This window comes from Triticum aestivum, chromosome 4D, assembly GCF_018294505.1.
Source record: "Triticum aestivum cultivar Chinese Spring chromosome 4D, IWGSC CS RefSeq v2.1, whole genome shotgun sequence".
In the NCBI taxonomy this organism is placed as follows: domain Eukaryota; kingdom Viridiplantae; phylum Streptophyta; class Magnoliopsida; order Poales; family Poaceae; genus Triticum; species Triticum aestivum.
Window position 1 is genome coordinate 111829155 of NC_057805.1, and position 70861 is coordinate 111900015.

Here is a 70861-nt window from a genome sequence, read left to right on the forward strand (position 1 = left end):
GCTAGACTGTGACAACTCAGTGGCATCTTTTAAATACGGGCAAAAGTTGGCACACAACCACTGATGTAATCTGAAGAAACAGCTCCAACATCAATCTTTTGATAGTGCTTCCAGATGAATTGGTTCAAGTATGAGTTAAAAGCACCAGGAGTCCTAGAACTTGCTCTCAATGTGATGCTTTAGTACTAGAACTTGAAATTTGACCCTACCCAGTCCTTGAACTTGCAGCAAATGTGCAAATTTGGTCATGACGAATCACAGAGCGCCGTGTGGACGCGTGGGTGCCCGACCCGGTCAGCGCACGGCATTTTGCAAAGAGGCCCCTGGCGTTGGTTCGAATCAACCCGCAGGACACGAAAGCACCTGAATTAATTTTTTACGAGACCACGGTCTGCCCTCCGATCCAGACAGCCCCGCACTCACTCCCTCTCTGCTTTTGCTCTGCTCTCCTCTCTGCTCAAGCCCGCAGCTCGTCGCCGCCGTCCAGCAAGCCGCCCCAGCCATGGTTTCGTGGAGTGATTCCGGATCCAGCTCCTGCTCGTCAGGTGGCGACTCGGTCACCAGTCCGGTGAGATCCCCAGGCCCTCCCGCAAAGCGGCGTCAGCTGGAGGGGACGGGGTCATGAATCGATCCAATGCAAGCGTCCTCGGAGTCCAGCCTCGGAGCGAGAGCTGATCCGGGCGGTCCTGGCCAAGATGGGCCGCCTGGCTCCGTCTACTGTGGTGGCTGGTGCTGAGAGAGTTCCCTCTTTGATCTCCTAGAGTTTGGGCATTGTTGTTTGATGGAAGGCTTTACCCTGTTCATCGTCTGTTTTGCCAGCGCCCCGTCTTTGCTCAGCTGCGGATGGTTGAGCATCTTGGAACCTGAAGAGTAGCGACCTGAAGAAGGGTCAGACTTGCCCTTGCCTATGGCAGTTTACTATGTTGCTGTTTTCTGTCTAGTGTTGGATGCGTTATGAGTATGTTGTTGGTTACCAAGGTTCTCTATCTACTATCTGAACTCAGAAAGGATTTGGCTTCATTTGGGGGATAGGATTAATCTATGTCAGTACCTGAGATGTTTCTTGATAAACTATTTCTTTAAGGAATGTTTCATGAAAAACTTGTTGATGGGAATATGATTTCTTTCCTTGCGTGTTTGCATTGCGAGCCCAGGTGGTGATAGGTGAATCATTGGTTTTTGTTAATGGGGATGTGATCTTCTCCATTCCGTAACTCTCTGTGATCCTGATCGGTTCTGCAATATTTAGTCAAAGAAATTTCAGACTGACTGCTATAGGATTTAGATTCAGTTATGTTAATCATCGATTTGTTTCTGGGTTAGTCTCTATTCTTATCAGATTCTCATGTTACAGAAAAATCTGCTCTATGAATTTAAATGCTACCATGAAATAATCTAGATGCAGATGGAAAGGAAGTATTCAGATTATGATAAAAAGAATGGTGGATCAGAAGTACAAAAGTGTGTGTCATACTGTAATCTATACCAGTGTGTGAGACAACAGTTAGGAGCTGTCCATTTTATCATGTTAAAACAGTAGCAGTTACAAAACCATTCATTGTGGGATTATGAAAGATGATTAGGGGGTAGTAATCAGATTGTAGTTCTGACCAGAATAGAGGAAGAAATGTCATGGTTAGTGTATATATGATAGTGTCAGGGAAGGATATATATGCATCATGAATCAGGTTCAGGTCATTTAACCCTTGCAGGTCGTCACAAATGAAAACCTGTCATACACATATTCAGTAAACTTTGTATAGAGTTGCATAGTTAGCTACACAAGCTCATTTCCTAGAACACTACCTGCTAGAGAAAAACCTGCTCTATGAATTAAAATGCCACCATGAAACAATCTAGATGCAGATAGGAAAGAAGAATTAGAAGTTCGATAAAAGGATAGGGGATCAGAAGCACCAAAGTAGTGCAGGAATAAATCTTTGGTCAAGTGGGTCATACTGTAATCTATTCCAGTGTGTGAGACAACAATTAGCACTGTAGCAGTTACAAAACCATTCAGTGTGGGATTATGCTCATGTCGGATTATGAAAGATGATTAGGGGGAAGTAGTGATTGTAATTCTAACAATAACAGAGGAAGAAATGTCATGGTTAGTGTACATTGTAGCAGCAAAGTACATAATGTCAGTGGAGGATATATATGCAACATGAATCAGGTTCAGGCCATTTAACCTTTGCATGTCGTCGCAAATGGAAACCTGTCATATACACATTCAGTAGAGTTTGTATAGGGTTGTATAGTTAGCTACACAAGCTCGTTCATGTAGGAAATTGTTTTTAGAACAGTACCTGCTAGCTTATACACTTGATTGTTGATTGAACAAATAAGCAAGCACGTATCTGAAAAATCTAGAGGATTTGCTAAAGAATTATTTCTGCTAGCATATCATATTTATTGATGTTTGCCTGAGTGAATATTTTGTTTGCATGTCTGTTTAACTAAAAGGGTGCATGATAAGGCAAGAGACGACAATGCTATCTCAGGATCAGAGTGCACACGCTTAAGTTCAGGAAAAAGAATTAGAGACAGTTTGCATGTCTGCGCTTAAGCTACAGGAGTTCCTCCCCCTCGACAGAATAAATGAGGTTAATAAATTCAGGTGCCCCCGTGCTGGTAGTGCGGGTTGATTCAGAGCAACGCCAGGGGGCTCTTTGCAAAATGCGACGCGCTGACCGGGTGCGCACCCACGCGTCCACATGGCAGGCTCTGATTCGCCAGGACTAGATTTGCACATCTTGAGCAAGTTCAGGACTGGGTAGGGTCAAATTTCAAGTTGTAGGACTAAATTACCACATTGAGAGCAAGTTCAGGGACTCCTGGTGCTTTTAACTCTTCAAGTATACCATAATCTGGAGATGTGGGCCCGGCGGAAGCATCCTCACCTTTCAATACGCTGACAACCTCTACAGGTATAGGTACAGTACCATGTGCATTACTCAAAGTAAGAGCTAGCTACTGTGTCTTCATTGCTCTCTAGGTTTGTCTGACAGTATACTGCAAATTTTCTGTCACAACTTCTCTCTAGCTTCCAAAATCTGTGCCAAGTCAAAAAACAAAAGGGATATAAAAAAATCGCCACCAGAAAAGGTAATGATACCAACTTCTCTAATGTGAAATCATGAACAAATTAAGCACTGACCATCAGACAACATATCTATCTCTCAAGCAAGCATATGAACACTAAAACATCATAAACTACTGCTAGACATTTGTTTGACCATCAGTTCTCAGTCTCATTGCGAAAGGATTATGTTCAAACATTTGTAGAGCATGTTTAATTAGTCGTTGGATGTTAACAAATCATTATATCCATCACATGATATTTGCATCATCTGGAGTTCATAAGAATGAATTTGGGTATTTTATAAACCCTAAACTGAATTTAGGGAAGTACTTAAATGAGTGTATTATAAGGCCTGTTGCATGAAAATGAATTTACAAAACTACATTGGGCCTGGAAATATTTTTTCCTATGCTATATATTGGGCCTAAATTTTTTGTGATTTCTTTTGGAAATGAAATGGCATTATTTTGAGCCATATTCATTTCCTGTTCAAATTAAATCAAATTAGATTAAACCAACTATTCACCAGGGCCGAAACAGCCACAGCAACAGCGCAACCCAACTCCCCTTTCTCTCCAATTTGGCCCATGACCCATTCCCCTTTCCCGAATCAATACGCGGCGCCAGTTAAGTCGTGGCCATGTTTGGTTAGGCCAGCCCGTTGGTATTCCTTTCACCCCTGTAGACATTGTGACCGTTGAATAAAAGCTTGGCGAGATTGTCTAAAAAAACATATCTCCTTAAAATCCAACGTCACTCCCCTATCTCTCTCTCTCACTTACAGCAGGACCTACTGCCCCGTCCCTAACCTCCGCCCCACACACATCTTAAATCAGTCTCGCAAGTGATATGGTGAGGACAATAATGACCGTTTTTTCGAAACGGAGGCAAAGATTGCCTCATCTATTAATTAAGCAGAAAAGAATTGCCCAGTTAATTACGGAAAACCGGGCAAAACCCGGAACAACAAGGGCCAAGCCCACTCCCAGAGACAAGCACACTCAGGGCAAAGCCCACCCTAATCGACAACATGTCGACCTGCGGCCAGACAACGCAACTCCGACTCTGACGGAGAACTCAGAAGAACAAAACCAAGCGCAAGCTGGCGCCACGAAAAATCGCCGAACGGGCCACTTGCAGCCAGTCATCGTATACCACAGGGCCCCGCCACCGCAGCTTCGACTCCACAGCAACAAACAAACCGAGGCAAAACCGCGGACACACCGGAGAAGAGCCGACTACCGCAGCCATTGCCGCGTCGCCGACATCGCTCCCACCATCATCGTTGCCACAAAAGCCTGGTCGCCACAGAGATCCTCTCGGGGCCGGCGCCCCGACATCCACCGCTCCGTCGTGCCCAACGCACTCCACCGGCACCGCCTTCCGGGGCCGCCGCCCCGACATACCACCGCTCTCCTCGAGCAGCAACGCCGCACAGCCCAGCTGCCCGCAGCCCACGCTGGTCAAGGCAACCGCTCGCAGACCATGAACGTCGCACCATATCCGGGGCCGCCGCCCCAACATAGAGTCAGACCGCCCCCTCTGGGGCGCATCGACCGAGCCGACACCCCCATCGCACAAGCGGACAAGGAAGCCACCCAACCAATGTCGAGAGTGAGCTCTGAAGGAAATATGCCCTAGAGGCAATAATAAAGTTATTATTTATTTTCTTATTTCATGATAAATATTTATTATTCATGCTAGAATTGTATTAACCGGAAACTTAGTACATGTGTGAATACATAGACAAACAGAGTACCTCTAGTATGCCTCTACTTGACTAGCTCGTTGAATCAAAGATGGTTAAGTTTCCTAGCCATAGACATGAGTTGTCATTTGATTAACGGGATCACATCATTAGAGAATGATGTGATTGACTTGACCCATTCCGTTAGCTTAGCACTTGATCGTTTAGTATGTTGCTATTGCTTTGTTCATGACTTATACATGTTCCTATGACTATGAGATTATGCAACTCCCGAATACCGGAGGAACACTTTGTGTGCTACCAAAAGTCACAACGTAACTGGGTGATTATAAAGGTGCTCTACAGGTGTCTCCGATGGTACTTGTTGAGTTGGCATAGATCGAGATTAGGATTTGTCACTCCGATTGTCGGAGAGGTATCTCTGGGCCCACTCGGTAATGCACATCACTATAAGCCTTGCAAACATTGTAACTAATGAGTTAGTTGCGGGATGATGTATTACAGAACGAGTAAAGAGACTTGCCGGTAACGAGATTGAACTAGGTATTGAGATACCGACGATCGAATCTCGGACAAGTAACATACCGATGACAAAGGGAACAACGTATGTTGTTATGCGGTTTGACCGATAAAGATCTTCGTAGAATATGTGGGAGCCAATATGAGCATCCAGGTTCCGCTATTGGTTATTGACCGAAGACGTGTCTCGCTCATGTCTACATAGTTCTCGAACCCGTAGGGTCCGCACGCTTAACGTTCGGTGACGATCAGTATTATGAGTTTATGTGTTTTGATGTCCGAAGGTAGTTCGGAGTCCCGGATGAGATCGGGGACATGACGAGGAGTCTCGAAATGGTCGAGACATAAAGATCGATATATTGGACGACTATATTCGGGCATCGGAAAGGTTTCGAGTGATTCGGGTATTTATCGGAGTACCGGAGAGTTACGGAAATTCGCCGGGGAGTATATGGGCCTTATTGGGCTTTAGGGGAGAGAGAGAGGGGCTGTCTAGGGCAGGCCGCGCGCCCCCCAAGGCCTAGTCCGAATTGGACTAAGGGGAGGGGCGCCGCCCCCTCCTTCCTTCTCTTCTCTCTTCCCCTTCCTTCTCTCCTACTCCTACTACTTGGAAGGGGAGGAATCCTACTCCCGGTGGGAGTAGGACTCCCCAGGGCGCGCCATAGTAGAGGGCTGGCCCTCCCCCTCCTCCACTCCTTTATATACGGGGAGGGGGGCACCCCATAGACACACAAGTTGATCATTGATCTTTTAGCCGTGTGCGGTGCCCCCCTCCACCATAATCCACCTCGGTCATATCGTAGCGGTGCTTAGGCGAAGCCCTGCGTCGGTAGCATCATCATCACCGTCATCACGCCGTCGTGCTGATGAAATTCTCCGGCGAAGCTTTGCTGGATCAGAGCTCGCGGGACGTCATCGAGTTGAACGTGTGCTGAACTCGGAGGTGCCGTGCGTTCGGTACTTGGATCGGTCGGATCATGAAGACGTACGACTACATCAACCGCGTTGTGCTAACGCTTCCGCTTTTGGTCTACGAGGGTACATGGACACACTCTCCCCTCTCGTTGCTATGCATCACCATGATCCTGTGTGTACATAGGAAAATTTTGAAATTGCTACGTTCCCCAACATGCCCCACCTCATAGAGCTGCCACTCGCATTGTTTCCGAGATCGCCATCTCGGCGCACAAACAAAAACCACTCGGAGCCGCCGCCCCGACGTCCACTGTCCCCGCCGACGAAGAGATCCGTGCAAACCGCAATATGCTGACTCTCCAAGGCAATGCCTCAAAGAAGGAAACGACGTAGCCGCCGTCATCGCCCGCTTCGACCATCCGAAGCTAAAGATTTCTCCCGAAGAGTCGTGTAATGGAGCTCCACGGCAACACCTTCAAGAAGGAGAACGGCACCATGGCCATGGCGCCGCTGTTGCCGGCATCGACCCAAAGTCAGTGCTGGACTTTCGCCCGAAGCTCCTCCACACCTCCGAATCCGAGCAGATCCGAAGCACTGCGCAGCACACAATCTCCGGTCGACGTCCACCGGCTCCTCATCGTGATGCAGCAGCCGCCGCACCTCTCAAAAACGTGCGGACCCGCCAGATCCGCGGCCTCCCTGCCATAACCATGCCGCGCACGCCTCCCCGCGCCCGAACGCGGCCGCACAGTGCCAGATCCGCCGCGCCCGCTCACCGCACATCCGGCCGTCCCTGGGCCAGCGCCCCACGCCGCGGGACCCCACACCCGGCCGCGTCAGCCCGCGCACGCCCAGCCGCCACGCCGCGCTGCCTTGTCGCCTCGCCGCGCCGCCCGCAGCGACCACGAGCCCGAGCTCCCCCGATGTGACGGCCCGCGCCGCGTGACCAGGAGGAGGAGGAGGAGGGCCCTGCCGCCGCCGAGCCGCGCGGGCTTCGCCCGGCGGCCCCTGCCGACGGCGGCGAGGGAAGAGAGCGCCGGTGAGAGGCGCTGGCGGCTGGGCTGGGTTCGCTCCCTGGTCACCCACGGGAGCGACCGAGGGGAGCGCTCGGTTCGTGAGTGTTGATTGGATTACAATAATGACCGTGAAAGATGGGGAAGCGACACGGAGAGCCCAACACACTATGGATAACACTGAACAACCAAAAGAATAGTTGAAATCTTTGTAATTTTTTTCCTTTTGTAATTTTTCTTTTCCTTTTGTAGTTTTCTTCTGGTTGTAATTTTCTTTTCTGAGGAAGTAGCTTGGTATACTTTTTCCTTACCAGGATTTATCTCCAAGGAAAATTTACCTAAAAGGTTTTAAAGAGACAACTACTAGTAAAACTCAATACTTATCCATATCACAATATGACACTTTGCCTTTTTTTCGAGAGTACGCCAAAGGCATACCATATTTTTATAGAAGGCAGAAATATTTACAAGAAGTTACGAGTGATGCGAACATCACACAAAAGAAGAAAAAACCACCTACACCCACTCCTATGAAGCAAAGCCTACTCTCTCAGAAAACTATCTAAACATCCAGCACCTAATCCGTCCTCCTTCCACTCTTTGATCTCGTCCATGATGTGTTGGTGTAGTTCATCGACCGTTTTTTGTTGATTTATCCGGTTGAACACCCTCACGTTTCTTTGCTTCCAAAGCGACCATGCCACGACAACCACCAGCGTGTCAAAAGCTTTCTTGCTAGCCCTAGTGAAGTTTCTTCTAGCTAGCAACCACCACTCCAGCAGATTATCCTGCCCATGCGGCCGAGGCACCACCAAATTCATTCTAGTGAAGCATTGGTGCCACACCTGTCTCGCGTAGGGGCATTGGATGTGTATATGCTCAGCATTGTCTTCCTCTTGCAAACACGTGTAGCAAGTTGATGGGTGATCTTGCAGCCCATGTCGAGCTCGCCGATCCGACGTCCAAATCCGATGCTGGATAGCTAGCCAGACATGGATTTTACATTTTAGCGGCGCCCCACTTCTCCATATGCAATCAGCGTAAGGCACCCTCTCCAGGCCCTGGCATAGCCTGTTGTAAACCGATCGAGCCGTGTACTGCCCCGAAGAATCCGCTGGCCATGTGAATTTGTCTGGTGTGTGAGGATCCCCTGGGAAAGTGGCGATAGCCTGGGAAAGGTTTAGGAATTGGATGTGGCCAGTAAAGTTGAGCTCTCCCTCCAAGTCCTGGATCCAACTGTTATTATCCAGAGCTTGTTGAACCGTTCGACAATTTCTTCTTCTTGAGTCCACCATGCCGTGTACCAGGGGTGCAAAATCCAGAATGGACGCTCCATGCAGCCAACGATCTCGCCAGAAGAGAGTTTTGGCGCCGTCTCCCACCGTGATGCAGACTAAACTATCAAAAACTTGTCTAGCTTCCAAGTCAACTATCAAGCGCATATCCTGCCATGGCCTGCTCGGATCGGTTCTCCGTAGCAATTCCCATCTAACTCGAAGTGCGAACACTTGTAACTGCAAGTTTTTTACGCCCAGCCCGCCGAAACAAACTGGCCTGCAAATAGCGTCCCAAGCAACAAGACACTTCCCACCATTCACTTTCTCCTCCGCCGTCCAGAAGAAAGCTCACATCCACTTGTCCAATTCCTCAAAAACCCACTTCGGGGCATCCATAACCATGAAGTGATGCACCGACCTCGCTGACATGACCGACTTAACAAGGATGAGATGACCTGGGTGTTGAATGAGGCCCCTCTGCCAAGCCAGAACTAGTTTTTTTGCCTTGTCCATGATCGGTTGCCACTCCGCACGCGTAAGCTGCCGGATCGCCAACTGCAGTCCGAGATACTTGCAAGGAAACTCCCCAATATTGCACTGCAACATCGCCTCGACACGTGCTTGATCAAGCTCATTGCCACGGATGAGGATGGCCGATGACTTTTGGTAGTTTACGCATAGCCCCGATGCTTTACCAAAGGCATGAAGCGCGCTACTGACAAAGCTCAAGTCCCCTTCCGAGGGCCTGACGAAAAGGGCAACATCATCCGCATAAATAGACACCCTTTGCATGGCCGTGATTCCGCAAAATGAGCTCAAAACTCCCTGTGCCACACCCTTGCTGAAAATCTTCGTGAGGACGTCCATGGCAATCACAAACAACAAGGGAGACACCGGGTCTCCTTGTCTAAGACCACAAGCATGAGCAATACTTCTCCCAGGAATGCCATTCACCACCACCTTAGTTGAAGCAGTTCTGAGCAGGATCGAGATCCATCCAATCCACTTAGCACCAAATCCTTTCTTTCTCAAAACCTCAAAGAGAAATGGCCACGACAGGGAGTCAAAAGCGCGTGAGATATCAAGCTTGAGAAACACCCCAGGTTCTCTTCGTTCATGGATCTTCCTAGCCACTTGCCTTACCAACAAGAAATTGTCATGCAGATTTCGTCCTTGGATAAAAGCCGATTGGTTCGCAGCAACGACCTCTTTCATCCTCTTCCTTGCCCTGAGCGCGAGCATTTTAGCAAACAACTTAGCCGCGTTGTGAGTTAGACTTATGGGTCGGTAGTCACCAACAAGTTCCACGTCTGGCTTTTTAGGGATAAGCACAATGTGCGCTCAATTAAGCTTGCCAAACCCTCTGCCATCTCCCACATATAACTTCATCATTATTGCCATCACGTCATGCTTAATGATGGGCCAGGCCTTCTGGTAGAAAGCACCAATGAAGCCATCCGGACCGGGGGCGCGATCCGGTGGCAGCTCTCTAATGGTGTTCCAAACTTCCTCTTCCGTGAACATGCCCTCGAGCTCATGCAGGTCGCATTCATCTATGTCCAGATAATCCAGGTCGAGGCTTTCTTCCCTAGAATTCCCCCTCCCAACAACTCCTCGTAGGCCTCCGTGAAGATCTCACCCTTGCGCTCCTGATCGGTGGCAATCTCCTCTCCTTTTTTAACTTTAAGGATATAGTTTTTAGCTCTTCTCCCATTGGCCACAATCGGAAAAAGTTTAGTGTTGGCATCCCCTTCTCTCAACCATCTGATCCTAGATCTCTGCCGAGCTATAGTTCTCTCCAAGGACGCCAGGCCCAGTACAACAAGCTTAAGGGAGCGCCGAAGCCACAACTCCTCGAGGGTAAGCAGTCTAGACTCCTGGGCTCTCTCCAATCGAAGGATAACATAGTTAGCCACAACCATTTGAAGTTTGATATTTCCAACTTTGCGCTGTCCCCAAGCTTGTAAAACGCCGCGGTATTCCTGAGGAGCGTGTCTAGCCTCTTGAAGGGGTCCGTGATGGAATCGTCGCAAACCCAAGCTTCCTGAATCGCTTCCATGAAGCCATCAAGTTTAGTCCAAAAAATCTCAAACCGGAATCTCTTTTTAGGGCAGAATTGTGCACTAGTGTTAAGGCATATCTCTCCAGATGTAGTTTTGGTGATTGATGACAACATGTTTGCGGACTAATCGTGTGATTTGAGCATTTCAGAGATTCATCATTTGGCACGAGACGATTTCTTTCCCCTCGGAGTGTCATTCAAGACGGTGTAGCTCTTTCGCTTCTTTTCTGGTAGATTAGTTTCGTAGGAGTCACCGTACTATCAAGAGGGGGTCCGCTTTGGTAAGGCTAGGGTGGAATCAACATGTACACATCCTCTTTACACCCTCTGAGCCTTTCCGCTTCATTGGAGGTGTCTTTCCCCCTTCTTTGGGCTGAGTCTGGTCCCAGCGGTAGTACCGCTTAGGGGTCACAGGCGGCAGTACCGCTCCGCAGCGGTAGTACCGCCGGTGGGTCCTCAGCAGTAGTACCGCTGCGGTACCAGGCCCCTACCGCGCCGACTCGAGGGGTCATTTTTCGTGTCGGATTGTGCGGTACTTTGCAGCGGCAGTAGGGCGGTAGTGCCGCTCATGAGCGGTAGTACCGCCCTACCACGGCGGTAGTACCGCTCGAGTCCGTATCTCTCCTGCCCTCCGAGCTCCACGGTAGTACCGCCCGGGGAAGTGGTAGTACCGCTGTTCTCAGCGGTAGTACCGCTGCCTTCTGCGGTAGTACCGCCCTCTGCGGGGCTGGTTTGGGGGTAACGGTTGGATTGTTCCCCCCCACTATATAAGGAGGTCTTCTTCCCCAAAGTTGACCTACCTCTTCCCCAAAAAAGCTCCATTGTTGCTCCAAGCTCCATTTTCGCCCGATCTCTCTCCCTAGCCAATCAAACTTGTTGATTTGCTCGGGATTGGTTGAGAAGGACCCGATCTACACTTCCACCAAGAGAAATTTGATTCCCCCCACTTATCCCTAGCGGATCTTGTTACTCTTGGGTGTTTGAGCACCCTAGACGGTTGAGGTCACCGCGGAGCCATAGTCCATTGTGGTGAAGCTTTGTGGTGTCGTTGGGAGCCTCCAATTAAGTTGTGGAGATTGCCCCAACCTTGTTTGTAAAGGTCCGGTCCCCGCCTTCAAGGGCACCAATAGTGGAATCACGCCATCTCGCATTGTGTGAGGGCGTGAGGAGAATACGGTGGCCCTAGTGGCTTCTTGGGGAGCATTGTGCCTCCACACCGCTCCAACGGAGACGTACTTCCCCTCAAAAGGAAGGAACTTCGGTAACACATCCTCGTCTTCACCGGATCCACTCTTGGTTATCTCGTCCCTTTACTTTCGCAAGCGTACTTGTGTTAAATCCCTTGCTTGCTTGTGTGCTTGTTGTCATTGCATCATATAGGTTTCTCACTTAGTTGCATATCTAGACAACCTACTTTGATGCAAAGTTTAATTGGTAAAGAAAAGCTAAAAATTGTTAGTTGCCTATTCACCCCCCTCTAGTCAACTATATCGATCCTTTCGATTAGTATCAGAGCCTCGTCTCTTTATTAAGGACTTTACCGTCTGAAGAGTATGGTTGACGTCGTAGACGGTGTGGAGGAGCACTCCGGTGTGAATCCAGTGTCGTCTACGGGAGATGGGGGAACCGCGGTCTCTCGTGAGGAATTCAATGTGGCGTTGGACACATTGAAAACCTCCATGACTACCGAGGTCGAAAGCATGTTTAATAAATTCTTAGAAGGGCTTAAACTTTCCACCGCACCGTTGAAAGTGGGTGATCCCGCCAACAAGGTGACGGATGCTACCTCCGACAAAGGGGAAGCTACTAGCGAGAAAGCTCCTTCTTCTAGTGGTAAAAATGGCACCGGCATCTTTGCCCATGTGGAACCTCCACTTGTCTATGGTGGACCGCTCCCTTCCACTCATTTGAATCATGCCGGCCCCGCCCCTAAGATTGAGAAGAATGTAGATTTTGATTCTTGGGTCTATCGTTTTAAGCGTCATTTAAATCATGTGAACACTAACCTTTGGAGAATCATTGAAGAAGGTTTCTATCCGCATGACCGAAGTAACTTCACTCCTAGAGAAGTTGTGGATCATCAATTCAATGAGAATGCTCTCTTCATCATCCAAGAAGCAATCCCACCCGAAGATCTTCCTCATCTCCGGCCCTACACCGTGGCCAAAGATGCTTGGCTCCAAGTTGTTTCCCTCTATCGGGGAAGCGCAAGCATTCAATGCTCCAACTATGAAGTGGTGCAAGATGAAGCCGATGATTTTGCAATGAAAGAAGATGAAGAACCTCGTGAGCTTTTTCGGAGAGTAACCAAACTCGCGGTCTCTCTCCGAGATCATGGAAGTAAGGACACGGATGACAATTGGATCAAGCGCAAATTCCTCAGGGCAATGATGCCCTACCACAAAGCCATGTCCTCCGTCATTCGTCAAAGGCCGGACTTCCACACCTTGTCCTCAAGTGAAGTGTTGGATGAGTTCGTTGCTATGAGCATCTTGGACAAGACCGCCGACAATGCGGTTCTTCGCTCTCAAAGAGTAAAGAAGCCCAACCTTGCGCTAAAGGCCAAGGTTAGTATGGAGGAAGAGAATGAAGAGGAAGAAGAAGAGAGCAACCTCAAAGATACGAAGTATGCCTATCATGAACACATGACTCTTGCTTCAAGGCAATTTTGGAGCAAGAAGAGTCCCTCCACCCCCTTCGTTTGTTGTGGGTCTCACCACAGGCACTTACTTAATGAATGAGTGAAGATCTTCCTTCCCCCCTTGTGTCTTACCAAGGACTGAGTTCCCACTTGTGGCGAAAAAAAAGTATACCATCCCACCCGGCCTAACCCGGGGGGTTAAGGTTCCTCTCGGAGACTGCCAGTCTACAAGAAGCTGGCAGAGCTTTAGCCACTCAAGGCCAAACTTCAACAAGAACAATTCAAGTGGCGCAAAGGGCAAGCAACGAGTGAGGACTTGCTTCAATTGTGGCAATGTGAGCCACTTTGTTGCGGAGTGCCCTTACGAGAAGAGGGAAGACAATGGTGGCAAGCTCATTTGAAAGGACAAGGCCAAGTCGTTCCCCAACAAGAGTAACTTCACCAAGAAGACTCCTCCCAAGGCATTGGTGGTACAAGAAGAGTACAATGAGGATGATGACGATGATGAAGATGGTGAGTTGGTTGCCATGGCCTCCGTTGCCATTGCGATGACTCCACGGATGTATCTCTTCGACTCACCCAATGAGGACATCACCGCCAAGTGCCTCATGGCTAAAGCCACCAACAAGGTAACTCCCAACATCAAAACTACCATCATTAATCATCCTTCTTCGACGGATAGCATTGATGAACATGAGGGGACAAATATGGAGGAAAATGAGTTTGAGACCTTTATGGGTAAACTCAAGGGTAAATCCAAGAAGCACTCCGTTGCTCTCTTGGAACAACTTGGTGAAGCCAATGACATGATCGAGGCTCACGAAGATACCATCTCTAAGATGGAGGGGCATAGTCATGACTATGCCGATGAGATTTCGGATCTTTCCAATGCTCTTGACGAAGAGCGTGGTCTTCGTTTGGCTCTTGAGGAGTCATACAACGATGATCATGCTAAGTTAAAGAAAGATCTTGATCATGCTCTTGTTGTGCCTCTTGTGCTAAACTCCGAGAAGGCAAAGCTTGGGGTTGATATTGCTAGACTCAAAGAGGAGTTTGACATTCTCGACAAGGCTCACAAAGTCTTGAAGGGTGTTCATGCTAGCCTCAAGGAGTCTCATGATCAACTCCAAGTGAAGCTAACTAAGGAGAAAGCCACCTTTCCTCATATGGTGTTAATTGATAATGCAAATGCTACTAACCCTTGTTGTGAGCATGTGCATCTTGTTGAGGAGAATGCTAAGTTGAAGGAGCAACTTGAGAAAGGCCTTGTGTCATGCATACAAGGTGAGAAGAACCTCAACGACCTTTTGAGCAATCAAAAGGAAGTTGTGGCCAAGGAGGGGATTGGGTTTGCACCCAAGCCCAAGAACAAGAAGAAGAATGACAAGACCAAACGACCTCTTCCTCTCAAGCAAACTTTTGTGAAGGAGGGAGAGGGTGCTTCCAAGGATAAGAAGAACAATGCGAAGGGTGGCGGTGTCAAGAAGGGCAATGCCACCCCTTCCAACAAAGCCGGCGACTTTAATCCTTCTTATGTGCTATGTCATGCTAGTGATGGGCATGTTTATGCCAAATTTGTTAGTTCTCCTCATGAGTATATTGAATGGTCTATTTGGGTTCCTAAGACCCTTGTTACTAACATCAAAGGACCCATTACAAAATGGGTACCTAAAACCAAGCACTGATCTCTTGTAGGTGTTTGCTTCCGGTGGGGGATCATGGTTGCTCGATAGTGGAGCTACAAATCATATGACCGGAAGCAAGGACTTGGTGGTGGACGTGCACAAGATTCCATCTATGCCCACCAATGTCGAGTGGGGTGATGCCTCGTCTTCTAAGGTATTGGGACTCGGCAAAGTAGTCATTTCTCATGATCTCACGATCGAGAAAGTCATGCTTGTTGAGTCCCTTGCATACAATTTACTTTCCGTCCGTTAACTTGCAATCATGGGTTTTGCCACCTTCTTTGATATTGATACCGTGGCCCTCTTGTGGAGCAAGACTCTTAAAGTAGCCTTTGTTGGGCATGTCGAGAATGGTCTCTATGTGATTAACTTTTCGAAGCGACCCACTAAGACCGCGACATGCCTAATGGCTAAAGTTGACGTGGGATGGCTTTGGCATCGCCGTTTAGCCCATGTCAATATGAGATCTTTGCAAAGTCTTCTCAAGGGGGACCATGTCCATGGACTAACAAACGTTAGTTTTGCTAAAGATCGTGCTTGCAGTGCTTGTATCGAAGGAAAGCTTCATGAGAAGGCTCACCCTCCCACGACTCTCATTTACTCGAAGAGGCCTTTGGAGCTCCTTCATTTGGATCTCTTTGGGCCTCCATCCTTTGATAGTCTTGGGGGTAGAAAGTATTGCTTGGTGATTGTGGATGACTATTCAAGATACACTTGGGTGTATTTCTTCAAGAGGAAGAGTGAGACCCAACAAACCGTCATTGACTTTGCAAATGAAGCCCAACGTCAACACAATGCAAAGATCTTGACAATAAGAAGTGACAAAGGCACCGAGTTCAAGAACTACACCTTGGATGAGTTTCTTAGTGATGAGGGGATCAAGCATCAATATTCCGCACCTTACACCCCTCAACAAAACGGTGTTGCGGAGAGGAAGAACCGGACGTTGATGGATGCCGCAAGGACCATGATGGCGGAGTTCAAGTCTCCATACAACTTTTGGGCCGAAGCCATCAACACCGCGTGTCATGCATCCAATCGGCTCTACCTCCGCAAGGGCTTGAACAAGACTCCATATGAGATACTCACCGGTAACAAGCCCAACCTCAAGTACTTTCGGGTGTTCGGGTGTAAGTGTTTCATTCTCAAGAAAGGTGTTCGGTTGTCTAAATTTGAGGCTAGAGCTTATGAGGGCATATTTGTTGGCTATGCTACAAACTCTCATGCTTACTGTGTCCTCAATAAATCCACGGGACTTATTGAGGAGACGTGTAACGTGGAGTTTGATGAGAATAACGGCTCCCAAGTGGAGCAAAGTGGCACTTGTGATGTAGGTGATGAAATTCCTCCTCAAGCCATAAGAAGAATGGGTGTTGGTTTTATCCTACCCATTGAGGAACCCCTTGTGGCCGAAGGAGAAAGACAATGCTCCACTCAAGTGGAGCCATCACCAACCCAAGGCCCGCACGCTTCCGAAGAACAAAGTGAAGGCCCTCAACCTCATGAACAAGACCAAGGGCAAGATCATGCTCAAGACGGTGGTGACACACCAAGTGATGCCCAAGGTCAAGTTCTCTCCTCTGAGCAAGTTCAAGATCAAGAACAAGCTCAAGACGGCGCTCAAGATGATCAAGTGACCGCTCCTCAACTCACCACCGAGGAGGAATTGGAGCGTCGTGCCGCCAAGATTGCTTCCAAGCTCTCCACCAAGGGTCATCTCATGAAGAATGTGCTTGGAAGCATTCAAAAGGGGGTAAGCACTCGTAGAAAATTGGCAAACTATTGTGAACATCACGCGTTTGTCTCTTGTGTGGAACCCCAGAAGGTATATGAAGCACTCGAAGATCCGGATTGGCTCAATGCCATGCATGAAGAACTCAACAACTTCGAGTACAACAAGGTGTGGAGATTAGTGCCAAGGCCAACGGGGAACCACAATGTCATTGGAACCAAGTGGATATTCAAGAACAAGCAAGATGCTCATGGGACCATCATCCGCAACAAGGCACGATTGGTGGCACAAGGCTACTCCCAAGTCGAGGGTATCGACTACGGTGAAACCTTTGCTCCCGTTGCTCGCCTTGAATCTATTCATTTGTTGATTGCTTATGCTTCTCATCACAACTTTAAGTTGCAACAAATGGATGTGAAGAGTGTTTTTCTTAATGGTCCTATTAATGAGTTGGTTTATGTCAAGCAACCCCCCGGGTTCGAGGATCCCTACTTTCCCGATCATGTGTATCAACTCGATAAGGCACTCTATGGCCTTAAGCAAGCCCCACGTGCGTGGTATGACCATCTTACCGAGTTGTTACAAGATCGTGGGTTTGAAGTTGGGCTAATCGACCCCACTCTTTTTACTAAGAAGGTTAAAGGGGAGTTGTTTGTGTGCCAACTATATGTTGATGACATTATCTTTGGTTCCCCTAACAAAGCTTTCAATGAGGAATTTGCCGCACTCATGACCTCAAAACTCAAGATGTCCTCCATGGGAGAGTTGAAGTTCTTTCTCGGTTTCGAAGTAAAGCAAAGAAGAGAAGGAACCTTCATCAACCAAGCCAAATACACTCAAGACATGCTCAAGAGATTCAAGCTAAGTGATGTCAAGCCGGCGTCCACTCCAATGCCCACCAAGTGCCAACTTGACATCGATCCCAATGGTAAAGCAGTGGATCAAAAGGTATATCCCTCCATGATTGGTTCCTTACTTTACCTTTGTGCATCTAGACCGGATATCATGTTGTGTGGGAATTTGTGCATGTTTTCAAGCCGCACCTAAGGAAAGCCACTTTGTGGCGGTCAAGCGAATCTTTCGATATTTGGCTCATACCCCAAACTTTGGCTTATGGTACCCAAGAGGAACAAACTTCAAGATTGTAGGGTATTCGGACTCCGATTGGGCGGGAGACAAAGTGGATAGGAAGTCCACTTCCGGAGGGTGCCAATTCCTTGGTTGCTCTTTGGTAAGTTGGTCTTCTAAAAAGCAAAGTTGTGTGTCTCTCTCGTCCACCGAAGCGGAGTATGTGGCAGGCGGCAGTTGTTGTGCACAACTCTTATGGATGAGGCAAACTTTAAAGGATTACGGTGTCATTTGTGACAAAATGCCTATTTGGTGTGACAATGAAAGTGCCATCAAGATTTCTCTCAACCCGGTGCAACACTTCAAGACGAAGCATATTGAGATTCGGTATCACTTCATCCGGGATCATATTAGGCGAGGGGAGATCGAGCTCAACTATGTCAACACTCATGATAACCTTGCAGATATTTTCACGAAGCCGTTGGATGAAGCAAGATTTCGCGAGTTAAGGCATGAACTAAATATCATTGATTCGAGCAATGTTGCTTGAACACTTGCACTCCCCACCATACTCAACTTGTTATCTTGTTTAGGTGTAGGCATGGAAATAGGGGGAGTGTTGTTCTCTTAATGAACTCTCCCTCTCCTTATTATGCATAAATTGATCAACTCTTTCACATTAGCCATTTTTATGGTACTTGTGCTTCAAAGACGAGTTTTGGTCATGGGCCCAAGGATAATTCTTCGCGGTGCCATACCAATTGACTCAAACATAGGTGGCTCCGGCCACCGCCCTCTCCTTGGAGAGGTTGTGTCTTGTGGTTGGTCCTCGTTGTCTCTTGCCTTTCTTTTTCTCTGCCTTGTCTTAGTCTCCTCTTCTTGCCTTTTTGTTTTTCCCTTCTTTTGAGCTAGTCGTTTGGTGTCTCGGCTTTGGGTCTTGCTGGGCGGTACTACCGTTGGTGGTGCGCGGTACTCCCGCTTATGTTGACAAGCGGTACTACCGCCCACCCGAGCGGTACTACCGTTGGGGGCGGGACCAGGGGGTTATGTCGGGGCAGGGGGAGGTTTCTCCTCCCCCATACCCATTCGCACCGCCCCTTCGTCCCTCTTCTTCTCTCCAGCATCGCCTCGCCGCGGGAGGCCTCCGGCGGGCCGCCGTCTCCGAGCCATCCCTCTCCATTCCCTTTGGTGGAGTCGATCCCCACCTCGTCCTCTTGCCATGGATGCCGGTATTGCCCTCGTTCCTTCTCTCCTTTTGTCTAGTTCTCAGATCTAGCGTTTTTGGGGCAATAGTGGTTGCATCTCTCGATTTTTGGCTAAATCTTGGCTTGATTAGTTTGGAGAAGGCGTCCAGACTGTGTGGATTAAGTTTTGGTAGGAGTATTTTTGAATTTGGCAGTCCGGTAGTGCCGGATCTGACCACGGCAGTAGGAACCGCCGTTTCCCAGTCTTGAGCGGTACTACCGCTCCCGCTGGAGCGGTACTACCGCTTGCGCGGTACTGCCGCCTATGGCCAGCGGTACTACCGCTGCCTACCAGATTCCATCATTTTCCTACCACTGTTTGATCCATGTTGTTTTGTTTGGAAGCTTACGCTCTTTCTTTCGTGTTGGTTCTTCTGTTCGTGTGTTTGGTTCCAGGTGATGAACATCCTGAGCAGCAAGTCCGCCGTGTCAACCCCGGACGTGCAACTTCAAAGCGCTACCGCACCTCAGAGTCAGTAGGTGCTTCCTCTAGTGCGGCACCTCTGCCTCAACTCCAGAAGAAGCCTGCCAACAGGCCGAAGCCAAGGGGCAAGACTGTGACTGAGTTGTCTGCCAAGGAGTTCTGGGAAAGGCGTCGCCGCAACCCCTATGCGGAAGACCAAGAATCCAATTTGGTCAACCGCCCGTTCTGGAACTGCTTTCAGTTTGCCATCTACTTTGATGTGATCAAGGCCAAGAAGAATCTCTATGTTGATGTTCGCTCCATCGACACGGATGCCATGGAAAAGGATCCTGAATACTTTGGTGAAGCTCTTCAGATGTGTGCTCAGCTAAACATTCTCAGAATCATGCAGTTCAACAAGGACTTTGATGCAGATTTGGTGGCTCAATTCTATGCTACTGTCCATCTTGGCACTGATGAAGAAAGGACTCTGACCTGGATGACAAATGGCAAGGTACTGTCTGTCAAGTGGAAGGCCTTCATGCAGTTACTTGAGGTGGAAGATCGCGGGCTTGAGACTCCTGTCGGCTTTCGCCCTCACCGCAACGTCAACTCCACTCACAAGCAAGCCCTCTGGCCCTACTACACTGTGAAGGTTCACCCTGTGACTAAGAAGGAAACCTATGAGTTGTCTACCTACCTGGACATCCTTCATCATGTCTTTCGAGAGACCCTCTTTCCTCGCATCGGGAATCTGGATTCAGCAGCACTGTCCGTGGACCGATTCCGACACCGAGCAGTTTCCGACTGAGGATGGCAGTGCAGATGACCCTGCCAGGATGTGATGAGAGAGCTCCTCAGTTTGCCTTCACCTGGAGCCATAGCGTCGCTCTTTGCCCTTTTGGTGTCTCGATGCCAAAGGGGGAGAGAGCTTAGGGATTTGTTTGGATTTGTGCTTTATGGTGTCGTCGTTTTCTTTGTTGTGTCGTTGTGTTTTCTCGCTATTTGCCTTGTTTGGTTGTGTGCCAGTGAGACATAAGTTCCAGACATATGGTGTAAGACATATGCTACCTTATCTTTATCTATGTCTTTCTAGTTCTTTAGTATCTTGAGTTGCTTGTCTATCCTGTTATATTACCTGCTCTCATGTATCCTATGCTTAGGTTGTTGGACTATAAAATATAGGGGGAGTGTTGATCCTAAATGTGTGTGTCCTACATTCCAAAGGCACTACTAACTAGGTGCACACATTCAGGGGGAGCCCGTCTATATTTTGTAGTTCTAAGTATCTTCACTTTCATGATATATCCTTGAGCAAATCCCTGGTTGTCATCAATCCACCAAAAAGGGGGAGATTGTTAAGGCATATCTCTCCAGATGTAGTTTTGGTGATTGATGACAACATGTTTGCGGACTAATCGTGTGATTTGAGCATTTCAGAGATTCATCATTTGGCACGAGACGATTTCTTTCCCCTCGGAGTGTCATTCAAGACGGTGTAGCTCTTTCGCTTCTTTTCTGGTGGACTAGTTTCGTAGGAGTCACCGTACTATCAAGAGGGGGTCCGCTTTGGTAAGGCTAGGGTGGAATCAACACGTACACATCCTCTTTACACCCTCTGAGCCTTTCCGCTTCATTGGAGGTGTCTTTCCCCCTTCTTTGGGCTGAGTCTGGTCCCAGCGGTAGTACCGCTTAGGGGTCACAGGCGGCAGTACCGCTCCGCAGCGGTAGTACCGCCGGTGGGTCCTCAGCAGTAGTACCGCTGCGGCACCAGGCCCCTACCGCGTCGACTCGAGGGGTCATTTTTCGTGTCGGATTGTGCGGTACTTTGCAGCGGCAGTAGGGCGGCAGTGCCGCTCATGAGCGGTAGTACCGCCCTACCACGGCGGTAGTACCGCTCGAGTCCGTATCTCTCCTGCCCTCCGAGCTCCACGGTAGTACCGCTGCCTTCTGCGGTAGTACCGCCCTCTGCGGGGCTGGTTTGGGGGTAACGGTTGGATTGTTCCCCCCACTATATAAGGAGGTCTTCTTCCCCAAAGTTGACCTACCTCTTCCCCCAAAAAGCTCCATTGTTGCTCCAAGCTCCATTTTCGCCCGATCTCTCTCCCTAGCCAATCAAACTTGTTGATTTGCTCGGGATTGGTTGAGAAGGCCCCGATCTACACTTCCACCAAGAGAAATTTGATCCCCCCCACTTATCCCTAGCGGATCTTGTTACTCTTGGGTGTTTGAGCACCCTAGACGGTTGAGGTCACCGCGGAGCCATAGTCCATTGTGGTGAAGCTTTGTGGTGTCGTTGGGAGCCTCCAATTAAGCTGTGGAGATTGCCCCAACCTTGTTTGTAAAGGTCCGGTCCCCGCCTTCAAGGGCACCAATAGTGGAATCACGACATCTCGCATTGTGTGAGGGCGTGAGGAGAATACGGTGGCCCTAGTGGCTTCTTGGGGAGCATTGTGCCTCCACACCGCTCCAACGGAGACGTACTTCCCCTCAGAAGGAAGGAACTTCGATAACACATCCTCGTCTTCACCGGCTCCACTCTTGGTTATCTCGTCCCTTTACTTTCGCAAGCGTACTTGTGTTAAATCCCTTGCTTGCTTGTGTGCTTGTTGTCATTGCATCATATAGGTTGCTCACTTAGTTGCATATCTAGACAACCTACTTTGATGCAAAGTTTAAATTGGTAAAGAAAAGCTAAAAATTGTTAGTTGCCTATTCACCCCCCCCTCTAGTCAACTATATCGATCCTTTCAACTAGTAGACAAGTGCAGCGGCGCGTGATCCGAGACATTGGTGGACATTGCTTGCAGCAAGCTATCCGCAAAGTGGAGCTCCCAATCAACCGACACTAGAACTCTATGGATTTTGGTCATGACCGGTGCATCCCTTTCGTTACTCCAGGTGAAATTTCGACCATGCATGTATAGCTCTTTCAGCTCATGCTCGTCCACAAAGTCCCTAAACTTTCTCATCATCGTACGGTTGAGATTGGTGTTGGTTTTCTCCGAGGCCCGTAGGATCATGTTGAAGTCTCCAAGAATCATCCACGGGCCCTGACAAGCCACCCTTCTATTCTTAAGCTCCTCCAGGAATTGAGATTTAAGATCGTCTCCTTGGGGGCCGTACACCACTGTGAGCCACCAATTCACTCCATCCTTAGTGTGCACAAGACCGGTAAGGGAGTTGTTATCAAGCATGATGTTGTCAACCTCCATTACCGTTTCGTCGCATGCCAATAGGATACCACCACGTGTATCATGTGCCGGTAGATAAGCAAAACCGTCAAGAGACGGTCCAATGCATTGCATAACAATGAAGGGGTCGATTACATCAAGCTTAGTCTCTTGAAGACATACTAGGTTTACTTTCACTGAAGACACAAAATCTCTAACATCCTTTTTCCTAGCCGGGCTGTTTAGGCCCCTAACATTCCAACACAAAATGTGAGGGTTTAGATCCATATAGAAGAAGAAACAGCCAACACCGAGCGCACAACTAGTGTGCAACAACCGACAGCCCAGGCCCCTTGCACATCTCAATCCCAGATGGAACCTCCTTCCCAAACAACGCGGCAATCACCCTAACATGCTGGGAGCGAAGAGGGGAGTCAAATAGCTGTTGTAGCTCATCCACTATAGCCTCGTCCACCTCCAGGTCTTGTGGCGCCAATCCCAACGCATGCATGAGAACATTCTCGGTCGGAGAGGCTTTTCCTTGCTTGCTGTGGGGTGCCCTCTGCGTAGCATGTGTAGTTCGCCGCGGTGTGAAAGGCTCCGCCTCGGGCCTGAGTCCAGATGCTTGAACTTCCTTGAGCAATGGGGGGCCAAGCTTCTTCACAAGACATGAGCAGAACCACTTGAGCTTATCAAAGGCAACCACCTCATGTGCCCTCATTCCTCCCAATTCTGACGATTGCACGGGCTGCATGTCGCCATCAGCGTCCAAGTTCAGCACCGTGTTATGCATGCCATGGTCAGCCGATGTGGCTGCCGGGTCACCCAACTCCCCCACCATCAGTGCAGTCTGAGTCTCCTGGGCAGTCATGTTCACATCCGAGGGAGGGTTTAAATCCATAACAGCAGAGATCGCCGTCTCCAAAGCAGCCGAGCAACGTGAGTCACGTCTCGTTGCATGATTCCCATCAAGGGCCCCACCAATATCCGGCACACAGGCCGCAACTAGCGCATCTTCCTTGGGATCCGTGCATGTCTCCAGCCGGGGTGGCAAGTCGCTTTCACCAGGGCCCCACCCGCGGCAGCTGCCTCCACCGGATGGGGCGCCGAGTCACTGTCTCCAGGGGGTCCACCCGCGGCAGCCACGTCCACCTCCTTGGGGTCTACAACGACCAAGGTCTGCCCCACCACCGGGCCCAGAGTCTGGGGTCCAGCGGCAGGGATCACCGAGATTGGCTCGCATGATCCGTTGCCACCCAATTCAAACGATGCAGCAGTCGTCGTGTCAGCAGCAGCAACCGTGGTTGGCGGGGTATCCGTGCCCGCAGGTGCTTCCAGAATCCTCTCCGGGCCCGCCACATGCAGTGGCTCTCTCACCACGAGCGAGTTGGTGGGCGCGATGCTTCCACCAGCGGCATCCACCCCAACCTGATCCGCGCCCATCCGTTTGAAATAATTGGGGGCATCCCGCCAATCACTGCACGACTGGCAATCCCAGAAGCAGCAGGTGGTTGCTCTCTCCTCGTGCGAGGCACAGTACATTGCCGGCTCCACTGCCGCCTATCAGGGCATCTGGTTATCTCACATGCCCGGCCCGGCGAGTTGCTGAACCAGGACACAGAGGCGGCCAAGATGTTCATCGACAACAAATCCGCCATCTCGCTCGGGATGAATCGAGGTAATAGCACTGCAGGTCCCTCAACTTGTCATGGAGGTGATGGTTTGGTCCTTGAACTTGGAAAAGTGGATTATTTCATCCCTCAACTTGTCATGGAGGTGCAAGTTTAGTCCTGGGCCAATCAGAACTCGCCAAGTGGAGCCAGCTCGGCTGGGCCGGTCAGCACCGTGTATTTTGCAGTTTACCCCCTGCCTTTAACAAAATCCACTCGGCGCAACTGAAGCTTAGGCTGAAAATGGGCCAAGAAGATGAAAGCTGCCCACACTGCAAGTGACTGAAATGCTCAATCGTATCACATAACACTAAGAATCCTGGATATACAGCAGGAATGCTCAATTGAGTAAGAAAACCGAAGGAAATCATAGCAGAAATGAAGCAGCGAATTGTGTTCATTCAGATTAAAGAAACTGGACTGATAAGTTTTGGCCACAGACCTGACCAAACTCAGCTGAATTAGATCCAAACAGAAGGCCCCAGAGACGCAATGTGTGTAACTTGTCAAGGTTATCCACGGCCTCTGCAATGTACAGCTTACATCACAAGAGGTTTCAGAAAAATCAACTAAGAGAGAAACGTAGCTTGGGCACAAAAGGAGTAGCTCAAGTTCATATGTAACTCAAACCACAACCGGTGCAGCAAAAGAAAAATAATTAAGCAAGGCAAACTTCCAGTAAGTAGCAGGAAGGAAAATAATTAACCAACCTAAAGAAACACGTGACAGCTGGCAGCAGAGAGACGTGAGCAAAGTTCACTGAGAAAGGAAATAGGGCAAAGAAGAGAGAAATGGGAGATGCATCAGCGCTGTAAATTTTCACTTCATGTACCAACTCACAGGTGAGTGAATCCCGGTATGCTTTCCATCACAGGCCTATTAATTATTCCCTAATTAAGAAGAAGCGAAAGAGGAAAATGCTACTGCTACAAGTTGAATGTCAGGTGCTTTAATGGCCTCAGAACGATAGTGAGATTCTGGGACATCAACGGCCAACAAAACCAAAACCATGGAAGCAACAGAAGAATTCTGGATGTCTCAGAACTTCAGAAGTGTCATTGCATTTATCACATACTAGCACCAAGACAGATATCAAGAAATTATTGTATCCACTGCAGAAATGTCACTTCATTACAGTGTCAGTAAAACTCACAATTGGCTCGGGCGTACAAAGGCACAAAGCAGCAAAAGAAGAAGAGGTTGTCAAGAACAGCTTACAGCACAGGCGAGTCAAGAACAGATATCATTAAGAGAAGTAGAAGACCTCAGGCACGCACTAGCGTTCAATTTTGCACGTCATGTAACAGATATTTTCACATGTTCAGCACGATATTTCAGCACATCATCGGCCAAAGAGAGAATTAGAAGTCAGGATACTTCACCTGTTCAGTACTACTATGCAGAAGAGAAACCCAAAATTAGTTGTGCAGGTCCAACGTATCTGTTACTTCACCTGCCTTGGACAAGTGCGGGTTGATAGGTGTTAAAGGCAGGGGGTAAACTGCAAAATGCACGGCACTGACCGGCCCAGGCCAGCTGGCTCCACCTGGCGAGTTCTGATTGGCCCAGGACTAAACTTGCACCTCCATGACAAGTTAAGGAATGAAATAATCCACTTTTTCAAGCTCAAGGACCAAATCATCACCTCCCTGACAAGTTGAGGGACCTGCAGTGCTATTAACTCGGATGAATCATGTGCTGCACGACAGGAGCAAACACATTGACCTTCCGATACCATTTCATCAGTGACAACATGTAGAATGGCACGATGGCGGGCGAGTTCATCCACTCAGGTGGGCAGAAGGCGGATATCTTGACCAAGCCGCTTGGGCGCAGTCGCTTCCAGGAGCTGTGCTCGAAGATCGGCACCCTCGACATCAGATGGCACACCTAAATTAGGGTGGGGTTGTTGGGATGATTCAGTTACGCAAATACTCGCTGCCATGGCATGGCAGCCAAAATCGTTAGGTGTCTTTTTTTTCAGTAGTTTCGGGTTTCAGTTTAAGATTCCTGCTAGCTACACAAGGACATGTTTTGATGTGTGCTCCGCACGAACAGGTTAAGGCCTGCTGCACGACTTTATCCGTGTGATGGCACGGGCACTATGGAGTTTACTGCGGGCATCATGACACGTTTTAGGATCACTGAATAAAAGGAAGAGAAGAACAGAAAAGCAGCAGGACCTGGCCTGCACAAAACCTCCCCTGTCTCGGTTTTTTCTTCAGAGAGTGATCGAGTTGAGAGCGAAAGAGGTGCTCCGGGCACCGGGAACAGTTTGCTCGGTCTGGATGCATGCTACTGTGCCTGTTAGACTACCCACAGTAAGAGTAATATAGATGATAGAGGTAATATCACAGGTGGTGCTTAAACTTGCCACCGATGTTCACTTTAGTGCCTGAAGTTGAAAAATACACCGAACTGGTTTCAAAACTTGGCACGAGCGTGCAAATACAGTGCTAATCCTATTAATAGACGTGTTTTTACGCTGATGTGGCACCGTAGCTCGCTTAGCATGCACAGACAACCTCGCCCTAGGAAAGAACCAGTATGCCATACGTTTTCTCGTTCCTGTTAATGAAAACAGATCCTTTTTCTTAGAATAATGAAAACATTTCCTATTTTTTTAGATAAGAAAGAAGAGACACGTACGTGGGTTTTAATCGCCTCAGCAGTGCAGACCAGTTTGCGCATCTTAGTTTCATTTAGAAATTTGTAAAAAAGTTTGCAAATTATAATCACAGTAATAAAAATATTCACATATTTGTTTTAAACGTATCATATAAATAAAATGGTATTTCTGATTATAAAAATGGCTGTAAATTTAGAATTATATAAATATTTTCTATACTACAATTCATGAATATTATTTTAACTACATAAACCTTTTAATAGTTACATGTACATTTTTACAATTCATATTGTTTAAGAATTTTTCAACAATGTAAAATGTTCATAAATATCCAAAATTTAAAATTTCAGTTTATGAAAAATATTCACTACTGACTATATTTTAATTATAATTTTTTTGAATATATGACACAATGAAAGTTATACACATGTTTCTCGCAAAAAAGAAATTTATACACATGTGAATATTAATAAAAATGTTTCTACATATAACATTTTTTTTTCATTTAAGCATAAGCCAAGCATGCATAATCTTTTGGAATTTACTCAAAAAATTAAGTTTTTTATAATTATTTTTGCATATACTAAACAATTTAGAAAATTTATTTACGAAAAGCTTTAACTATAAATCACATGTAAATTGCTGACTATTTTTTTAAATTACATGAACATTTTAGTTATTTAATTTATATGTATTTATAAAAAATTTGAAGCACAAATATTTGAAATGTATTTTTTTACTGTGATTATAATTTACAATTTTTTTTACAAATTTCTAAATCAAACTAACGTGCGCAAACTGGGCTGCACTGCAGCAGGCCATTAAAACCCACGAACGTGTTTCTTTATCTAACAAAATAGGAAATGTTTTCATTATTCTAAAAAAAGATCTGTTTTCATTAACATGCACGAGAAAATGTATGGCGTACTGGCCAGTAGTTCCAGTTTGCTAGGGCGAGGTTGTCTGTGCATGCTAAGCGAACTACGGTGCCACGTCAGCGTAAAGACGTCTACTAATGGGATTAGCACTGTATTTGTACGCTCGTGCCAAGTTTTGAAACCAGTTCGGTGTATTTTTCAACTTCAGGCACTAAAGTGAACATTGGTGGCAAGTTTAAGCACCACCTGTGATATTACCTCTAGATGATAACATCATACATTTCTAGGCAAAACAGATAATGTGGCGAGTAATTAATGAAGAAATAGGGACATATAGTAGCATAGCTAGTTAGGCTGGTCGTGATGACAAGTATCATATACTAGTATCATGCATATGATACTAGTGTATGATACTACATCCGTAGTGCATAATATCATATGTTAGTATCATAGATGACTTTATTTATTAGCATGCATGACATATAGTAGCATAATATTTAATATGATATGGTATCATGATATGATACTCAACCCTCTCTTCCTTCATTTAATCCTATGCCACCTTATCAAATTTGCCTAGTTGGCATGCATGATACTACCTATAATACTCCTATTATGACCAGCCTTACTGTAACATCACACATATCAAGACAAGATGAGTCTACAACCTAATAAATGAAGTGTTACATGACACCACACATATGTTACTCCCCACTACAGAGGTAGTAACATATTAGTCTAAGTTACTACCCATTGTGACTAGTCTTACGACCGGACAAAGAACTAGTACGATCGATCCAAGATACTACTTCCTCCGTTCCAAAATATAGCATGTCCTCGATTTCCGCCCTTCAACTTTGACTATAAATTTAAACAACGAGACCAACTACGGCGGGAGCAAAATTATATAATTGAAAACTTCTTTTGAATACGAATTCATTAGTATAATTTTCGCTCCCGCTGTAGTCGGTCTTATTGGTTAGATTTATGCTCAAAGTTGAACCTCGGAAAGCGTGGACGCGCTATATTTTGAAACGTATGGAGTAGAATTTTTCAACGTGATCCTCGCTTTTCCACCTTAATAATCAACCAACTACAGTAGGAGCTAGACTTCGCGCCTGAACGTGCGATCCAACACCAACAGCGTGAAGTGTTTTTCTTACTGTATTTGCTTGCACATGTGGGTGACGTCTCGTCCCATTACCGGAAGAAGTGGGGCCTTTGACCTCCTCGTCCTAGTGCCCCTGCATAAAATATTACAAACTCCGGCGACCGGCGTCGAGCTTGATTACGTTACGTGCAAACAATTCTTTCCGCAGTGACAGCCCGGCAGCTAGAGCACTAACGATTTTTTTGTCCCGGCCTGATCACCGACCAAGCTCAGCTCTGCTCTGCACGGCCATGACCGCAGCTCGCCGCTGTGCTCTGCTTCTGCTCTTCGCCCTCGTGCTCCCGGGCACCGGCCGCGCGGGGGCGCAGCGCGAGCGCGGCCGCGGCAGCCTGCCGCGCGGCGCCTCGCTCGCCGTCGAGGACCACGCGTCCGACCTCCTCGTCTCCCCGGACGGCGCCTTCGCCTGCGGCTTCTACGCCGTATCCCCCACCGTCTTCACCTTCTCCGTCTGGTTCGCGCGCTCCGCCGACCGCGCCGTCGTCTGGACGGCCGCCGCCACCGCCACGGCGCGCCGCGCCGTGCACAGCCAGGGCTCCCGCCTCGCGCTCGACGGCCGCCGCGGCGCGCTCGTCCTCACCGACTACGACGGAGAGGCCGTCTGGAACTCCACCGCCCACAACGGCGCCGCGCGGGCGCGGCTCCGGGACACCGGCAACCTCGCCGTCGAGGACGCCCGGGGAGCGTCCTGTGGCAGAGCTTCGACCACCCGACCGACACCCTGCTCCCCGCCCAGCGCCTCAGCGGCGCCGCCGGGAGCGGCCTCGTGTCCACCAGCAGGCTCCTCGCGGCTGGGCACTACGGCTTCCGGTTCAGCGACTACGCCATGCTCTCAATGGTGTACGACGATGGTGGCGAGGTATCGACCATCTACTGGCCCAACCCCTACTTCAGCTACTGGCAGAACAGCCGCAAGATCTACAATTTCAGCCGCGAGGCCGAGTTGGATTCCACGGGCCATTTCTTGGCCAGCGACAACGCGACGTTCGATGCCGCCGATCTGGGCAGCACCGGGGTCAGGAGGAGGTTGACGCTGGACACCGACGGCAACCTCCGGCTGTACAGCTTGGACGGCGAGGCATGGACCGTGTCGTGGATGGCGTTCTCCAACCCCTGCATCATCCACGGCGTGTGCGGCATCAACGCGGTGTGCCTCTACACGCCTTCACCGGCCTGCGTCTGCGCCCCCGGGCACGAGCGCGCCGACCGGAGCGACTGGAGCAGGGGCTGCCGGCCGACGTTCAGCAACTCCACCGGCGGCCGCGACGAGCAGGTGAAGTTCGTGGCGCTGCCGCACACCGACTTCTGGGGCTTCGACCTCAACAACAGCGAGTACCTGTCGCTGGACGCGTGCGAGGCGCAGTGCACCGGCGAGCCGTCGTGCGTGGTGTTCCAGTACAAGCAGGGCAAGGGGGAGTGCTACCCCAAGAGCCTCATGTTCAACGGCAGGACGTTCCCCGGCCTGCCCGGCACGGCCTACCTCAAGGTCCCAGCCGACTTCAACGTGCCGGAGCTGCGCATCCATCAATGGCAGACCGATGATGGCCTCGCCATCCAGGAGGGCATTGCCGGATGCGACGCCGCGGCACCGGAGGTCTTGCTCAACGTCTCCGGCACGGCGAAGATGAGCAGCAACCAGGGCAAGTCGCTATGGTTCTACTTCTACGGCTTCTTGTCCGCGTTCTTCGTCATCGAGGTGTTTGTGATAGCGTTTGGGTGCTGGCTCTTCTCCAAGAAAGGGATACTGTCCAGGCCATCGGAGCTGCTGGCCGTGGAGGAAGGGTACAGGATGATCACCAGCCATTTCCGGGCGTACAGCTACTCAGAGCTGCAGACGGCCACCAGGAAGTTCCGCGCCGAGATCGGCCGCGGCGGTTCGGGCACCGTGTACAAGGGGGTCCTGGACGACGACAGGACGGTGGCCGTCAAGGTGCTGCAGGACGTGAGCCAGAGCGAGGAGGTGTTCCAGGCCGAGCTGAGCGCGATCGGCAGGATCTACCACATGAACTTGGTAAGAATGTGGGGGTTCTGCTCGGAAGGCGCGCACCGGATTCTGGTCTACGAGTACGTCCACAACGGATCATTGGCAAATGTGCTGTTCCAAGGCACCGGAAATTCCGGCGGGTTGCTGGGATGGAAGCAGAGGTTCAGCATCGCCGTCGGCGTGGCCAAAGGACTGGCATATCTTCACAATGAGTGCCTGGAGTGGATCATCCACTGCGACATGAAGCCGGAGAACATACTGCTGGATGATGAAATGGAGCCCAAGATCACCGACTTCGGGCTGGCGAAGCTGCTCAACAGAGACGGGTCCGACTCGGGCCTGTCGCGAATCCGAGGAACAAGGGGGTACATGGCGCCCGAGTGGGTGTCCAGCCTTCCCATCACCGAGAAGGTCGACGTGTACAGCTATGGCGTGGTGCTCCTGGAACTGATGAAAGGGAAGAGGGTTTCAGACTGGGTGGTGGATGGGAAAGAGGGGCTTGAAACTGATGTCAGAACCGTGGTGAAGATGATCGTTGACAGATCGAAGCGCGGCGATGGAGGATGGGTTGCGGACCTCGTGGATGAACGGCTGGATGGCGAATTTAATCATGCGCAAGCTAGAATATTTGCCCAGTTGGCTGTCTCATGTGTAGAGGAAGATAGAAACAAAAGGCCCGGTATGAAGAATGTAGTGCAGACGCTCATCTCTGCAGATGATGAGTCCAGAGATAATGAATATCCAGAAATTTGATTCAGTTTTTTTGGACATGTGTTAGTGTGTGTGTGTGTATACAGCAATCTTTGTCACATCAAATCATATATATATTATTGTACTCCCTCCGATCCAAAATAAGTGTCGCAGTTCAACCTTAGTTCAAAACCGCGGCACTTATTATGGACCAGAGGGAGTTGAAATTAGAACCCACGAATTATGTCTTTGCTAATGCGTGATGGCAGAAATCTAGAAGTTTACCTGTTGCAGATGTTGGACAAGCTGCACTTGGATTTGTTCTTCTTGCCCTAAACTATTGGTTTGACAGTGGTATCATAGCTGATTTGGGACAGCAGCACTTAGATTGTGAACTAGATCAGGATACCTGTGCAGTCCTGCTGCATTTCCTCTGCCAGATGAAAAACCTTTGATACAGAATGTCAATACATAGAACACATATATCAGTTGGCAAGCAGTTACCAGATGATACCACAGGCTAGCACAGACCTGATATGTGACAACCTCATTGGTATTATCATTGTCAGATTTACAGTATGTTCTCATAACTACTAAGAAGTCCTAAAACGATTTCAGAAACAAAAAGACTGAATATATACATGAACAACTAGTACATGTGTTACTATTTTATTACTCAATTACTACATAACATGGAATACCTATGCACAAGGATACAACTATGTTCAAAGTTCAAACTGAAGCTTCTTCAACTGAGAGGAGGCTCTCAACTATTGATTCCATTGTTGGCCTGTTCTTCCTGTCCTCCTCCAGGCATGAAACAGCTATCCTGATCAACTCTTTCGCTTGCAGGTAGTTGAAATTGCCGTCCAGTCCGACATCTACAAACTCCGTTAACCACAACAGTTCATCCCCTTCCAACCTGTAAGAAAGCATCTTAATAAACTTCTTGAGCACCACATGGACATCCTCCTCCAAATCAACAACAAAGTCGAGAATTCTTGTTCCTGACACTAGTTCAAGAAGCACGATCCCATAGCTGTACACGTCAACCTTCGCTGTGATCGGTAAACCAGTGACCCACTCCGGAGCCATGTAGCCCAAGGTTCCTCGCGCCCGAGACAGATTCTGATTAGGCCCCGTTCTGCTGAGCAGCTTTGCGAACCCAAAGTCGGTGATCTTAGGCTCTAGATCCTGATCCAGCAGAATGTTCTCCGGCTTCAGGTTGCAGTGGATGACCCACTCTAGGCACTCATGGTGAAGATAGGCCAGCCCCTTTGCAACACCTAAAGCAATGTTAAACCTCTGACCCCACTGCAGCAAGATTTTGTTGCTGAATAGTATGTTAGCTAATGAGCCGTTCTCAAAATACTCCAAGACCAGCATTCTATGGGATCTCTCTGAGCAAACCCCCCATATTCTTGCCAGATTCATATGGTTAATCCTTGCAATGACATGCAACTCATCCTGGAACTCTGCCCTGTTCCGTGTTACATTTTCCAGCCTTTTTATGACCACCTCTCGCTCATCATCCAAGGTTCCCTTGTAGGCAATACCTGAACCTCCCCATCCAAGCTCATGTTTGAACTTTTCAGTCGCCTTGGCCAGCTCTCTGTAACTATACATCCGGAAATGACTAGTCATCACCTTGTAGCCTTCCTCAGCCGCCCATAATTGCGATGACCTAAACTCTCTCCGTAGAACAAAGAACCATGCAAACGCGAAGAAGAAAACCTCAATGACAAAAAATGCAGCAATGAACCCATATAGATAGAGCCATTTTGGATCATCACTGCCATCTTCACGAACCATGTCTGGCACTGATTCTATGATTGTTTTGCTCACATGATCACATTCAAGACGATGTATTTCAGTGTTGAGCACATTGGACTGTGGAATTGGGGTATTTGAAACATTGAAACTTGTGGGGAGCTTGATGTACATCGTTCGCACAGTAGGTGTTGGGAAACTCCTTCCGTTGAAAAGAAGATTCTTGGGATAGCATGTGCCATTTCCTTGTTGGTACTGAAAACCCTTGCACGTGCAATCACTCAAGCATACGTTCATACAACGCTCCAATGACACTTTGTTGATGCGCTGCTGATCAGATCCCCAAAAATCAGTGTTTGGAAGCCGCAAAAATGTCACATTCCGTTCACTATCCCCGCATCCGATGGTATCTACGGTAAGCTCGCATCCCTGTGTCCAGTTGCCAGGATTCCTCATTGCATAACCAGGTGGGCAAGAACATGTTGGTGCAGGGGAGTAGTGGCAGATCCCATATGGACCACACATGCCATGTATCATGCATGGCTGAGAGACAGCCACCCATGAAACTGTCCATCTCCTGTTTGAATCTGATCCATTGCTCAAGCTGTATATCCTAAGATTACCATCAGAATCAAGGGTAAGTCTTCTCTTAATCCCATAGCCTCTATCAGAGGCAACAAGAGGCCGACGCCAAGCGAAATCACTGGCGAAAAACTCCCCGTAATCATCAAGGCTCCCCATCCGAGTACTGTTATAGAGGTTCCTGTTATTCTCATAGTACTGGTAATCAGGATCAGGCCAGTATATGTCAGAAACATTGGTGTCATCGTAGAAGAGAGACAGCATGGATTGGTCACTAAAACGGAAGGTGTAGTGACCAGGAACATGCAGCCGGCTGGTAGAGACTAACTTTGCCGTGGCGGGGATTCGCTGGGTGGGTAGGAAGGTGTCGGTTGGCGAATCGAAGCTCTGCCAAACAATGGTGCCGCTTGTGTTCTTCAGGACGAGGTTCCCGGTGTCAAGAAACTGAGCATACTGGACATTTGGGAGGTCGCCCTCAGTTTGCCAAACGACGGTGCCGTCGTGGTCGGTGAGGACCATGTTGCCGTCCTTGTTCAGGGTGACGGCTGACCTCCTGGAGTGCACAGGGCGGCCGCGGTTGGCACTCCAGACGACGGTTTCGCCAGGTGAGTCGGAGTACCAGATGGAGAAGGTGAAGGCGCCGCTGTAGATGCTGTGGAAGCCGCAGGAGAACGTACCGTCAGGTGACCGCAGGAAGCTGGTCTCATGATCCTCGACGGCGAGGGAGGATTTCAGCGCCAGGACGTCGCCGCCGGGAGGTGCCGCGCCACCAACACCCACGGCTGGTAGAAGTAGAACAAGCAAGGATAGGAGCAGGGTGGGTAGAAAGGGGGTAGCCATGGTTGGTTGCAGAGATTATCTGAGCTGCTGCCTGCAGGACCGGGATGAGGATGAGTTGAGTAGGCGATGAAGTTCCAGATGCTCCCCGTTTGTCTTGGTCCAATCCACTGGTAGCCATGGTTGGAATACTTCTTGTCTGCATGCATGTTGAGACTTGTAAAAACGATATGCTGTAGAAGAGAAGGACTACCAATTGGACTTGGTTACCTGAAATGTATTAAAAGTCCACAAGCTGAGGGATGCATCTTGTCCAACACACTAGTTTATATCTGTCTAAGCTTGAGACTCATCAATGAACATGGAGCCACATGGCGGCCATTGATTGTGACATCTCCAGAATATTAAGGACAGGTCAGCTTTAAGCAGGGGCGGTCGCTGTCCAGCAAGGTGGCAGCATCTAACTTCTTTTCAACCCCTTGTACCCCTGCTCACCAACCCCTTCTGTGTGCCGCAACTTGGACAGCAATGAAATATTCAGGTGGGGAGTCGCTCTCCTCAGCAAACTTTTGAGAAAGTGAAGCTTGGCTTGTTGTTAACGTGTATTCATAACTTGTGATTTTATACTGTTACAACACCTCCTCTTCTTCAAGAACAGAGGAATGCTGTTACAACGCAATAGAAGCTGTCCACAAAGGCAGGCCGGGGTCCAGTTAACCGAAGCCTAGGCGGAACCCTCTGGAAGATGGTCAAAGAAGCAAACGTCCACTGTATCTGCGACAAATTCACAGCCAAGCAGAAACCCATGATCAGCCTGAACAAGTGGTTTGCTGTTACAGCAAAATGTGTCAATGGATTGCCCACAGGGGCCAACTGTTTCGCTAGTTAGAATATAAATTTACATGCTTTGGTTTCAGATTTCAATGAAAGTTTCCCCTGTTTATCTTCTGAAAGGTGCAATATTTTTACAGGTTACATTGCTTCGGAGCAGCGGCCAATGCCTGAGCATTTGCTGTAAGACAACTCTGATCAACGGAGAAATGAATGAAGGATAGAAGGCTGTAATTCACATTTTTACATTTTGTATACTAACGTATGCGGCGTTTAAATTTTTAATTCAGCATGAATATCAGCTAAAACATATGCAACGTTTAAATTTTACACAAAAACACGACAAGCAATTAAGTAGTCTAGCTAATGCACTTTTCTGTCAGCAACAAGCTTCGTTGAATAGTCTGAAAGAAAGAAACTTCAGCGGAAAGAATGCATTGTCCTAGAAAAGCCATGCATATGAATACAAGAAGAAAAATCTGATGGGAGTTTCTTCAGTACCAAATTTAGGAACCCTTGCCCGAGTACGTGTACTTCAGAGAGCACCAGAAGCTTGTTTGTTGTTTGCTCAAAGCTTCAGGTTCTCCCATTACTGCATTATTTCATCAATTACTATTTTGTGCGAGTCACAGCAAGACTCCCGTTGTCTTCGTTAAATCCACTAGTAACCACGGTTGTAATACTTCTTATCTACATGCAGGTTTGAGACTTGTAAAAACGATATAGTGCAGAAGAGAGGGACTACTAATTGGACTTTGTTACCTGAAATAGATTAAAAGTCCACAAGCTGAGAGATGCATCTTGTCCAACACAATAGTTCATCTGTCTGAGCTTGAGACTCGTCAATGAATATAGAGCCGCATGGCGATGCTTGATTGTGACATTTCAAGAATATCAAGGATCAAGTCAGCTTTAAACAGGGGCAGTCGCTGTCCAGCAAGGTGGCAGCATCTAATTTCTTTTCCACCCCTTGTACCCTGCTCACCAACCCTGCGTGTCCTGCAACTTTAACAGTCAATGAAATATCACACGAACAACAAAGCCCGTCAAATAGCACATCCAAAATTGAATCAAGGCATATCCTGGTCTAGCCCGTTCAAAGTAAATATTGTTCAGTGTTACAAATGTGAGATATTGTTGATCTCAGTCACTAAAGTCAGCCACAACACTTGAGATATCGTCAACCCATTACAAATATCCAAATCAGTGAATAATAAGTAGCAGGATCATGCAAGTTTGCAAAAGAAATTAACAGGAGCATCATTCACAACAAGATGACAAGTGCTCAAGTTGTATACATATTCTGCCCGCTAGTCTCTACAGCCATGCCTCCTCTTCTTCAAGAGCAGAGAAACACTACTACAGCGCAACAGACGCTGTCCACAAAGGCCGGGGTCTAGTTAACCCAAGCCTAGGAGGAACCTCCTGCAGGATGGTGAAAGAAGCAAACAAGGAAAAGACTGAATTCGATCCATCTCCTCCCTTTTCTTAAACCAAGAGCTACTCCCTCTCTTTTCTTTTTTATGTAATTTCAATACGATTTCGTTTGTGTTCATGTTTTCAATTTAGAACCCCACGGAAGTGAATAGAAAAAAGAAAATACCCCTGTGATACGCCTTCCTTTACCTATTTCTAGATTGATTGATGTTCAATGGAGGGAAACTTGCCATTCCTTCTTTCCTTTGAAATTGTCCACAGTATCTGTGATAAATTTACAGCCAAGCAGAAATCCATGATCAGTTTGGAGAAGTGGGTTGCTGTTACAGAAAAATGTGTCAATGGATTGCACACAGGTGCTAATTTCGCTAGTTAGAAGGGTTAATTTACATGCTTTGGTTTGACCTTAAAAATCAAAGTTTCCCATGTTTATCTTCTGAAGGTGCGATATTTTTACGGGTTACATTGCTTCAGAGCAGTGGATGAACACTTGAGCACTTGCTGTAAGACAACTCTGAAAGAAAGACAGAAGGCTGTAATTTACTTTTGTATCGTCTATCACGACATCTGCAGACCGAACCTTAGTTTTATCAATGTAAATAGTAACATAAAAGTGGGTGTTATCCGCTTCCTTCTTTTTGTCCCTGTTGCCATGTTCACACTGTACTTTTACCAGTGTCTTTAAACTAGAACACTACCAGATAAATATACTTGAATAAAGTAAATTAGAAGGCGTTTATAATAAGCTGCAGCAGAAGAAGAAAGCAGGCACTGAAATCAGCTAGAAATGTAGTCACCGATAATTTTTTTAATTCAGCATGAATGCCAGCTACAACATATGCAGCATTTAAATTTTACACAAAAACACTAGAAGAAATAAAGTAGTCTAGCTAATGCACTTTTCTGTCAGCAACGAGCTTCATTGAATAGCCTCAAAGAAAGAAACTTCAGTGGAAAGGATGCATTATCCTAGAAAAGCAATGCATATGAATACAAGAAGAAAAATCTGATGGGAGTTTCTTCAGTACCAAGTTTAGGAACCCCTGCCTGACTACTTGTACTTCAGAGAGCGCCAAAAGCTTGTTTGTTGTCTTCTGAATGCTTCAGATTCTCCCATTACTGCATTAATTCACCAAATCCTATTTCACCTGAGTCACAGAAAGACTCCTCAAGAAAATGACTCTACAGAGGAGTCACTTTCAAACTGTGACATGGAATTCATGTTATCCACCTGGCATGTGTGATTCTGTGACCCATGACTGCTTCCCTGGCTATCCTCCTCAACAAGTGAGATGGCATTTTCAGTTTGAACAATGCCACGGCATCCAGCCAAAATCAGATCTAACATTTTCCTTTGCACGCTATAAACAGGGTTTGGCTCAAGCAAACATCCTTTATTATAACTCTCCCTAAGAAGCACAGTTTGCGTGCTTCCTTTCGTCGAGATGTAGAAAATGCCAGGGTGCTTAAGAAGAAGTTCCCGCAAGTTTACCTCCATCGAAAATGGTCTCCTGAAGTGTGACAACCTCTCCAGTGGCACCATCTTTTCGACTGTCGAGCTTAAGAGTTCATGAAGAATACCAACAATACGTTTCTCAAGCCTCTCAGAGTTGGTGATTGGATGCAAATCATTCTTCTCGTAAGGTTTGGTGTAGGGAAGCCTCTGCCAATTCTTAAGCTTTTCCCTAAAACCTTTCTCAATCTTAAAGCCTGTAGGGAAGTTTACTGGAAAAGCATATTTGGTCTCATATTCCGCTAACCATTTTTCTGTATACTCCTTGTCCCTCCATTCTTCGACATTAGCTACAGCCAGATTCTCATCCCTGGTGATCAATGTCAGAGTATCAGGGGTTTCAAGAGAAAAATCAGACTGATGGTTTGGCAGCATAGAAGACCTGTAGTCATCGGGCAGGCCAAGCTCCTTCCTTACGAGCCATAATGCATGCATATTCAGAGTTCCGTCCGTAGACATCATGAGAAGTTTCTTGAGCCGCTGAACCACGGCGGGCTCATTTTCCCTGATGACAGCATCTTCTTCGGCGACCAAATCAGCCATCTTTCGGGTGATCCTGCAGCAATGGTTCCTTTTGACAGGGTGCACGTAGATCTCGAAAATGTGGGGGTATTTCTTGAGGAAAGCGCCGATCTCGGTGTTGAGGCCGATCTCACGCCTCCACCTCAGAAGGAGCTGGAGCGACGCGTAGCCATTCCTCTGCTGGGATATCACGGCGTGCAAATCCAAGGCCAGCCTCAGGTTCTTGAGCTGGATCATCAGCTTGTCCAGCCTATGGTCCCTTGTTCTGCTCTCCAGGCGGGTTCGTGCTGAGTCCACCGGCTTCTTCCACCTCCTCTGCATGCTACGGTTAAACGGGCTGTAACAGAACGCCTCGTTCAGCATGTGCAGCCTCGGGGAGAAGACGCGCAGATTTTTTGGGCTGAATAGCTTGGATGCCATCTTGCTTGTATGCTAACAGACTGAATCCTTACCCAGCTGCGAAGAAAAAACTGAATCTCTAGAGAAAGTAGCAATGCCAATTCCTACTGAGACAAGGCGCACGCATGCATCATGTGTGCAGCTGCAGATGCGACTGGGGAAACAAGGGACGGCTGCGAGCTGGGCATTTCGTCGAACAGGATGCGCTCTGGGTGGATAGGAGCGAGCTCTGCCTGGCGGCGGAGTGTGGTCACGGGCAAGCGCGAGGAAGCAGGAAAAGAGGATAGGGGCAGAGCCTGGTGGCTGCAGAGGACGAGGGCGACGGCGCGACCGGTGGCGGTGGCGGTGGTATCGGCGCGAGGGAAAGCAGAGTGAGCAGAACAAGGCGGAGGTGAGAGTGAGACCCAAAATGGCTGCTTCGTTCGGTCGCCGCTAGATTAGCAGGATGGGGAGATCCGCACCGTCCGTCCGCCCCTCCCGCCACCCTAACCACGACCGGTCGCCTCGTTCCTTCCTTCACTCCCCCGTGCCCGTGGAGCCTGGAGCGGCGGCCTTCGCCAGATGTCAGACGTGGCCATCCGTGCTCTGCTCATCCCTGTCGCAAATCCAAGCCCAACGTGACCAACCCTGAGCCTCCTGCTCCAGTCGCCGTGCTGGCTGAGGGCATCAACCTCAAATCTCAATCGGCGTCCACCGTTCCTCCTTCCAGGTCCAGCGATGTGAGCCATCTGAACCTCAATTTCTACTCCAAAGGTTTGCTCATAGCATCTACGAGTAACTGGTAAAATCACACTTGCTCCTGCCCAAGTTTGGATGGGCAGGCTTTTGTGCATCATTTTACAGCTCCCTCTAGATCTCTGCCTACACTCTTCACTATACCTTGTTCCGTCAGCAAGACAGACACCATTCCTGATTATTTTTCCAGGCTATATGGCTTCAGACAAGTTTCGTCCAACATCAGCAAATTAAATTGTGCTTCCAGCTTACTTCAAGCCAATGACAATTTTTATATATATATATGCTTGCGACAGGTCAACAGGCGAAAGCAAATCAACAAAGATATCATCGTGGGAACCTTTTCATTCATTTTGATATATGCTTGTGGAACGTCAACAAGTAGTGTCATGGATACCAGGACCGATCACATGAGGCCTGATAGGCAAATACCAGAAAAACAAACCTATATTTATTTATCTATATATCCAATGAACCAGGGAAGACAACTTCACATTTCGCTTGCTTTCTGGAATCCATGCACCAGACCTGATCGATCAATGCCTCGTGTAGATCATCTTGTTTTCCACCTCACCATTGCTTCTTCACATGTCAGCTACGAGCTCGCCGTACTCATCCAGAGCCAGATCATATGAAGTGAAAGAGTACGGAACCAGCATGGCCTGCATCTCTTCTGCAGCACTGGCTAGACCACTTTTTACCGGCTTAACCTGCATCAGTTGCAAGATACATGTTTTACAAAAAATTACAGTGTGCATACCGTATGAAACAAAAAGACCGTGAGCAAAGCAAAGGCGCCATCTTGCCTTAAGTGGGTCATCGAACGAGTTCTCATCCAACGAATAGTTGGATGTGAGAACGGTGACAGCTGATCTTGACGTATCGACACCAGCTTCCAGTCCGGTTGCAGATAATGTGAGGTTCACAGTATTCGGCCCAAAGTTCACAATCTACAGAGGATCACATAAAGATTGGTACAGAGCTCTAATTTCTAAGACCTAAACATGTTACTCAAGCAGTAGAAACCGTATTGCTGTATGTGGATTGGGTCATTTCAAACATCAAGGCAAGTTTACTGCTCTTTATCTAATGAAGTGAAGAAATGGCATGCAGGATGGGAGGAAATTGGGACAACTGAGTTTACCTTTATCCTCAGGAAGATATCCTCATTGTCTCGCCAGGTAATTGCAGATGCTGCCAATGAACCAGAGTAGCTGGAATTGAGTCTCACTGGATGGATCACAGCACCACTTGATTCACCGAAAAATGTCTGCATCCAGTAACTAGGAGTTCCATACTGTTGCCAGGAGTTGAAGACTATCGCATCTGGGGTCCATCTGTTCATTATATTCAGACATAATCACTGAAACCGTCATAATAAGAATGCTAGTACGAAAAAACACACAGAATCCTGTCAGTGCTAACTTGCGGTCGTTGTCATTTACGAAGAGTGGGGCATAGCTCGCCATGTGGACGATATCACTGCACAGGAGAATGACGCAAAACCATCTCATTAACTCGCAGTAAGGAACTACTGTTAAATAAATATTTAGAAGATTATTCACTGTTCAACATATGTACTTATCTCATAGTTTCTTACCATATGAACAAGTACCAAAGACCGATTTACACCCAGGAAAACTTATATAGAAAGATAACTTACGATAGAAAGACAACCCTTTGCATTAGTGGTGTTTCCCTAAACCTCAAGAAAACAAGGAAGGCAAGACATTACCTATTCACTTCTAATCCAATGAGGAATGCAGCCTCTGCCAATGAAGCTTGAAGGCTTCCCTTGCTGGTATCCCCATCAACATGAACAGCATACTCACTAACGAATACCTGAAATAAGATCTTAGGATAGTTATAAGATACCTTCAGTCTACAGAATACACAACTCTAGAACATGATAACAGTGAGATGCTTGTCACATGAATCAGTTAAGATCCTCCTTCCAAGAAATCTGCATGGGAATTACAAAGATCTAATACGACGATTTCAATAGACTTTTTGGTATATAAATCAGTAAAGGTAGATGTCAACTTCAGTTGCACAATAAGCGGAAGAAATAGTGACCTCAGAACACCCTAGAAAGTCAGAAACTAGGTCCATGAAACATCTATTGCCCACATAAACCACTCCATAGGCCTTTAGAAACTAAGCCATACCTTAGGCCCGGTACGTGATGTCCTGCTAAACGTATCTTTCTTGAGAAAAAGATCATCAGCACTATTATATATCTACAGAAACGAAGGCAGAGTATTTTAAGAAACCATTGATAAAATAACTACTAAAATATCTGATGAAAGTTAAGCAGGGAGAAATGACAAACTAATTTGCAAGCAATAAACTCACATGGAAATCATATAAATCCGCAGGATGGTCAAGTGGCTCAGATGAGCCATCGCAGTTTGAAATAATTTGAATATCTGGATAGGCCTCTCGTATGGCATTGTAGAACTTGAGGTAATGTCCTGTTAAATAGAATTTAAGGGCATCACGTGCAACATAGGAAATTCTGAGCTAGCTCTTCACTCTTTAGTATTCCAGCAAAACAAGTGAAGGCCACTGTAATTCTGTAAGCTATGATGGAATAGCTTAATTTATGTGCAAATCCAGTGTTAGTAGTCTAGTGGGCCATGAACTGGTAAAGTGGACGGCTCAATTTTTCTTCCTTTTTTTCATGGCATTGCTATGATCATAATCAACTCCACAATTCAGTGATGGCTAAAAAGGGGGAATGAAGAAGTAAAATGTGGTTTCAGATATGCTCTACAAAAAAAGTCATGTCGAGGAATTGTCGATTAGACTTGGCCAATGGCCATCACATCACTTGAGACTACTAAGATATTCAATAGGAAACGTTATCTTTACAGTTTATGCATGTTAATTACTAATAAAAAATTACCCTGGTAAAATGGTTTGGTGTTGTCACAATCTTCATTCCCAACCGCGACATACTTCAGCTGAAATCTTTCAGGATGCCCCATTGCAGCTCTAACAGATCCCCATGTCGATTTTGCACTTCCCCTAGCGAACTCAAGGCTGTCCAATACATCCTATAGCAAGTCAAGAAAACAAAGAACTTAAAATCATGAGAAATGCATAGGCCTAAATATATGTTAGATGAAAAAAATTTAAGATGCTCCCAAATTGTTCTGGATCGTCCATTTATGTTGAAATATAATGGCTAGGATGAACCATTACCTTGTAGAGGATGAGAGGCCACTTTGACCTTTCTAATTTCTAAAGATATTGATGCCTTTTCATAAATACATAAATATACCAGTACAATTTCAAAAAAGCTCTTGTTAGATCGATAGCATCTGCTATGAAGGAAAAAACAGATGGGCTAACTTTTTTTGAAGAACATTGACAGTGACATAGGTGACACACTATGTTCCATTGTGCCAGTTTGGCTTCTCATTATGCTAACTATCTTCCCTTTGAGCAATGTTCAATCGAGTATACACACTATATGTCTATATGTTGTTGTCATTCAGATACCATACCAGTGAACTAGCGTGCAGCTGTTATTTTGACAAGACCACCTAACTTACCTGGATCTAATATGCTCATAAACTTGCTCTGAAAAGAGGCGCCATATGTTCTTTTTGTATACTCTGTTAGAGTTATAATATAGGTCATGTACCCCTTTGTATTTATCCCGTTGTATAAGGGGTTTCCTGCATATGTTCCACACTTGTACATGTATATATATCGGCCTATGGCCTCATGGGAATATAAGTTGCTTATTCCTAACATGGTATTAGAGCTTTAGGTCTCTTTTTTCGCACGCGCAACTCGTGCTCCGATCCCATCTCGCCGCCGCCGCGTCTTCTCTTCGCTGCGTCTTCTCCCGCCAGGCGCCGCTCCCGCCCAGCGCCGCTCCCGCCAGGCGCTGCTTCCGCCGTCCGCCCAGGGCGGCTCCCGTCGTCCGCTCCTCCCGCCAGGCTCACGGTCGCCAGGCCCGCCAGGCTCGCAGCCACGCCTCCTGCTCTCAGGCGCCGGTGCTGCTACCCGTGCGCCCCAGCTCCACTTCCCGCGGCCGCCGTTCGCTCCCGCCTGTCTCCCGCCTGCTCGTGGTCTTCCGCCTGCCGTCTCGGATTCTGCTGATTTCGGGTCTCTCCAAAAAAAAAAAACATGGTGTCTCTCGCCTGCTCCGAGGTGATTCCTGACGGTGTTTTCAGTGTTTGCTATACTGACCCCGTCTCGCACATGTGCCTTTCTTCAGTGCTTGGTGCTCGTTCGTCTGTGCTATCGTCCCCTGTGGCGACTCTCGCACGTGGTGATTGTCGCTCTACATCGACTCCTCCCGCGACTTTCATCGGTGATTATCATTCTACACCGGCTCCTCTCACGGCCCCCATCGGATGTGTTGATGCATATGACTCTATTGACCCGCGTCTTCCTTTGGCGCTTGGGGCTTGTCTGCATGTGCCCTCGTCTCCTTCACCGGCCTCTACGGATGATGTTGGTGGCCGCTCCTCTCCCAGTGCTACTGCGTCATCTACTTCAGCTATGTACTTCACCGAGCAGGAGATTGTGGGACTTCGTGGTCTGCTCACTGCCTCCGGCTCTTCATTGCCGGGTGCATCTACGTCGACCTCTTCAGTTGAGCCCCTGACTGAGCAGGAGATTACGCGCCTTCGGTGCTTGCTCGCTGCATGCTCTGGTTCTTCACCGACGGGTTCTGCTGGTTCTGCTACTGACTCCTCTGGCATTGTGAGACCACCTTCAACACAGTCAGGTACATCTCCATGGATTCTTGATACTGGAGCATCTTTTCATATGACTCATGATTCATCCACCTTGTCTTCTCTTCGTGCTCTTGATTCTCCTATTCATGTTCTTACTGCTGATGGTACCTCCCTCCCGGTTAATGGTCGAGGCATTCTTAACACCTCATCTTTTCATGTTCCTGATGTTGCTCATGTTCCTCGACTTACCATGCAGCTCCTTTCTGGTGGTCAGATTGTTGACTCCGGTTGTCGGGTGATTCTAGACTTTGACTCTTGTTCTGTTCTGGACCGTCACACTGGTGCTCTCCTTGGTGCTGGCCCCCGACACCGTGACTCTCAGGGTCTCTGGGAGCTTGACTGGCTTCACCTTCCCTCCGCTGCCACCGCCGCCAGTCTTTCCCCCTCTGTTGCCTTGTCTACCAGCTCTTTTCAGCAGTGGCATCATCGCCTTGGTCACTTGTGTGGCTCTCGCCTCTCCTCCTTAGTTCGACGTGGTCTTCTTGGATCTGTCTCCGGCGGTGTGTCTTTAGACTGTCAGGGTTGTCGGCTTGGTAAACAGGTCCAGTTACCTTATCCTCATAGTGACACTATGTCTCAGCGTCCTTTTGACCTGGTTCACTCCGATGTCTGGGGTCCAGCTCCTTTTGCCTCGAAAGGAGGTCATCGCTACTATATTATTTTTATAGATGATTTCTCTAGATACACCTGGATATATTTATGTCCTCTCGTAGTGAGGTGTTATCTATCTATAAGCGTTTTGCTGCCATGGTTCACACTCAGTTCTCTACTCCTATTCGTGTTTTCCGTGCTGACTCTGCTGGAGAGTATATCTCCAAGATGTTGCGTGGAGTCCTTGCTGAGCAGGGTACTCTTGCCCAGTTCTCTTGTCCTGGTGCTCATGCTCAGAATGGCGTGTCTGAGCGCAAGCATCGTCACCTTCTTGAGACGGCTCGTGCGATGATGATCGCCGCCTCTCTTCCGCCTCATTTTTGGGCCGAGGCTATCTCCACTTCCGCCTATCTCATCAACCTTCAGCCGTCTGCTGCTTTGCAGGGTGGCGTTCCTTTTGAGCGTCTTTTTGATCGTTCTCCCGATTATTCGATGCTTCGCTTGTTTGGTTGTGTTTGCTATGTTCTTCTTGCCCCTCGCGAACGCACCAAACTGACCGCTCAATCTGTTGAGTGTGTCTTCTTAGGCTACAGTGATGAGCATAAGGGCTATCGTTGTTGGGATCCTATCGGTCGTCGGATGCGTATCTCTCGCGACGTGACTTTTGATGAGTCTCGTCCTTTCTACCCACGCCCATCTTCCTCGATTTTTTCAATGGAGGATATCTCTTTTCTCACTTTTCCTGACTCACCTATCACCCCCGTCGCGCCTGTGCCTATTCGTCCCACTCCCTCTGCTTCTCCACCCCTAGTCGATTTGCAGCAACCATCTTCTCCGGTCTCCTCGCCTAGCATGTCACCGGATTCTACACCTTCATCTCCGGTGCCTTCTTCGTCGCCACCCACATCTTCATCTCCGGTGACTTCTTCGTCGCCACCCCCCGATTCTACCTTGGCGATTCCTCCTTCTATTGTTCCATCTTTTCCTCAGCATTACACTCGTCGTTCAAGACCTGTGGATGCCTCCTTGGATGAGTCGTCCTCTTCCACTCAGCCTACTTATGGCTTGCGTTCTCGTCCTCGTCCGCCTGTTGATCGCTTTGGATTTCCCACTGCTGGTGCTGCTGTTCTTGAGCCGACTTCTTATCGTCAGGCTGTTGTTCATCCTGAATGGCAGTTTGCGATGGCAGAGGAGATTGCTGCTCTTGAACGCACTGGTACCTGGGATCTTGTTTCTCTTCCTCCCGGAGTCCGTCCCATCACTTGTAAGTGGGTCTACAAGGTTAAGACTCGCTCCGATGGTTCTCTTGAGCGTCACAAAGCTCGTCTTGTGGCTCGTGGTTTTCAGCAGGAGCATGGTCGTGATTATGACGAGACTTTTGCTCCTGTGGCCCATATGACCACTGTTCGTACACTTCTTGCTGTTGCCTCTGCACGCCACTGGTCTATATCTCAGCTTGATGTTAAGAATGCCTTTCTTAATGGTGAGCTGCGTGAGGAGGTGTACATGCAGCCACCACCTGGGTATTATGTTCCTGATGGCATGGTATGTCGTCTTCGTCGCTCTCTCTATGGCCTTAAGCAAGCCCCTCGCGCCTGGTTTGAGCGTTTTGCCTCTGTGGTCACTACTGCTGGTTTTCAGCAAGTGCTCATGATCCAGCATTGTTTATTCACCTTTCTCCTCGTGGTCGGACTCTTCTTCTTCTCTATGTTGATGACATGATCATCACTGGCCCCGAGTATATTGCCTTTGTAAAGGCCCGTCTTAGTGAGCAGTTTCTTATGTCTGATCTTGGACCTCTTCGCTACTTTCTTGGGATTGAAGTCTCTTCTACCTCTGATGGCTTTTTTCATATCTCAGGAAAAGTATATCCAGGATCTTCTTGCTCGTGCTGCTCTTACTGACGAGCGCATTGTTGAGACTCCTATGGAGCTCAATGTTCACCTCCGTGCTACTGATGGTGTTCCTCTCCCTGACCCGACGCGTTATCGTCATCTCGTTGGCAGTCTTGTCTATCTAGCTGTCACTCGTCCGGACATCTCTTATCCGGTTCATATTCTGAGTCAGTTTGTCTCTGCTCCCACATCGGTTCACTATAGTCATCTCCTTCGTGTTCTCCAATATCTTCGGGGCACGATCTCTCACCGTCTATTCTTTCCTAGCTCCAGTTCTTTACAGCTTCAGGCCTATTCGGATGCTACGTGGGCTAGTGATCCTTCTGATCGCCGTTCACTTTCTGCTTACTGTGTTTTTCTTGGTGGTTCTCTCATTGCCTGGAAGACGAAGAAACAGATTGAAGTTTCCCGTTCGAGTGCTGAGGCTGAGTTGCGAGCCATGGCTCTTTTGACGGCAGAGGTGACTTGGTTACGGTGGTTACTTCAGGATTTTGGTGTTTCTGTCACTACACCGACTCTGCTCTTATCTGACAGTACAGGTGCTATTAGCATTGCGCGCGATCCTGTGAAGCATGAGCTCACCAAGCATATTGGTGTTGATGCTTTCTATGTGCGCGCTGCTGTGCAGGATCAGGTTATTGCTCTTCAGTATGTGCCTTCCGAGTTACAGTTGGCGGATTTCCTGACGAAGGCCCAGACTAGAGCACAACATGGCTTTTATCTCTCCAAACTCAGTGTTGTTCCTCCACCATGAGTTTGAGGGGGGGGGGGGGGTGTTAGAGTTATAATATAGGCCATGTACCCCTTTGTATTTATCCCGTTGTATAAGGGGTTTCCTGCATATGTTCCACACCTGTACATGTATATATATCGGCCTATGGCCTCATGGGAATATAAGTTGCTTATTCCTAACATACTCACCCAGAAAAAAAGGGAACATTAAACTGTACTGCACTAAGAATGATCCATAAGTGAAAGATCTACTCCATAAAAAAATACCTTTACAAAAGGTGCGATGGCAGTGGTATCAACTTGATCATTCCGGCTGATCCCTAAAATTCAAGAGAAAAAGTTCAAGAAACTAATTGGTATGCAAGTGATTATTCAAGATATGTTAAAGTAGGATTAATGAAAAAATAGCAAGAGTACTATTTACCAGCGTTAAAAACCCAGATTGGCTCGGCGCCCAGGTCTTCCGCGAGCTTTAATAGACATCTCACACTCAATGTATGAGTTTAGATATGGCTACACCTAGAAAATCCATATGAGATTAATCAGCATACCTGGAGAAGCTCATAATACCCAAGACCATCATCTGTCCAGTAATTCCAAACGTCTCCATAGTGCCCAGGCCTCTCTTCCCATGGACCGATAGTTTCCCTCCATCTGAAAGCATTTCTTAACAAAATGCCTTCAACAAAGGTACCACCTATAAAAAATGGTGCGAAATATCAATATACCTATGATTGAAGAATTGTTAAAATTCTAGTTACAAAATTTCATTTGTTTCTAGAATAAAGTACCCACTATGGCATCCATATGAAAAAAATACAGAGAAATATGGCATCCATATGAAATATACAGAGAAATAAGGCAACATATGACATCAGGGGTAAGATAGTCATTTTCAGTTTAACTTGCAATCTGGATTAACTTGTCGTCAAATTTGAAACTTCTACTCATTCTTCAAATTTAGGTGTTAAGCTTACAGTATCAAGTAAATTAGCATCATCACTCTAATCTGGACTAGGACGATTAATAAGTTGTACAGTTTTAAAAAGGCAATGATGTACTTATATGTTAAGCGTATCATCTCAAATCAACCTAAACAGAACAATTATGTAAAAAGGAACGTTGCATAGGACACTAAAATAATAAGAACTTTGTGCTCAATTCTAGTTTCTTCTTGTAAAGTAGTTTTAGAATTTTGTGTTATCCATATCTTTTACTATACCACAAGATAAGTTTATGTCTATGCATCTTATGGTGCAGAGGCCAGGGGTAATAAAGGCTTCCATTATACATTAAAAAATAACACAAGATAAAAATTGTCTGCTGGGTACACCAGCTGCAAGATCTATTTTTTGGGTTAGCCAACTTGATAGATAAGAGAACATTAAGGATCAATTTGATCAGATATGTTCAACACTCTTATGTAAAAGGTCAGCTATTGATATGCCCTAATGGGGCATATATAAGCACAATACATGGTACAGTAGAGAGTCCTACCCTATCTTGCAGCTGAAGAATCCTTGCCAGTTTTCACTCGATTTCTCAACCATAAAAAATGCATTCTACAGGACAAAAGGAGGCTATGCAGTACAAAGGAGACTACCATATACTTCTACATTTTTTTGCTTCAGTCATTAGTAGTTCTCTTGGCAGACGTAATAAAGTTTATGATTGTCAGTCTAAGCATATTCCTGTTTGAGATTGGCTGCTTAATTAGTTCCTACCAAATCCTAATGGCTGAATATGATCTAAAAAATACAAAGGAATACCCACCAAAAGTTTGCGAGAACCATTGGATATAAACAGTTCATAAACATGTTAGAAGTTTAGAACATAAACGTGCAGCATTTATTAGTTGATCTTAATTTCAAAAGCATATGAAATACCAGGAAATCGTAGGAACCGTGGTTTTAAATCCACAAGCATGTGTATGAGTTCCTTGCGAAAGCCATGGCCCTGTATATGTACAACAAAATAACGATTAAGGTCCCTTGTAAACTCGTACTTAGAAGCATTAGATAAGATGGATTAAATTATCATCATCATCATTATTATTATTATTAAAGTTTCTAAAATATAAATGCAAACTATTATTATTATTATTATCATCATCATCATTATTATTATTATTCCAGATCACATCATGCGTTTGGGAGTGTCAGTACCCAATAGGAAGACAGGATAAAAATGCAATTCACCTTGTATGTATCTGAAGGTATGAGTGACACTTGATCGATCCATATGACTCCCCTTTTGGAAGTTGTTAACTCAAGTCTTGAAGTTCTGCACGTTACTTTAGCTAATAATTGCATCTGTATCTTTCGCCAATCTGACACATTTGTATCTCTGTAAACACACCGTATGTAATCCTTTCAGTCTTAGTGAAAAAATTAACAAATTGAAAATCATCTTATCTCCAGTGCTAGGGAAGATATATACACTATGACAGCTGCTGCTATATTTTGCAGTCCATCTGAACATGTGAGTGAAGCAGTCAACTCCACGGATTCTAGTGATCTGATATACATTACCAGATTATAGCTCTTCCCCTCTTCTATGTTCTGGAAGTTGAAATGGTCAGGTGCAGCACAAAACCAGAGGGAAAAAGTGAAAATGCTTCTGAGAAAAAGGATGCATTCCAAGGAAGCGAAGGCACAGCATTAAATGGAGAGCTAAAATTATGGATGTGGATTAGAACAGATCAAGTTATGTTTCAGTTTTCACTTCTGGGAAGAAAAACATTTGCTATCATTTTTCAGCTAGCAATACTGTAGCCTGTAAACTGTTGACCATCATTTTTTATATTTATATTTTAATGCTGATGTTCCTGTCCACTTAGTATATTGATGAATAAAACGTACCATGCCCCAGAATCCTGGGTTGTAAATACCAACACCGCCAGCTGGACACTTGGCACAAAGAATTTCCATCCTTAGAGCAACCATATTTCTACTGAAACAAGATGCTCTTTCAGTCTTCACGTATATGGAGGATTCGTCACCAATGATGGACCATGGATCTATATTTGAAGGAGTGTAAGGCCCTCCAGCTTCAAAACCTAAAGCACAATTCTGTAACAGTCAGTACATGGCTAAATGTGAAATTTTATCGACATCTTATAAAAGGGAAAGGGCAACAATTTTTTTGTATTGTTATTGGTAGTAATAGTGATTTGTTTTGTTCTGCAGTGATTGCAGAACTACCTAGGGAACAGAAAACAAGAAGCAGGAAGGACTGCCAAGTGCCAACTGTCAATATGGAACGGGAATAAATATAGAAGTAACAGAAATCTGTTATTGTTCTTTGTACAAAATTTCGTATGATCCAGTTGCGCAAAAAAGGGTACTGTACTCTTTTATACATGACTGACCATTCAGCCTATATGAATCCTTGTTAACAGGGAAATTTGGATATAGGTCAGTGCAAAATTTCAGAGTTCCAAAAAATGCAACTAGGTGTATGTGTATCACTGCCATGTAAGTCATTGCATGGCTTTTGGAGCTATGGATCAAGCGCATTTGTCTGTAACGTAGTCCAGAACTTTCTGATAACATGTTCCAAGAGGCAGTGTACATATAAGAGCTGATAGTGATGGTACGTAACAGCAGTACCTCTGTTACTGACAAGCTCCGCCCACAATCCACCAGCTCCAGCGTGGTTGATTTCCTAGAATGAATATTCGGTGGAGGAATATTGCGAAAAATCAAGAATAATCAGAAGGGTTTTGTGATGGGATTTAAAGGCAATGATCGTTAGCCAAAAGATGACATGCACCTCAAAGAACAAGCCAAAGAGGGTTTGAGGGATCTTTCTGGCGGCCTTCCATGACGTATCGACCTCCAGCAGTGCCGTCTGAGCCCCCTCCGACTCTGCCGCCAGGCACCCGCAGCTCAACGAGAGAAGAAGCAAGGAGCAGAGGATGGTATGCAAAGCTGCCGCATCCTTGGTGCCCATCACCCACTTACTCTAGCCTGAAGATAAAGATCATCAGATCAGTTCGCGGATCGATCGAGCATGTAAAATGGCGACAAACAGTAGAATTGTTTCCACAATAAAACCGAATAATTGGGGGCGCCGATCAAGGAAAGAAAAGAAAAACCAAGTGGCAAAGGTGAACTCGTTTGGGAGGAATATAGCGGGAAGAAAGCACAAAACACAAGGGAAATCAACTAAACCTCTTCCCTTAGACATTCCATCGAACACCTCAACCTCTCAGCCATGATGCGCATGAACAGTAGTACTGACCGGAGCAGGGAGAAAATGACGCAGACAGAGAGGGGGGGCGCCGTAATGAACAAGATCGGATCATGGAACTGCTCACCTCCGGCCAGCACTCGAGGACGGAGCGAAGGGATGGCAAGCACTCGTGAACTGTGATGCCGCGATGGTGTTGGTGGGGTACTCGGGGAGGAAGAGGAAGTGCCGCTGCTTAAGTAGCTGCTGCGAGCCCATGACTGCGAACGAGGAATAGAAGAGAGGTGGGTGGGTTTGGTGGGTCCAAGAGAGTGGGACCGCGTGCCACGTGGAGCTGGGAGCCAGCATCTTTGCCCGTCTCAGCCGTTGGATGTTGATCCGGCCGCGGAGCGAGTGGCGATGGCCGATGGACCACGAGCACACCCTCGGTCCTTGCTTCCCGGGCTAGACTGGACATGTCCCGTTGTGATTGACTTGTCGGTGTTCGGAGGTGGAATTCAGTCTTGGTTTTACGAAATACAGTATTTCTTTTATTTCAAAATATTTATTTCAGTCAACAATAAATCGAAAACGGTCGGTCACCTGTTCATGCAATTCCCCATGGCTGGTACGCTTTTTTGTTTGAAAGATCAGTATCCTGACTTTTCATTGATTTAGCGGAGGAGAGATTACAAAAATATGATCAAGTGATTAGATATGAGTGCCCCGAAAAAGGTGGCGCGGCCGGCATACGCGCCCTCTAGTTTAACCTAGGGAAAAATTCTCCCGTGATCTCCCCAAAGGATTTCTATTCCTTTTGCCCCGGCTAACCTCCATTGCTCCAAATCCCTTCGACATGCCTCGATCACAGTGGCGGCGCTCGCCATCTTCCCTCTGAAGGTGTAGCAGTTACGCTCCTGCCAGATGTGCCATGCCACTAGGGCAACCATGGTCTTGATCCCTTTCTTTGCGGCCGGGGGTGAGGCGGCGATGATGGCCTTGACTGCCTCCGTCGTAGTCTTGCTACGTGCCCAAGTTGCAGGCGACAGCGCGTTGCAGCCATCCCAGGCGGCTGCCTTCGCCCAGATCGCGTGGGAAACTGTGCACTCCCACAGGAGATGCATAGAGGACTCTAAACTTCTGTTGCAGAGCTTGCAGAAATAGTTGTTCTCCCAGCCTCGCCTCTGTATACGCTTGGGGATGGTCAATTGTGGTTTTTTAGTTTTGATGTGAATTTGACTCTGGTTAGCGAGTTGAATTTCCAGTTTCCCCCTAGTTTAGCATGAATGTAGCTACTGGTTTAGATGTTGTCTTTTGGGTTGTGGAAGACGAGAATTCAGAATTTAGGATGACGACATATGCTTTCGTAAAAGAAAAAGGGTGACGACATCTGGAGGCTAAAGGGGCAAAACTACTACTGTAAGTTGCAGCTGAAGAATAGCTGGACGGTGAACTTTTGCTTGCACCCTGTATTGTAGAGTATACAAGCAGAGTAAGAAGGCATGTGTTGGATAGAATCCATGCCCACCCAACTACTCTTTCTTAACATTTTCTAAAATCTTGAATGGGCACAACATCGACAATTGATGTGGGCAACTAATCCATGACAGTAAATAACCTTCTTGAGTTGGCTGACCACATCGCTGGTGGTGGAGATAAGGGTGATTGGGTCGAGTGAAGACTAGTGGCCACAAAGGAGAGGACATTTTTTACGAATAGCATCTTAGAAAAATTGAAATTGAATTTGTTTTCAGATTTCAAGGCCATCAAAACAAAAGAGATGGAGACCCTACCACGAATCGGTTACCTAATTCAGTTGACCCAATTCAGTTCTAGCATACAAAAATGCCCTAAGACACAACATATCAGGGAGACGTGTATAGGAACAACATTCCTATTCTCGCGCTCTCAAAAGAAGAAATAATCAAAGGAGCTCGTAGAGGTCTACTCGCCCTTATTAAGTAAACGCATTGGTGAGAGCTTTTTTTTTTGCAAAGTTAATGGACTGCCATGTGTCTCATGCCTAGAAATTCCATATTGCAGGAGACATCCTTTCGTCAAGGATTACATCCATCCACATGATTGCTTCTGGACCACAGTCGCTTTCTATGGCCCGATTTATAGGAAAAGCCCCACGCTATGTTACTTGCGTTCTACTTTTATTCCTTTTTCGTAAGAAATAGACAGACAAGAAATGTCGCGGCCCGCTCATAATTGTACCCCTTTGGTTGGCATCCACCTATTTTTCGAGTCTCATTATTACCACCTCTGAAGCACTTCTTGTGTATACAATTGCATGCATAGTATTCTGTTTCATACTCGATTTGCAGGCCGGAAAATTTGCTCAAATCACAACAAAGGAAAACGAATATAGCCATTTGTAGGTAGTAGAGTGAGGAGCAATAATGTGTGTCGTCACATGCAACGTGATGAGATGGATACACACACCGATGATGAAACTTGGAAAGGCTAGCTATCGCTGACAAGTCCATTGCTTGCTGCGGTGGCTCACTGGCTAGTTATGTTGGTCTAAAAGAAGCTTAAAAGGAAAGGGCCACTATGGCACGATAGCGTGACTCATTTGCACCGGCGCGTAGTAGTTTGGCAGTTCCTCTTCTGTGGTGCTAGGCTGCTAGCCACGTGGATGACAATTTTCTATGGCTTTTCCCGACGGTCTGAAGTGCCATTTCTCTGAACTACCGGGCAGTTTTAATGTCGTAATGTAAATCCAAAAGTACACATGATATCAGTATGAGCATGAAGAACACTCCACGATACTCGTGTGATGAGCGTGGTGGCCAAATACAGAATCAAGTCGAAAAATAAAAATATATGCAATCGATCTTCCAACACCTCACATGTTCATCTGCCATCTTCGACACGTACACAAGACGGAATCCTTCTCAGGCAATGGCTTCCTTCTCCTGTTCCTCTAGTAGCGTGATGAGCGTGATTTTGCTGCTCTTCTCCGTCCTCCTTGCGGCTGCCGAGGCACCTGCGCCTGCGCGGTCGGCCAGCGACCAGATCATACTTGCCGCATGCAAGACCGTCGGCGGCGGGAGCACCTACTTCGACGTCACGTTCTGCCTGGGTGCCCTCGGCTCCGCCGGCAGCGCCGCCGGCTACCAAGACCTCGCCGCCGTCGCCGTGGACCTCCTCGCGACCAACGCCACCAGCACGGAGGCCAAGATCGATCGCCTGCTCGGTGGCAGCGGCGTGAAGGTCAAGCCGGGTGACGCCGCCCTGGCGCGGTGCCTCCGGTGGTGCCGGTCGCTGTACGGCGGCATAGTGGACGACGGGCCTGCGTCCACCGCCGCGGTCAAGGGCGGGAGGTTCGGAGAGGCGACAGCGATCCTGGAGAAGGCCGCGGCCGCGGCGAAGGAGTGCGAGGGCGGGTTCGAGAAGAGCAAAGCGGCTTCGCCGCTGACGGCGGAGGACGACGACGCGTTCAAGCTCGCAAAGCTCGCCGTCGCGTTGCTCCGTTTTGACGAGAAATTGGATATTTCGCCCCGCTTTACTTCTTCATTTGATCATTCGCCTTCCTGAGAGGCTATCGGATGGGGCCCGGAGCCATTATCATTGAGACAATCAAAGGACAAGTCATCCAACGCCTTGAAAAATAGGGCAAATCATCCAACTTCTTGATTAGTTGTTCTATTTGTAACCGTGCCATGTGATCTGTGATCTGCGTTGTTGGTTAGATCATGTACTGATGATCCTACGTGTTATCTGCTGTCGGGCAGTCAGGGTGAAAATGTGAATTAAGGACTGCGGACCCTCTGGCAATCGTCCGAACGATTTGCCATCAGTCTGCTCGACGGACGTCACTTTTAAGCAATGAGGGACTTTACGGGCGTTCAGACCGATGCCACGCAAGCATCCAAGAACCCTGGTGTCGGTGTCAAAACCGGCGGATCTTGGTTAGGGGGTCCCGAACTGTGCGTTTAAGGCGGATGATAACAGGAGGCGGGGGACACAATGTTTACCCAGGTTCGGGCCCTCTCGATGGAGGTAATACCCTACTTCCTGCTTGATTGATCTTGATGATATGAGTATTACAAGAGTTGATCTACCACGAGATCGTAGAGGCTAAATCCTATAAGCTAGCCTATGATTATGATTGTTGTTGTCCTACGGACTAAACCTCCGGTTTATATAGACACCGGAGGGGGCTAGGGTTACACAGAGTCGGTTACAAAGGAGGAGATCTACATATCCTTACTGCCAAGCTTGCCTTCCACGCAAAGGAGAGTCCCATCCGGACACGGGACGAAGTCTTGAGTCTTGTATCTTCATAGTCCAACAGTCCGGCTAAAGTATATAGTCCGGCTGTCCGAGGACCCCCTAATCCAGGACTCCCTCACCCATGAACCAGGCTTCAATGACGATGAGTCCGGCGCGCAGATTGTCTTCGGCATTGCAAGGCGGGTTCCTCCTCCGAATACTCCATAGAAGATTTTTGAACACAAGGATCGTGTCCGGCTCTGCAAAATAAATTCCACATACCGCCGTAGAGAGTATAATATTCCACAAATCTAATCTGCTGACAAGTTTCATAGCGTGACATCACGCCACGGCCCGGTCATTATTCGAACCATTTTTCCTAACCAGCTACTGCACATATTGCCAGGCGGTTTTCTTGGCACGTCTTGTCGAAGCAGAGATCGTGTCCCCTTATCACGGGATTCTCATCAATACGGGTGTGGGTAACCCAACCGTGCCATCAATTGCGGCGCTTGGGGAATAAGCGAGTTTACCAGGCAGGTGGGGAGGCGCATAGTGTCTTCCGCCCTTATAAAGGGACAAGGATTCATCTTTTTCACCCACGCCTTCTTCTTCCTTGCTCATACATTCTTGCGCACTCGAGCTCCAGCGCCCAAGTCCGCATTTTCTCCTCAAAACCACTCCGAGCATGTCCGGAGCAGGAGGCAAGTGGATGGTCTCCTCCGTTACAGAGGAGGACATTACAAAGCTCCGGGGAGCCGGATACCTGGCCGCAGATATCGCGCACCGGCTACCAGATGCGGGGCAGATCGTCCCTACTCCAGAGCCCCATGAGAGGGTGGTATTTCTTACCCACTTCGTCCGCGGACTGGGATTTCCCCTCCACCCGTTTGTCCGCGGGCTCATGTTTTACTACGGGCTGGATTTTCATGATCTGGCCCCCAATTTCATCCTCAACATCTCGACGTTTATCGTCGTGTGCGAGGCCTTCCTCCGCATCAAGCCCCACTTTGGCCTGTGGCTGAAGACCTTCAATGTAAAACCAAAGGTGGTGGTTGGCCAACAAGCGGAGTGCGGAGGCGCCATGGTGGGCAAAATGCCCAATGTCACCTGGCTCGAGGGCTCCTACGTGGAGACCGTGAAGGGTGGCAATCGGGGTGGTTCTACATCACCGAGCCGCGTGACACCAACTGGGTGGCGGCCCCCGAATTTCGATCCAGCATCCCCATGCGGCTCACCTCCTGGAAAGAGAAGGGCCTATCCTGGGGTTCGTCGGTGGAGTTGACCGTACTACAGAAATGTGTCCGGAACATGATGAGCAAGAAAATCAAGCTCGTCAACGTGGTCCAGGTCATGCTCTTCCGCCGGATCCTCCCGTGTCAAAGACGGGCATTCAATATGTGGGAGTTCGACCCGGCCGAGCACCGCACGCTGCGAGAGCTTTTCGACACGACGCACAAAGACGTCTGGAAGGTGCTGTTCAAGGGTGCCGAGGTACCTCCTCCCCTTACCAAAGATCGTGGACTCAGCACCATGCGCCCTGCCAATCCGGTAAGTTTTTCACATCTCACCAGATGTTCCTTTCCCCAGTATAACTATGTGAAGGAACTGAGCCTCCACACCATTTTAACAGGACTGGGTAGCGACAGCGGAGCAGATTAATTGTCCGGCCCCTCTGCCCGAAGATCCCGAAAATGCTCTCTTAACGGAGATGCTGGTTCCAGCGCCTTATAAGGTGCCAGAGAAGAAGGCCACGAGGACCAGGAAAGGTCTCCGGCGCAAGGTTGTATCGGACTCATTGTCCGATGACACCGAAGCGCCCTCCTCCCATGAAGACGAGGAGGAGGAAGAGGAAAGTTCTCCCCCCCAGCCGGGGGAGACAAGAAAAGGAAGGTTGCCCCCTCTGGGGAGGCCGAAGGGTCCAAGAAGGGAAGGACCCTCCTTCCGGACAACTCCACAACCGCCGCCTACAGGGACAACGAGTGGCTGCCCAGGGATAAGCCCCTGGCGAAGTCGTAAGTATCCGGATACCATAATAACTCTTGGTACGTTTTATTTTACTGCTTTTTATCACGCCGAACATGATTATGCAGTCCATCCTGAGCCCATATCGACGTATCTTCGTCGGATGATTCTTTGGGCCCGTCGGATATGAACAACGATTCACTCCCGACCGCCTCCTCCCCCCGCCCTACGGACGACGCCGAGGTGTTGTCTCAAAGGGCACTGAACCAAGGGGGGACAGTTCCGTAGGCGCCCCAAGGCGACATTCCAGGCGCTGGGCGCATGAGGGGCAAGACTCCCCTGGGCCCTAACGCCGGGGGCAGCAAGTCTAGCCCCCAGCCGAATACGACCGGAACCTCCAGCGGTTCCGGATTCTGTCAGGCAACCCCTCGCTAAGGGGGGCAAGCCGTCTGTGCCGATGGCCTCTGTCCATCCAGAGGCATCAGACAAATTGCTGGAAGCGCTTCGCGGCGCTTCCCTTGACGAAGAGCACCGCACTATTGTGAGTGCGGTGGTCAAGAAGGTTCAGTCCGCTAAGAGCGGACTGACTGAAGCCTGTGCCAGCCTCCTAACAAGCTTTGAGGTAAGTAATCGAATTATAAGAAAATGTTGCCGCATAGATAGTAGCCCCTGATGCTCTGTTTGGCGTTCGCGAAGAAAGGCCGAATAGAGGATCAAATAATAATCGCAGGAGTCTAATCAGAATGTGTCTATGTGAATGAGCAGGCTTCACTGCTGGTCGCCGCCGCTCGTACTGCGGAGGTCGCTGCGCTGAAGCGGGACCTTGAGCGGTCCAAGGAAGAGCTCGACCTTACCAAGAGGCAGCTCGAAGAGAGCAAGGGTAAGTGACACCCCGCCTAAATATTGATAAAGAAAAATTTGGTTTTTGAATAACAGGATCGTCATGAATTTTGCTAGGGGCCACGACCGAAGTGGCGGCCCTGAAGAAGGCACTGTCGGAGGCCGAAGACAAAGCGGCCAAGGAGCGCATCGAGCGAGAGAAGCAAGAAGCCCGAGTCGGCGAGGTGCAGCAAGAGCTCCAGGCTCTCGTCAAGAAACACGAGTCCTTGGAGCGTGACTCTAAGACGCAAGGGTCCGAGCTTGCGAAGGCCCTCGAAAACGCACAACATGCCAGGCCGAAGCCCAAAAGGCCCTCCAGGAGATTGAGGCGGTTAAGAAGATAGCGGCGGGTAAGGCATTCATTATGCAAAGCAAGCATGTGAAGGAAACTTTCCTTTTACTTACCCGAGTTCGGAGCTCTCCAGGAGCGTTCGTAGATCTACCCCGCAGTGTGTCGGATGCCACGGAGTTCTACCGGGCCGAGGAGGGGAGCTCGACGGAGAAGTTGTTCTGGTCTCAGTATACTGGGACCGAACATCCGGTGCCCCTGAGCGACCAGTTGAAGCAACTGGTCGAGCTGCACAAGGCGGCCGAACTGGCCATGAGGGGTCTCATAGTCTGGATGTGGCCTGGCGAGCCCCAGCCTGGCAGCTACTTTGGCCTGGTGAGGCGGCTTGTGAATGCCTGCCCCCGGTTTGAAGTCATAAAGCGGTCCGTCTGCATTGAAGGTGCGCGCAGGGCTTTTGCCCGGGCGAAAGTGCATTGGGCGAAGTTGGACGCCGAAAAGCTGGTGAAGGAGGGGCCGCCGGAGGGCAAGGAGCATCGCCACCCCGAAAAATATTATGACAGTGTCCTGAAGGGTGCTCGCCTTGTGGCGGAGGAATGTGCTAAGGATGTAATATTTGAATGAATGTACTCATGAGATCCTGTAATATGAAACGAGCTCATGTGCGCTATGCAATGCTTTGTTAATTTAAAATATTACCTTCTGTGCGGCCGTTTACAAAATCTAAGAGTTGGCCAGTCGTCGGCTTCTGCCCCCATGTAGCTAGTACTGAGGTGTTCGGGATAAACATGAGCACTCTTTATCCCAATTTTGGGTCCTTTGAAGGAGGTGTTCAGCACAACGAACCAGGCAATCGGACTATAAAGCTTTATCACTCCCACTTAGCCATAGAAGTCTATAATTTTAAATTTTGGCGAAGCCCCTAGTATTCGGAAGACCGAATTTGGGGCGCTATATACGCCTAAGTCGGGCAAGGCCGACTCCTCGCCCGAAGCGGAAGAAGTCTTTAAGGACTTGAGACCTCTCGAATAGCGACCAGCTCTCGCCTCATCATGACAGTCAGTTTTCGGCTTTCTCTTCTAAGGTGCTCGTCCGGAAGAACCGGGACACAATCACGGTAGTTCTCCCAGTGCTACCTTAGCCGATATAGCGGAACGTAAGGTACCAAAACATGGGAGCCGGGCAAACCCAACTATTGACCCAAGACATGATTCGGAGCTGATGCATATAATGCTATAAGTTCGGGGTGCCGCACTGTCGAAAGTGTTCGGACTTTTCACGCCGTGTTATGGGATAGACTGAAGCCCCTGGCGCACTTTTTCACGCCGTGTTATGGGATAGACTGAAGCCCCTGGCGCACTGGTCGTACCAGAATGTACGGGTGCAATTTGTCATAAAATAAGCAGACAAGGAAAAAGGAAATGCAATAATAGACTAACGCTATGCATTGTTATTTAAATAATACGTCAAAGCGTACGGATACAAGTAGTGCAATAAGCAAAAATAGGACTATTTGACATGTCCTATCCAAGGGCAGGCTGCGTATGGGTATGTAAAACAGGTATTCGATCGTTATCAGAGACCACCTGGGGATTCCCTTGTACGTTAGAGCGTCTTGCTTCCTTGGTATTTCCTTCCCGCAATGAGTCAAAAGTCAGACTGCCGGAGAGGTCTTCCAGAGAGTAAGGTCCTGAAAGAGAAAAAATGATAAAGGTATACGTGCCCTGGGGCGGTTGAGCCGCATTGTGGGCCGTGCCATAGCCGTTCCTCCGCCTATGCCCATGGTATCTTGAGTGCGTAGTTATGTACGCGCGGCACAAATTTCGCCGCTTGACTGGGACTATGACGGAGGCCGAATTGCTATCCGAGCTCTGAACGTGCCCGGAGATCCTGTTGCAGGTTACTCCGGACTCGCTTGAAGGTGTCTGGGGGCCTTTTCGCCGAATTGGCGGTTGGCCTCAGAAGGCTGCTTTGTGCTTCCGCTGTGAGGGCTGCAGTGTGCTCCTCCGTGCGGAGCGAGCGTTCTGTGTTTCCATTAACTGTTATAACTCCGGGGGGTCCTGGCATTTTTAGCTTGAGGTACGCATAATGCGGTACCGCGTTGAATCTAGCAAATGCGATTCGTTCGAGTAGTGCGTGATAGCCACTATGGAAGGGGGCGATATCGAAGATTAATTCCTCGCTTCAGAAGTTCTCCGGAGATCCGAAGACCACTTCCAGTGTGATTGAGCCCGTGCAACAGGCCTCTACACCTGGTATGACACCCTTGAAGGTGGTTTTTGTGGGTTTCATCCTCGAGGGGTCTATACCCATTTTGCGCACTGTGTCCTGATAAAGCAGGTTCAGGCTGCTGCCACCGTCCATAAGGACTCGAGTGAGGTGAAATCCGTCAATGATGGGATTAAGAACTAATGCGACAGAACCGCCATGACGGATACTAGTGGGGTGGTCCCTACGATCGAAAGTGATCGGACAAGAAGACCATGGGTTGAACTTTGGGGCTCCATCGCATAGACGTCCCTTAGTGCACGCTCCCGTTCCCTCTTGGGAATATGGGTTGCGTATATCATGTTCACCGTTTTCACTTGGGGAGGAAATTTCTTCTATCCTCCTGTGTTCGGCGACCGGGGCTCCTCCTCATCGTCACTATGCAGCCCCTTTTCCTTGTTTTCGGTATTCAACTTGCCGGCCTGCTTGAACACCCAACATTCTCTGTTGGTGTGATTGGCTGGCTTATCGGGGGTGCCGTGAATTTGACACGAGCGATCGAGTACGCGGTCCAAACTGGACGGGCCCGAATTGCTTCTTTTGAACGGCTTCTTCCGTTGACCGGATTTGGAGCCACTGAATCCGCCATTGACTGCCGTGTCTTCGGCGTTGTCGCCGTTGTTGCGGCGCTTGTGTCTGCTACGACGTGGTGTGCCGTTACTATCTTTGGCATCTGAATTGCCATGATTTCTTGATGTGTTGTTGCTGCGAGCCAACCAGCTGTCCTCGCTCGCGCAAAAGCGGGTCATGAGTGTTGTGAGGGCTGCCATAGACTTCGGCTTCTCTTGTCCGAGGTGCCGGGCGAGCCACTCGTCACGGATGTTATGCTTAAATGCCGCTAAGGCCTCTGCATCCGGACAGTCGACAATTTGGTTCTTTTTAGTTAGGAACCGGGTCCAGAATTTCCTGGTCGATTCCCCTGGCTGCTGAGTTATATGGCTCAAGTCATCAGCATCCGGTGGTCGCACATAAGTGCCCTGGAAGTTGTCAAGGAATGCATCTTCCAAATCCTCCCATCTGCCAATGGAGTCTGCTGGCAGGCTATTCAGCCAATGTCGAGCTGGTCCTTTGAGTTTTAGTGGGAGGTACTTGATGGCGTGTAGATCGTCACCGCGGGCCATGTGGATGTGGAGGAGGAAATCCTCGATCCATACCGCGGGGTCTGTTGTACCATCATATGACTGAATGTTCACGGGTTTGAATCCTTCTGGGAATTCGTGATCCATCACTTCATCGGTGAAGCATAGGGGGTGTGCGGCGCCTCTGTGCCAGGCTATGTCACGACGCAGTTCATACGAGTCTTGTCTGCTGTATTCGGCCCGGCCGGATTTGCTTTTAGTGTATCCGGCGTGACGATCATTGTCACACGTTGGGGCGCGCCCCCGTGATCCGTAGATCGATCTTGTATGTCCTGCTTTGTTTTCCAATACGTCTCGTAGGTCCCGCGTGTTGCCCCGGGCCTTGGTATTTTTGTTTGAATGGCGACGGGGTGCATGCTGGACTTCGGGCTGATATGCCACTCTGTCTCGGCCACAAGGTGGCCGATCAGCCGCATCATACACTGGTAATGTAGGTTTTAATGCTTCCTCCTCAAGTTGGGGTAGCAACCTGCGCTTTGGGTAACCCTTGGTTGGGCGCTCGAGTTCGTATTCCTCGGCCGCCAGGACCTCAGTCCATCTATCCGCTAGCAGATCTTGATCAGCTCGAAGTTGTTGTTGCTTTTTCTTCAGGCTATTTGTTGTGGCTATAAGTCGGTGCTTGAAGCGCTCCTGCTCGACGGGATCCTCAGGCACGATAAATTCTTCGTCGCCGAGGCTCACCTCGTCTTCAGAGAGAGGCATGTAATTGTCATCCTCTGATTCTCCGTCTGCTGCCTGTTCTTGAGGGCTGGCTTGCCCATCCTCCCGCTCGAGGCCTGGCTGGGAGGGATTGTCTTCGTCTTCGACACTATCCGGAGCGTTATTGTCTCTTGTGCCGGTATCGCTGCTTTTGCTATGGCGGGACTTAGAGCGGCGCCGCTGACGCCGGTGCTTGAATTGCTTCTTGGAGGGATTATCCTCTGTTGCCTTATCGCCATCGCCTTCTTTGGGGGTGTCCACCATGTATATATCATATGATGAGGTGGCAGTTCAGCGCCCTGTGGGCGGTGGTTCCTGTTCGTCTCCTGCATCGTCGTCCATTCCGTCTATGTCTTCGGAGCCGAAATCGAGCATGTCGGTTAAGTCGTCGACAGTGGCTATTAAGTGGGTGGTGGGTGGGGAACGAATTTCTTCGTCGTCCGCTTCCCACTCAAGCCGAACATAGTTCGGCCAAGGGTTTCCAGACAAGGAGAGAGACCTTAATGAGTTTAGCACATTGCCCAATGGTGAGTGCTGAAAGATATCCGCGGAGGAAAACTCCATGATCGGTGCCCAATCAGATTCGATTGGCACGGATGTAGGCGGTTCGGAGCCCGTGGCCGGGGACGAATTCAGGTGTCCGGCAACACGGGTCTCATAGGTGGTGAAGTCAGTATTCGGCTCTATCGCCACTGAGTGTGCGGTCTCTGTGGCAGGGTCCATCCACCCGTCCTCGGACGGCGCAATCTGCTCCGGATTGAGAGCCGGAGTAGCTACAGGTGGGATCTCCCGAACACTGTCCGACGGCAGAGCTAAGTCATGCCCGTCGTGACTGTGCGGCGCACCTGACATGGGCTCGAATCCGTTGAATATCAAGTCTCCGCGGATGTCGGCAGTATAGATCAAGCTTCCAAACCTGACCTGACGGCCAGGGGCGTAGCTTTCAATCTGCTCCAGATGGCCAAGCAAGTTGGCCCGCAGTACGAAGCCGCCGAATACGAAGATCTGCCCAGGGAGAAAAACCTCACCCTGGATTGCATCGTTGTCGATGATTGAAGGAGCCATCAAGCCTTATGGTGATGGCGCAGTGGAACTCTCAATGAAAGCACCAATGTCGGTGTCAAAACCGGCGGATCTCGGGTAGGGGGTCCCGAACTGTGCGTCTAAGGCGGATGGTAACAGGAGGCGGGGGACACAATGTTTACCCAGGTTCGGGCCCTCTCGATGGAGGTAATACCCTACTTCCTGCTTGATTGATCTTGATGATATGAGTATTACAAGAGTTGATCTACCACGAGATCGTAGAGGCTAAACCCTAGAAGCTAGCCCATGATTATGATTGTTGTTGTCCTACGGACTAAACCCTCCGGTTTATATAGACACCGGAGGGGGCTAGGGTTACACAGAGTCGGTTACAAGGGAGGAAATCTACATATCCGTATTACCAATCTTGCCTTCCACGCAAAGGAGAGTCCCATCCGGACACGGGACGAAGTCTTGAGTCTTGTATCTTCATAGTCCAACAGTCCGGCTAAAGTATATAGTCCGGCTATCCGAGGACCCCCTAATCCAGGACTCCCTCACCTGGCCCACCCAAAACCTCTCCCTCTGCCTTGCCCTTTCCCGCACAAAGCGATCAGTGCCGCATTCATGCCGGCCCAGAGCTTGGTGGGCTCATCATCACCAGCCGATTAGCCGCAGGCGGGTTGTGGAGGTGGTGTTGGGGAACGTTGCATGGAAAACAAAACAAAAATTCTATGCACACGTAAGATCTATCCATGGAGATGCATAGCAATGTGATGGGAGAGTGTGTCTACGTACCCTCGTAGACCGTAAGCGGAAGCGTTTGTTAACGCGATTGATGTAGTCGAACTTCTTCGCGATTTAACCGATCGAGTACCGAACGTACGACACCTACGCGTTCAGCACACGTTCAGCTCAGTGATGTCCTCACCTTCTTAATCCAGCAAGACGACAAAGTAGTGGATGAGTTCCGGCAGCATGACGACGTGGTGTCGGTGGTGGTGATGCTATCTCCACAGGGCTTCACCTAAGCACTTCAAAAATATGACCGAAGGATAAAACTGTGGAGGGGGGCGGCACACACGGCTAAGAGATTGTCGTGGTTATGTGTGGCGCTCCCCTTCCACACATATATATATAGGGGGGAGAGGGGAGCAGTCAGGAGGCGCCCCAAGTAGGGCCGAATCCTACTTGGGCTCCTGCCCTGGCCACGCCCCCTCTTACCATATATGTCGCAGGGGGAATGGAAAGGGGGAGAGGAAAGGAAGGGGGCGAATCCCCCTCCTTCCTTTCTCCCATAGGCCGACTGCCATAGGGGGGTGCGTGATACGTCTCCAACGTATCTATAATTTTTGCTTGTTCCATGCTTTTATATTATCATTCTTGAATATTTTACAATCATTTTATAGCAACTTTATATCATTTTTTGGACTAACCTATTGACATAGTGCCCAGTGCCGGTTGCTATTTTTTGCTTGGTTTTTACTCCGTAGAAAATCAATACCAAACGAGTCCAAACGCAGCAAAACTTTTTGGAGAATTTTTCTGGACCAGAAGGAACAACTTGAGCCGAAAAAGTACCAGAGGGGTGCCCTGAGGGGGGCACAACCCACCTGGGAGCGCCTGGGGCCCCAGACGTGCCCTGGTGGGTTGTGCCCACCTCGGTGGCCTCCCGCACCGCCTCTTTGCTCTATAAATACCCCAAAAATCTAAAAACACTAGGGGAGTCGATGAAACACAATTCTAGCTGCTGCAAGTTCCAGAACCACCAGATCCAATCCAGACACCATCAAAGAGGCATTCATCATCCTCATTGGTGCCTCTCCGATGATGTGTGAGTAGTTCATTGTAGACCTACGGGTCCGTAGGCAATAGCTAGATGGCTTCATCTCTCTCTTTTGATTCTCAATACAATGGTCTCTTGGAGATCTATTTGATGTAACTCCTTTTGTGGTGTGTTTGTTGGGATCCGATGAACTTTGAATTTATGATCAGATCTATTTTATCCATGAAATTTATTTGAGTTTTGATCTCTTATATGCATGATTGCTTATAGCCTTGATACATCCATTTTGCATCAAGTTTTCCTACTGTTACTTATGATGTTTTTATGCATAATAATGCTTTTTGGAGTAATTCTAATGTCTTTTCTCTCATAATATGCAAGGTATACACAATGAGGGAGAATTCCGGCAGCTGGAAATATGGACCTGGAAAAGCTACGTCAGGCTACCTATTCTGCACAACTCCAAATAAGCTGAAACTTTACAGAGAATTTTTATGGGATATATGAGGAATATTCGAGCCAATAAGTACCAGAGGGGGCCCACCAGGTGGGCACAACCCACCTAGGCGCGCCAGGGAACCCAGGCGCCCTGGTGGGTTGTGCTCACCCTGGCCCACCTTCGATGCCCATCTTCTGGTATATAAGTCATTTTGACCTAGAAAAAATAAAGGGAGAACTTTCAGGACGGAGCCCCGCCGTCTCGAGGCGGAACTTGGGCAGGAGCACTTTTGCCCTCCGGTGGAGCGATTCCGCCGAGGGAACTTCCCTCCCGGATGGGCAAATCATCGTCATCATCATCACCAACAACTCTCCCACCTTGGGGAGGGCAATCTCCATCAACATCTTCAACAACACCATCTCATCTCAAACCCTAGTTCATCTCTTGTGTTCAATCTTTGTACCGGAACTATAGATTGGTGCTTGTGGGTGACTAGTAGTGTTGATTACATCTTGTAGTTGATTACTATATGGTTTATTTGGTGGAAGATTATATGTTCAGATCCAATATGCTATTTAATACCCCTCTGATCTTGAGCATGATTGTCATTTGTGAGTAGTTACTTTTGTTCTTGAGGTCAGGGGAGAAATCATGTTGCAAGTAATCATGTGAACTTGATGTGTTCGATATTTTGATAGTATGTATGTTGTGATTCCCTTAGTAGTGTCATGTGAACGTCGACTACATGACACTTCACCATATTTGGGCCTAAGGGAATGCATTTTCGAGTAGTTATTAGATGATCGGTTGCAAGATGCTACCTCTTGAGCACTGCGTTGGTTTTCCCTTGAAGAGGAAAGGGTGATGCAGTAAAGTAGCGTAAGTATTTCCCTCAGTTTTTGAGAACCAAGGTATCAATCCAGTAGGAGGCCACGCTCAAGTCCCACGCACCTACACAAACAAATAAGAACCTCGCAACCAACGTGATAAAGGGGTTGTCAATCCCTTCACGGTCACTTACGAGAGTGAGATCTGATAGAGATGATAAGATAATATTTTTGGTATTTTTTATAACAAAGACTAAAAGTAAAGAAAGCAAAATAAACGGCGATAGAAATAGCTTGTTGACGGGAGATTAATATGATGGAGAATAGACCCCGGGGCCATAGGTTTCACTAGTGGCTTCTCTCAAGATAGCATAAGTATTACGGTGGGTAAATGAATTACCGTCGAGCAATTGATAGAATTGAGCATAGTTATGAGAATATCTAGGTATGATCATGTATATAGGCATCACGCCCGTGACAAGTAGATCGACTCCTGCCTGCATCTACTACTATTACTCCACACATCGACCGCTATCCAGCATGCATCTAGAGTATTAAGTTCATAAGAACAGAGTAACGCTTTAAGCAAGATGACATGATGTAGAGGGATAAACTCATGCAATATGATATAAACCCATCTTTTTATCCTCGATGGCAACAATACAATACGTGTCGTTTCCCCTACTGTCATTGGGATCGAGCACCGCAAGATTGAACCCAAAGCTAAGCACTTCTCCCATTGCAAGAAAGATCAATCTAGTAGGCCAAACCAAACTGATAATTTGAAGAGACTTGCAAAGATAACCAATCATACATAAAATAATTCAGAGGAGATTCAAATATTGTTCATAGATAATCTTGATCATAAACCCACAATTCATCGGATCTCGACAAACAGACCGCAAAAGAAGAGTTACATCAAATAGATCTCCAAGAGAATCGAGGAGAACTTTGTATTGAGATCCAAAGAGAGAGAGAGAAGAAGCCATCTAGCTAATAACTATGGACCCGATGGTCTGAGGTAAACTACTCACACATCATCGGAGAGGCTATGGTGTTGATGTAGAAGCCCTGCGTGATCAATGCCCCCTCCGGCAGGATGCCGGAAAAGGCCCCAAGATGGGATCTCACGGGTACAGAGAGTTACGGCGGTGGAATTAGGTTTTCGTGGTGTTCCTCGATGGTTTGGGGGTACGTAGGTATATATAGGAGGAAGAAGTAGGTCGGTGGAGCCACGAGGGGCCCACGAGGGTGGAGGGCGCGCCCAGCGGGGTAGGCGCGCCCCCGTGCCTCGTGGCCTCCTCGTGTGTTTCTTGACGTCCACTCCAAGTCTGCTGGATCACGTTTGTTCCAAAAATAACTCTCCCGAAGGTTTCGTTCTGTTTGGACTCCGTTTGATATTCCTTTCCTTCGAAACACTGAAATAGGCAAAAAAACAACAATTTGGGCTGGGCCTCCGGTTAATAGGTTAGTCCCAAAAATAATATAAAAGTGTATAAATAAGCCCACATTAAACATCCAAAACAGAGTATATAATAGCATGGAACAATCAAAAATTATAGATATGTTGGAGACGTATCAAGCATCCCCAAGCTTAATTCCTGCTCGTCCTCGAGGAGGTAAATGATAAAAACAGAATTTTTTGATGTGGAATGCTTCTTAGCATAATTCTCAATGTAATTCTCTTATTTGTGGTATGAATACTCAGATCCGAAAGATTCAAGATAAAAGTTTAATATTGACATAAAAATAATAATACTTCAAGCATACTAGCAAAGCAATCATGTCTTCTCAAAATAACATGTCCAAAGAAAGTTATCCCTACAAAATCATATAGTCTGGCTATGCTCTATCTTCACCACACAAAATATTTAAATCATGCACAACCCCGATGACAAGCCAAGCAATTGTTTCCTACTTTTGGTGTTCTCAAACTTTTTCAATCTTCACGCAATACATGAGCATGAGCCATGGATATAGCACTATAGGTGGAATAGAATGGTGGTTGTGGAGAAGACAAAAAGGAGAAGATAGTCTCACATCAACTAGGCGTATCAATGGGCTATGGAGATGCCCATTAATACATATCAATGCGAGTGAGTAGGGATTGCCATGCAACGGATGCACTAGAGCTATAAATATATGAAAGCTCAACAATGGAATCTAAGTGGGTGTGCATCCAACTTGCTTGCTCACGAAGACCTAGGGCAATTTGAGGAAGCCCATCATTGGAATATACAAGCCAAGTTCTATAATGAAAAATTCCCACTAGTATATGAAAGTGATATCATAAGAGACTCTCTATCATGAAGATCATGGTGCTACTTTGAAGCAAAGTGTGGAAAAAGGATAGTAGCATTGTACGTTCTCTCTTTTTTCTCTCATTTTTTGGGCCTTTTTTTTTCTTTTGGCCTTCTCTCTTTTTTTATTTAGTCCGGAATCTCATCCCGACTTGTGGGGGAATCATAGTCTCCATCATCCTTTCCTCACATGGGACAATGCTCTAATAATGATGATCATCACACTTTTATTACTTACAACTCAAGAATTACAACTCAATACTTAGAACAAAATATGACTCTATGTGAATGCCTCCGGCGGTGTACCGGGATATGCAATGTATCAAGAGTGACATGTATGAATATAATGAACGGCGGCTTTGCCACAAATACGATGTCAACTACATGATCATGCAAAGCAATATGACAATGATGGAGTGTGTCATAATAAATGAAACGGTGGTAAGTTGCATGGCAATATATCTTGGAATGGCTATGGAAATGCCATGATAGGTAGGTATGGTGGGTGTTTTGAGTAAAGTATATGGTGGGTGTATGATACCGGCGAAAAGTGCGCGATATTAGAGAGGCTAGCAATGGTGGAAGGATGAGAGTGCGTATAATCCATGGACTCAACATTAGTCATAAAGAACTCATATACTTGTTGCAAAAATCTACAAGTTATCAAAACAAAGTATTACGCGCATGCTCCTAGGGGGATAGATTGGTAGGAAAAGACCACCGCTCATCCCCGACCGCCACTCATAAGGAAGACAACCAATAAAT

At 47.8% G+C, this 70861-nt stretch overlaps 4 protein-coding genes, 1 long non-coding RNA gene and 1 pseudogene across 6 annotated transcripts; 3 read left to right on the forward strand and 3 right to left on the reverse strand.

The window, feature by feature from the left end:
* Positions 1–411: 411 nt before the first annotated feature.
* Positions 412–1140, forward strand: LOC123099754 (uncharacterized). Its single transcript, XR_006448225.1, has 2 exons — positions 412–729; positions 820–1140. It is a non-coding gene; the product is annotated as an uncharacterized lncRNA (long non-coding RNA).
* A 27704-nt stretch (positions 1141–28844) lies between these two features.
* Positions 28845–31622, forward strand: LOC123096589 (putative receptor protein kinase ZmPK1; annotated as a pseudogene).
* A 459-nt stretch (positions 31623–32081) lies between these two features.
* Positions 32082–36953, reverse strand: LOC123096591 (putative receptor protein kinase ZmPK1). The gene is made up of 2 exons (XM_044518351.1): positions 34944–36953; positions 32082–34872 (listed from the first exon to the last, which is right to left on the reverse strand). Exon 2 carries the CDS (start codon positions 34734–34736, stop codon positions 32277–32279), a length of 2460 nt encoding a protein of 819 aa, XP_044374286.1. The 5' UTR covers positions 34737–34872; positions 34944–36953; the 3' UTR covers positions 32082–32276.
* A 213-nt stretch (positions 36954–37166) lies between these two features.
* Positions 37167–40017, reverse strand: LOC123096593 (protein ROOT PRIMORDIUM DEFECTIVE 1). 2 transcript variants are annotated; one of them, XR_006446661.1, is made up of 2 exons: positions 37970–40017; positions 37167–37455 (listed from the first exon to the last, which is right to left on the reverse strand). XR_006446661.1 is itself a non-coding variant. In XM_044518353.1 (1 exon), the coding sequence occupies exon 1, from the start codon at positions 39394–39396 to the stop codon at positions 38110–38112; it is 1287 nt and encodes a 428-aa protein (XP_044374288.1). In that variant the 5' UTR covers positions 39397–40017; the 3' UTR covers positions 37714–38109. The 2 variants fall into 2 exon arrangements, 1 of the variants encoding a protein (XP_044374288.1); XM_044518353.1 differs by lacking the exon at positions 37167–37455 and having other exon boundaries at positions 37714–40017.
* A 420-nt stretch (positions 40018–40437) lies between these two features.
* LOC123096592 (alpha-L-arabinofuranosidase 1) lies at positions 40438–52695 on the reverse strand. The gene is made up of 18 exons (XM_044518352.1): positions 52410–52695; positions 51863–52059; positions 51700–51754; positions 50950–51146; positions 50528–50649; positions 50287–50434; positions 49975–50044; positions 48640–48785; positions 48513–48558; positions 48356–48408; positions 43019–43169; positions 42466–42584; positions 42279–42350; positions 41846–41952; positions 41536–41592; positions 41255–41447; positions 40917–41060; positions 40438–40820 (listed from the first exon to the last, which is right to left on the reverse strand). Exons 2-18 carry the CDS (start codon positions 52040–52042, stop codon positions 40695–40697), a joined length of 1986 nt encoding a protein of 661 aa, XP_044374287.1. The 5' UTR covers positions 52043–52059; positions 52410–52695; the 3' UTR covers positions 40438–40694.
* Positions 52696–55059: 2364 nt separating this feature from the next.
* On the forward strand, positions 55060–55924 carry LOC123099755 (uncharacterized). Its single transcript, XM_044521855.1, has one exon. It carries the CDS (start codon positions 55094–55096, stop codon positions 55805–55807), a length of 714 nt encoding a protein of 237 aa, XP_044377790.1. The 5' UTR covers positions 55060–55093; the 3' UTR covers positions 55808–55924.
* Positions 55925–70861: the final 14937 nt, after the last annotated feature.

Coding starts and splice junctions, on each gene's coding strand:
- LOC123096591 (XM_044518351.1), bottom strand. CDS start 34,736: ATGGCTACCCCCTTTCTACCCACCCTGCTCCTATCCTTGCTTGTTCTA.
- LOC123096593 (XM_044518353.1), bottom strand. CDS start 39,396: ATGGCATCCAAGCTATTCAGCCCAAAAAATCTGCGCGTCTTCTCCCCG.
- LOC123096592 (XM_044518352.1), bottom strand. CDS start 52,042: ATGGGCACCAAGGATGCGGCAGCTTTGCATACCATCCTCTGCTCCTTG. Junction 51,147..51,699: donor GGAGCTTGTCAGTAACAGAG/GTACTGCTGTTA, acceptor ATTGTGCTTTAG/GTTTTGAAGCTGGAGGGCCT. Junction 48,559..48,639: donor GGTATTATGAGCTTCTCCAG/GTATGCTGATTA, acceptor TGTCTATTAAAG/CTCGCGGAAGACCTGGGCGC.
- LOC123099755 (XM_044521855.1), top strand. CDS start 55,094: ATGCAATCGATCTTCCAACACCTCACATGTTCATCTGCCATCTTCGAC.